This window comes from Marmota marmota, unplaced genomic scaffold (genome assembly GCF_001458135.2).
Source record: "Marmota marmota marmota unplaced genomic scaffold, marMar, whole genome shotgun sequence".
NCBI lineage: Eukaryota > Metazoa > Chordata > Mammalia > Rodentia > Sciuridae > Marmota > Marmota marmota.
The window spans coordinates 3,660,460-3,718,794 of NW_026000075.1; the positions used below are offsets into that span (position 1 = coordinate 3,660,460).

At 34.6% G+C, this 58,335-nt stretch overlaps 3 protein-coding genes and 1 pseudogene across 3 annotated transcripts; 1 reads left to right on the top strand and 3 right to left on the bottom strand.

Annotated features, from left to right (window-relative positions):
- Positions 1–4,578: 4,578 nt before the first annotated feature.
- Positions 4,579–23,483, bottom strand: Ndufb5 (NADH:ubiquinone oxidoreductase subunit B5). Its single transcript, XM_015494235.2, has 6 exons — positions 23,274–23,483; positions 13,424–13,512; positions 11,452–11,518; positions 10,646–10,707; positions 8,973–9,079; positions 4,579–4,807 (listed from the first exon to the last, which is right to left on the bottom strand). The coding sequence occupies exons 1-6, from the start codon at positions 23,395–23,397 to the stop codon at positions 4,687–4,689; spliced, it is 570 nt and encodes a 189-aa protein (XP_015349721.1). The 5' UTR covers positions 23,398–23,483; the 3' UTR covers positions 4,579–4,686.
- Positions 23,484–23,546: 63 nt separating this feature from the next.
- Mrpl47 (mitochondrial ribosomal protein L47) lies at positions 23,547–38,944 on the top strand. Its single transcript, XM_015494237.2, has 7 exons — positions 23,547–23,693; positions 26,178–26,323; positions 27,500–27,560; positions 29,981–30,077; positions 35,654–35,784; positions 37,037–37,132; positions 38,593–38,944. Exons 1-7 carry the CDS (start codon positions 23,596–23,598, stop codon positions 38,714–38,716), a joined length of 753 nt encoding a protein of 250 aa, XP_015349723.1. The 5' UTR covers positions 23,547–23,595; the 3' UTR covers positions 38,717–38,944.
- A 358-nt stretch (positions 38,945–39,302) lies between these two features.
- On the bottom strand, positions 39,303–56,831 carry Actl6a (actin like 6A). Its single transcript, XM_015494238.2, has 13 exons — positions 56,690–56,831; positions 56,282–56,456; positions 53,792–53,892; positions 52,866–52,963; positions 48,097–48,191; positions 47,568–47,674; positions 47,382–47,471; positions 46,126–46,187; positions 45,774–45,888; positions 45,543–45,623; positions 43,646–43,741; positions 40,606–40,692; positions 39,303–39,782 (listed from the first exon to the last, which is right to left on the bottom strand). Exons 2-13 carry the CDS (start codon positions 56,430–56,432, stop codon positions 39,702–39,704), a joined length of 1,164 nt encoding a protein of 387 aa, XP_015349724.1. The 5' UTR covers positions 56,433–56,456; positions 56,690–56,831; the 3' UTR covers positions 39,303–39,701.
- Positions 48,208–52,636, bottom strand: LOC107149508 (annotated as a pseudogene).
- Positions 56,832–58,335: the final 1,504 nt, after the last annotated feature.

A 58,335-nucleotide genomic window follows, 5' to 3' on the forward strand; every position in this document is an offset into this window, starting at 1 on the left:
CACCCCACTTTTTTTTTTTTTTTTTTTTTTTTTTAATTCTGACATCTCCCAAACTCTCTTGAGATGACAACATGACCAAAGATCATGCTGGTAGAAAACATCGAAGTATTTGAGGAAGTCAAGATGTGCTAATGAAACTTCTGACAGATACATATGGTGTCGCTAATTATAAATTATGTTATATCATTTCCAAGGTCACTTCCACCATCCCAGCTAAAGTAAGTGGTCTGCAAAAGGAGGTTAAATACTTGAACATTTCACAAGAAAAGTCTGTCTTATAAAACTGACTAGAGAAATAAGAATGAAAGGATGAGGAGGAGCAGGAAAAAAAAAAAGAGAGTAAACAGAAGGGAGAATTAGGAAGAAGATGAGTGATGAATTGATGAGCTCCATTAAGCACCTTACTAGATGGATACTACATATGCATTATCTCATATAGTCCTCTCAACAATCCCTAAAGGTAGGGCCTATCATTTTTCTTGTTTTACAGATGAGGAATTCAAAACTACACCAAGTCAAATAACTTGCCCAAGGTAAAGTTATGAAGGAAGGAATCCAAGGTTCTAAGCCTTTCCCCAAGAATTTTATAGTTCCACAGAACACAGAAATTAAATATGTGCCACAAATGAAGAAATAAGACATGACATGGAATCAAGGCCCATGTGATATCTTATGGTATTTTTCCAAATTTATTCACTCCTGGTCTGCCCTTCTTATGCTTACCAGTGGGCAGAGTGTTTTGTTCACCCAATGTCTTCAAAGGCTGTTCCTTCAGTCTGAAAGAGAAGACATATGGTAGTAACAGAGCCAAGAAGATCCAAAGTTAACCCTCAGCCCTTAGGAACAAGAAGTAATTGGTCATTATTTTAAGTCACTCAAATGTTGGGATTGTTTTTTACTGCAGCAAAAGCTGACTATGTAGACTGAAATGTGCAATGCTGCTACAGGCAGTCAGGTTTCCTCAGGTTACCAGCTCTCAATAAGGGAGCAGGGAGAATAGAAATTCACAAAGGGAGTGGGGGATGGGAATAGGAAAGACAGTCGAATGAATCAGACATAACTTTCCTTTGTTCATATATGAATAATCTCCCAGTATAACTCCACATGATGTTCAACTACCAGAATGGGGTCCTAGTTAGAATAAGTTATACTCCATGTATGTATAATATGTCAAAATACATTCTACTGTCATATATATCTAAAAGAAAACAAATTAAGAAAGTCATCCAGTTTTTAGAAGATTATCCAAAATGTTTTACAGGCAAGTGCAGCAGACCCACCATTCCCTCCCGGCCTTAGGGATGACTTTGCAAGAATACAATTTGCAGAATCATAGAAACCCACAAACAGGTTGGATCTACAGAAAACGTGGGCTCATAGTCAGTGTAAAGTGGACTTAAGGTTTTCCAAGGATTCACTTAGAGAAGTGCTGCTTGTCGAACAAATGCCAGTGAATGTGTAGATGCCACAGCTCCAAAGTCACACAGTCAGCCCACAGCACTGGTCTATGCTGGTGAAGACACCCTTCTTTCAGCCCCAGGGTCTGTGGGGGTATCTCTGGAACATGAGGGAGATGTCACTAATTAAACTGGAGAGAGAATAATTCAGCAAAGTCATACCGTTGAACATGTTGAATATCCCTATCCTTTCCTTTAGATCTCCTGGCAGGTGTTTTTGACAAAAGCAGTATTTCTTTCCCTAAAACACTTGACATTCTTGCTTGCTCTAGGGAATCCACAATGCTGCCTCTGTCTGTTCATGGATTCACTAACCCCGATGTTGCATCAATATTCCACCCTATGATCAGTAGGTAAAAGTGGGGCCTGTCCGTTGAGGTTGACTTCATTTCTAAAATGATCTAGAATTGGTCGGAAGCAGAAGCAAATGCAAGGAAAACCGAGAGCTCATAATCAAACAAAGTAAGAATACAAGAGACAAGGCACCATAAGTGAGAGCAGCAGAACAACCAACACAAAAAGAGATTTGCAAGAGTTCAGACACTTAAATTCTTAAATAAAATACAAATAACCATGATTCCCATGTTAAAGAAATCAAACTGAAGGCTGCTTTCAGGAAAAATCTGTTTTGTTGGCACTAATCATCTTTCATTGCAATTCAATGAGTACATCAAGTAATGTGATAAACAAACTGCTGAGAGCTGGAATGCAGAGGAAAGGTATGCAGTCTGTGCTGAGTGAAATACTGTATTGCGATTACACTGTTTATAAGATCTTGGTGGGTGTTGAAAGAACCTGTCCATCACAAAATCCTACTATCGGGCTGACAAGACTTGAAGGCCTTAAGACCTTAGGGCTTGAGAAAATTGATGCCCTCTTGTGCTGCCTGTGGGAGTATGAATTGGTACAACCTTCCAGGAGGGCCACTCTGAAACATCGAAAGCTGAAAAAACAAACTCTCTGACCAAATAGTTCTCTTATAGGAATGTATTCTAATGAATCCACTAAGAAGGCATGCCAATATTTGGCTATGAAATCAGAAGCAGAATAAATATTATTTTTAAAAAGAGGATTATTAAAGTAATGATACACATCCAAGGGAAAAGTAAGACTGGTGTACTTTTAAAATTTTTCCTGATATAGGGGACTGAACCCAGAATCTAGCACATTCTCTACCACTAAGCTACATCCCCAGCTTGGCTTTTATTTATTAATTTCTTTTAAAAATCAGATATAAATTTTATTAAATGTATAACTTTAGGCTACTTAATTTAACCTTTAGAAGCCTCCATTTTCTTATTTAAGTGAAAATGATATCTACACTGAAGCATTATTCCAAGAATAAATGGGATAAAATATACAAAGTGATTAGTTCATGTTTGCTACATATTCAATTAATATATGGCAGCGATTTTTCTATATTAAGTTTTTCTTATATTTACAATAGCAGAAAGGAAAAAAATAAAGTTGAATCTACTATTGTCAGCAGGGTTCAGTGGCTCGGGAGGCTGAGGCAGGAGGATTGTGAGTTCAAAGACAGCCGCAGCAAAAGACAGGCATAAGCAACTCAGTGAGATCCTGTCTCTAAATAAAATACAAACAATAGCTGGGGATGTGGCTTAGTGGTTGAGTGCCCCTGAGTTCCATCCCCTGTACCAAAAAGACAAAACCTACTATTGTCAAAAATCCTGAAAAGTCTAAAAGAACAAATGCTATCACTGCTCTATAGTCTAATATCATTTACAATTACTACATACAAAGCCTATCTGCTTCCACTATCCTTCTACAAAAATAGTTCACATAAGCAGGAACCCTAGGATAGTATACTTTTTCTCAAATCCTTGGACAGAGTTATGAGGTGGTAGACTGCATAGGTAATCCTCAGAACAAAATCTGAAGTAGCTGGGCACGGCAGCCCTGTTCTGGGGACATAAGAAAATGCAACCAAGGCCAGGGGTGTAGTTCTGTGGTCCAGAACTGTGTTTAGCATGTAAAATACCCTGGGTTCAGTCCCCAGCACAGGAAAGGGAAGGGAGGGATGGAGCGGGGCAGACAGGGAAGGAGGCAGGCAGGCAACCATTCCAAAGGATCTTGGCTGGATTGTCATTTGCATATAGTGGACACTTAAAGGTATGCCGAATGAGTGGTCTGGCTTCAATCTTACAAAAGCTGAGTTCATTTTTACTTATCCTATAGAATGTAAAAACATAGTTCTAAAAGTAAATGATATACTGATAGGCTGTTACAGGTTTAAAATTAAAATAATGAAATCTTGAAGCTAAATAGCCAAATATTTACCTTTATAAATATTGAGTATTTAGGGCTGGGGTTGTGGCTCAGCGGTAGAGTGCTTGCCTAGCATGTGAGGCTCTTGGTTTGATCCTCAGCACCATATAAAAATAAATAAACATAATAAAGTTATTGTGTCCAACTACAAAAAAAGAATTTTAAAAAATTGAGTGTTTAAAAGTCTCAGGTTTCTCATCTGTAAATCTTAAGAGTAATAGTACCTTATAAGGTGATTTTGAAAATAAAGTGAACAAAGGCAGTTATTTGCCACAGTGTTTAGCAGACAACAAATGCTTAACAAATTAGGCCAAAGAGGGATGGGGGGAGGAAAAAAAATGAGGCCATTATTTTCAGCTTTTACATTTCATAATCTTTGCAATAATCATTTTACTTTATACAATCTTCTCAAATGTTTACAAAAATGGACTCTAAGGAATCTTAAGAGATTACCTCTAAAAAATATGCAAATGTAATTTTAAAAAGAATGATACATGCCTAAAAAAGAAAACATGAAAACCTTGTAAACTTTAAGATTTGTTCACCAAAAATTTGTTTATTAAGAGGCTAAGTTCTATATAGTTGGCTCAACATTTTCATGTAACTTAAGAGCCTAAGAGGCCCTGAACAATCCAGATGCCCACAACAGACATGTATACAGTAAATGACTATGTTTCTGATCCTTAAATGAGACTTCTGTGACTTCCCTTTGCCAGATAAATAAAACATATCTTTCAAAGTTAACACAACTTCAGAAATTCAAAAATTCTTAGTTCTCCAAGTTTTTTAAACCCAAAATCAAAAGCCTTCATTTGAATCAACACTGAGAAAAAGAGCAATGAAAAGAAGCTCTTTTATTCATTACAGAGCAAAAATACAGACTGTATTTACTAATTTGTTTTCCACTTGGGAGAATATACTTTATATTTAAAGAAATAAACAATTAGTTGTCAGGAGTTGCTTTTGGTGAATGATCAATAAGTGCCTTGTCAGGAGTTGGATATTGATACCAGGGCCCATCGCCTCTCTCACGCATTAGTCTTCGAACTTCCAGCTCCTTTAACCTGTAACAAATAGAAAAACAATACTGTGATTCCAGCTTTCCAATTACAAGGAGAATTTTTTTTTTTTTAATACTGGGGATTGAACCCAGGGGCGCTTTACAACTGAGTCATATCCCTAACCCTTTTCAATTTTTATTTTGAGACAGAGTCTTGCTAAGTTGAAGGGCTTGCTAAGTTGCTGAGGATGGCCTTGAACTTGCAATCCTTCCGAATCACCTGGATTACAGGTATGTGCCACTGTGCCTGGTTCCAATTACCAATTTAATGTATTAGTTCCATAAAGAACCACTAGAAAGTTTATGTACACAGATCATGACTAAGGCACACTTATAGTAAGTATCCCAAAGCAAAATTTAGGACTTATTCTTTACTTTCATCTTGCTTATGTACTTAGTCATTGAATAGTTTTTGCATCTAAATATTATTTGAATTGATGATTAATTCTCTCCTTTACTATCCCTGCTCTTTGTCTGGACAGATAATTTTCACCTGAATTGTGACAATGCTTTCCTGTCTTTCCATCTTTTAGATGCAAGGAGTCATTAATGCAACACCTACTGTTGTGATCCTATGCTATTTTGAGTATTAGGAAAATTATCTGCTTTTCTAGAGGAGCTCATATTCTGTCTGTATTGGCTGTTCATCACTATTGCACAGAAAATTTGAGGGCAGAAAATCATATTCACCAGCATTATACTGTGCCCAGTTAATGGTAGATCCTCAGTCAATATTTGTAAAGAAAAAAGAAAGAAAGTAGGTTAGTTGGACACAGTGGCATGAGCATGTAGTTCCAGTTCCTGGGGTGGGGAGGTCTAAAGCAGAAGGATCACTTAAGCCCAGGAGTTTTGAGGCCAACCTAAGCAACTGTGAGACCCCATCCCAGGAAGATAAGAGAGAGAGGGAGACAGACAGAGAGAGATCTCTCTTAAAAGACGCATTCTTCAACTCTAAGATCTACTCTGTCCTCAACCTTCCTCACAAATTGAATAATTTCTATTCTGCAAAGATGCTCTACTCCTCTTCCATATTCAAAATCTGCATAAACTACTACCTGAATCAGTCCCTTCTCCATTAAACCTTTTAAATTTCATTTTAATAGAACATACACAGATCACTTTTCACATGACTGGAAATAAACCACAGTTAAATGTCACACTTTATCAACAATAACAAGCTCACCGATCTTATGTAAAGAGAAAACGTACCTTTGCAACTGTGTACTTATAAGATGTCTATTCATCTTTTTTTAAGGATTAAATACCATCATCTTTTTTAAAGGGTTAAATATCATCCTTTAGAATGCAATTATCCAAAATGTAAGTAATTAAAATAGTCACCAACAGGGGACTAAGTAGTAAAACAAGTTATGGCTTATCTACATAATGGATTACCACGTAATACTAAAAAGAATAAGGAGAATCTATTCATAGTAATGTGGGAACAGATGATAAATATATTGTTAGGTTAAAAATGCAACATATAGGAGCTGGGAATATAGCTCAGTTGATACAGTGCTTGCCTTGCATGCACAAAGCCCTGGATTGGATCCCCAGCACCACCAAAAAGAAACGGAAAAACAAAAAAACAAAACAAAAGCAAGATACAAAATGAGTATGTGTAGCACTTTCCCATTTCATTAAAAAGTGGTAAATAACCATTTGTGAATCTGTATAAATACACATGCATATAGCATTAAAAACTGTAAACAGCAAGACACAGAGGCACATGCCTATAATCCCAGTGAGTTGAAAGGCTGAGACATGAGGATTCCAAGTTCGAGGCCAGCCTTAGCAATTTAGCAAGACCCTAAGAAACTTAGTGAGACCCTGTATCAAAATAAAAGGCCTGGGGATGTGATTAAGTGCCCCTGTGTTCAATTCCTGGTACACAAAAACCTATGAAGAACTAAAAATAACAGTTATCTCTGGGGGAGTCAACTATGGGAGACATCTCTTTCTATTTTTTCTTTTCCTGTTTCAGTTTTTTAAATATCTAAATGCATACTTTTTAAAACCCCACATTCCGCTGGGTGTGGTGGTACATGCCTATAATCCCACTGGCTTAAGAAGCTGAGGCAGGAGGATCACAAGTTCAAAGCCAGCCTCAGCAATTTAGTGAGGCCTAAATAACTTGGTAAGCCCCCGTTTCAAAATAAAACATAAAATGGGCTGGTGATGTGACTTAGTGGTTAAGCACCCCTGAGTTCAATCCCCAATACCAAAACAAGCAAAAACAAAAACACCCCCCCACCCCCAACACACACACACATTCCATCATCATATCAGCATCTTTCCTTTAGGGATAGAAGTCAGGATTTTGGTTTGTTTGTTTTTTCTTTGTTTTGTTCTGTAACTGTTTAGGATCTCTACATGTCTGAGGAATTCTAGGGTCTGATCATTTAACCGGAACTCTAAGGTATGTGTCTGAAGTTCAAAAACGTCTTACTAACATTACTAAATATAAACCATATTTCTGTTCTATGCTCTTAAGTACTGAAAGATAGTTCCGTATGGTAACTACATATTCAGGAAACAGCCAATCACATTTTTTCACTGCTTAAATATTTTTCAACATCATAGAAATTTTTATAAACTATAAAATTTTAATAAATAGAAAGACCAATGGTAGCCTGAGGCCAAAATAAAGGATGGAGAGTCACTAGCATGGATGAAGAAGCACACAAAAACATTTTAGGATGATCAAAGGATCTGGATTGTGGTAGTAGATACAAAGGTATACGCTTTTTTTTTTTTTTTAACAATTTTTTATATTTATTTTTTAGTTGAAGTTGGACACAATACTTTTATTTTATTTATTTATATGTGGTGCTGAGGATCGAACCCAGGGCCTCACATGTGATAGGCGAGTGCTCTACCACTGAGCCACAACCCCAGCCCCAAAGGTTTATGCTTTTCCAAAAAACCACTGAAGTTAACTGGTGATTTGATTGCTTATCAATTTTATCTCACTCTTAACACAAAAGAACGTGTGTGTGTGTGTGTGTGTGTGTGTGTGTAACTGTGGTGCTGGTGAACAAATTCAAAGCTTCACTGAGCTGTTCTCCAGTCCCCAAAAGAACATTTTAAGAAGTAATTCTCATATTATATATTTATTTATTTAATCCATACATGACCAAGACCTTAAAAACTAAAGGACAAACATGACAATAATTGAATGAATAAATACACAGAAAGCAACTATAACATTGTTATATAGTAAGTATTAAAAACCATACATATTTGTTATCTGAAACATATACTGCTATGTTACAAATAATTTTTCACTGCCAAAAGACAGATGACAAACTGAGAAAATATATCTGCAACAAAATAAAGAAGGACTAATTTAACTGATGTATAAATCAGTTAATATCAGTAGAAAAACGGGCAATTTATAGAGATGCACACAACTATTAGATCTATGGAAAAAAACCCCAACCTTACAAAGAAATAGAAAGTCAAAATAATAAGATATTACTTTCAACTATTATAACAACAAAATGCTTAAGATTGATAAATTCCATTTCTGATAACTCAGAAATTATCATAGGTGATGGAAAAAATAACTGGTGCAACTTTCTGAAGAAGAGTTTGGCAATATCTATCAACATATAAAAGCAAACATATATATAATAACACATATAAGAATAAAAACTTGGAAAGAATCTAAGTACCAACAATAGGGGACTGGTAATAAAAAGTAAAGCACATCTACCCAATAAAATATATAATGCAGCGTTAAAAAGAATGGGCATATGCCATCACAGAAAGATCACCAAGGTATATTCATTGAAATGAGACAAGGCACAGAACACTGTTTATAGGAGGATTCTATCTGTATTACTATAATTTTAAATGATATTATAAAATTTATTTTTTTACATATAAAATTTTCTCTAGGAACATATATAGTTGCTAAATAGGGGTTATTTCTAAGGATTAGACTAGGTGTAGGATGGAAGGAAATTGGGTAGGATGGGGAGAGAGTTGCCTTGTATATACATGAATATTTTTAAAAGAATTCCTTTTATTCTGACAGATATCATCTCTTTATCAACCCATCATCAACTCACAGTCTTCACTCTAAACAACAAAATTCTCTCATATTTTCTCTTGTGGTTTGCAACCCAAGAAAAGAATGTTCTTCCCCACCCCTTTTTTCCTACCGTAATTCAGCCTTTTCAGATTCAATCTGAAGAACAGCCATTGTTCTTTCATAATTCTTTTCAGGGCATTCAAAGAAAGTACGAGCAATCCATCTTGATATAGGATGCTGCCAGAGAAAATTTGTTTGAAATTAGACAGTTTCTGAACATTACTTGGCTTTTCTAGTTGATTATTCTTTAAAATGGCCTTCTCAGATACACCCGTAATACCTACTATATATCAACCATTTTATATATATTTTAAATAATTTCAATCCATTAGGTAGATACCATTTTTAGAGATGAGAAAATTGCACAAATTGTGCAGCTAAGTGGGAGTGTCCAGATTCTAACCAGGTCTGCTTGACTCCAAAGCCTGTGCTCTCTCATATTACACTATGCATAGGTATGTGAAGTGGTAGATTCAGGAGGAAAACCCAGATTTTGTTGATCTCAACATGAAGCCCCTTCCACCAGCTGCCAAAGATAAAACTAATTTCATAGTTTCCCTTAAGATTTAAAATGAAACACTGCTTTTCTAAAATATAATTCATTCAGACAATAAAATGAGGCATACTCTATTCAAGGTCAGCTCATTATAATACTTGTAAAGACAATAGGTTAATTCTGTCTTTTGGATATAACTGTTTATTATATCCAAATATAATAAACAGTTATTATATCTGGAGTCAAGCTTAATGGGTTCAGTAAGTACTGGCCCCCTCTCTCAGGTTCTTAATCTATGAGTCCCAAATTTTCAATTTTGTGAATATTTCAACAATATTGACACAGATGCATTAAAATAGGCTGGAAACCATAATCTGAAGTTCATATTATTAATAACATTATATTATCATCATACAATTATATAATTATATATTATATGCCATATTTAAGTTTTTATAGGTGTTTCACATCTGGGACAACGGGACAAAATGTGTTAAGCCTTTTAAACCCAAATTTTCTCATCTTTAACATGAAAATAATAACAGTGCCTTTTACATGGAATGAGAAAATATTTGCAAAGCAGTATAGTGCCTGCTACACAGTAGGTGCTCAACAAAAGAGCTATCATTAGCACTGGTAATAGCTTTCTTACGGCATTGAACTTAGAACAAATTCTGTTATTTTGCTAGATTGAGAATACACTGCAGACAATTCTTTGAAAAGCTATAAAACTTAAATTAATAAAAGAAACAATAAAGGAATATACCAAGAACAGTTGCTTGAAATTGAATATGATAAGTATAAAGATACCAAACGGAATTTCACTTTAATGTACAAGAAAGGAAGTTTAATAGAGTAGAGGAGGCATAGGGGGACGGAGGAGGAGAGAAAAAAGGAAAGGGATGGGGCTCAAAAATCAAATTTCTTGCATGTATAATTTTATCAAAATGAACCCAATTTCTATGTACAATCATGATGCTTTAATAAAAAAATGAATAAACAAAAAATGGAATATGAAACTTTATCATAATTTCCATATTTAGGGATTAACCAGCATGTTGACAAGTACCTTAATGTAATTTTTGAAAAAATTTTTTTGTAGTTATTGATGAACAGATTGCCTTTATTTTATTTGTTTTATGTGGTACTAAGGATCAAACCCGGTGCCTCATATGTGCTAAGCAAGCATTCTGCCACTGAACTACAGCCCCAGCCCCTTAACCTAATTTTTAATGACCTATACAAACCTTATAATATTCCCAATGTTCTGGGATATAGCCTTCTGGAATTTCTGCTAATTCAGCTTCACCTAATAAGAGAAAATGATGGTGGTTCAACTTCAGCATTAGGAATTTAAAATATTAACTCTTCACCAATAAAGAAACCAACTTCTTGTAGGTTTAAAGGATCTTTTTATCGTTTCTTTCATTTATACTAAAGATCTAATATTCTAAATTCACTTTAAAATTGAAAATCCATTCATTATGGATTTTTAGATGTATTCTGAGTGTAAGGCATTATCTATAAGCATTATATGAGAGGTTCCAATTTTGTTTTTATAATACATAACCAGATACTATAAAAGACATTTTTTTTTGGTCCTCTCTATGAGACAAAACATTTTAGGATTCAAGGTTTTAGAAGCACTCTGAACAGATTTACCATGAACATCTGATGTCTACTGTCATTCACACTTTCATGTCTATTTTAGAGGATTTATAGGTTTATATATTTCAGGATGGATTTGAAAAATTCTCTCTCTCTTCCACCTCTTTTTCTTTTCTTATTCAGACTTATCAAAGCTAGTTTTGGGAAAGGAGGAGGAGAAGAAAATGAGGTTTTCAGAAGCCTCCTACATGGCCATAAAATTTATAACCTTCAAAGTTTCTGGAGGGAAAAAGAAATGTGCTAAAAAATAATATGGTACATTATTGTAGATTGAGATTTTGTTATTTAAAAAAAAAGACATGCTTATACTTATCTTACTGAGTTTTTCATTATAATACTCGTAAAGTTTACCAATTTCATGGTGTTGGCTGGAGGGGGAACTTACCAATAAATACATTCACCAGAGTTATGCCAATTGCTACTGGAAGCCCAGTCAACAAAATGTAGAATCTCTGTTAAAATTAAAAAAAAAAAAAAAGATTTTTCTTACAACCATTTCCAATTCTTCCCATCCTTCAATTATCCTCACAATTCCCTTTATTTCTTATGAAATAAATTTGTCAAACTGAAGATACAGTATCAAATTTTTAATTTCTGTGATATTCTTGGGTTCTTGCCTTAAGACACCTATATTTAATACCAAAAATGAAAGAAAAAAGTAAAGGATAATTGTACAAGTATAATACAATATATATTTCAGTGACTTTTCACTTTTTGATTAAAGCAACATCATGAAAGTTAGAAAATTCACTATTAAGAGTAAAGAGTAAAACACATTAGTGTGATTTCAACCACTGAACAGGAAGGGTTTGAGATGGTCATGACAAAAAAAGGGGGCGCTCAGAGTTGGGATATAGCTCATTGGTGAAGCTCTGGCATAGCATGTTTGAGGTCCTGGGTTTGAGCCCCAGTACCACTAAAAAAAATCATGAACTATTTTGCCAGGTATGTTGGTACATACCTGTAATCCCAGCAACTTGGGAAACTAAGGCAGGAGGATGGCAAATTCAAGGCCAGTCTCAGCAACTTAGCAAGACCAGGTGTTAAAATAAAAATTTAAAATTAAGGGACTGGGGTTGTGGCTCAGCATTAGAGCGCTCACTAGCATGGGCGAGGCCCTGGGTTCGATCCCCACCACCACATAAAAATAAATAAATAAAGATATTGTGTCCAACTACAACTAAAAAAAAATATTAAAAAAAAAATAAAATTAAATTAAAAAAAAAATGGGCTGGGGATGTGGCTCAGTGGTTAAGTGAACTTGGGATCAAATCCCTGGTACCAAAAAACAAAACAAACCAAAAAAAAAAAAAAAAAGGAAAAGCAGGAGCTTAACCAAGGGGATGAAAAAGGACACAATGGGAGGGTAACAGAGAGTCTTGAGGCAGCCAGAACTCAAGTGATGAGCCAAAGCTTTAGAAACGATGGCACACAGTCCAGATAATCTCTCATTTTTCTATGCCTCTAGTTTCTTTTAAAGCCTTGAGATTCAAATAAACAATCAGCACCCTAAATAAGTGATTATTATATTATTGCTAAATTAAGATTAAAGGTCAACATCACTCTGAAATCAATGTTCTCAAACAACATGTAAATTTTAAAAATCATATCCTCAAATAATAGATCTCCTTTATTAAAAGAAGTCCTCTAATGAATTCTTTGGTAATTTAAAGGATATTTTAGCAATACAAAAAAATCCTCTCATCAATCAATTTTTGAAGTTTTGTCAATTTTCACATTTGTCCCTCCCCACCCATTGCCCTCTTCTTTCTGGTGGGACGCTGGGTTCAAATCCAGGACCTGCTACAGGCTAAGCAGGCACTCTAGCACTCTACCACTGACCCACACTCCCAGTCTTGCAGATTCTTTTTTACTGTTGAAGTAGAGAATACAAATTAGATTATAAAGCCTCATAATCTTGAGAAGAAAGGATTGGCTTAAGCTTTACCTCCAATTCAGTTTGATTCTAATTTAAGAAGAGATTTAGTAACAAATAAGACTTTACTGCACAATCTCATACCTTCTGAGGAAAGAAACATGAATTTGGCTGGGCACAGCAGCACATGCCTGTAATCCCAGTGGTTCAGGAGGCTGAGGCAGGAGAATCACAAGTTCAAAGCCAAACTCAACAACTTGGCGAGGCCCTAAGCAACTCAAAGAGAACCTATCTCTAAGTAAAATATAAAAAAGGGCTGAGGATATATGGCTCAGTGGCTAAGTATTCCTGGGTTCAACCCCTGGTTCCCCCTGAGTTTGCAGAATCAGATCTTTTACAAAATGAAGATGTTTTCTAAAGAAGCAGATTTTTTTCCTCCTTGTATGGGAAGATTTTAGTTCAACAAAAACTTTCAACTCACCAATAATTTCAAAAAACGCTTGTCATAATATGAAGAAGGTTTGATGATGAACAGTCTTTTCCCATGGTCTGCACTGTGTCGCACAGGAGCTGGAAATATTAAGTTATCCTGTTTTATACAAGGTTCATTTAGGAATACTGTTATTTTGTGATATAAAAACCGAATTATAAGAAAATATACATACATAAATGTTTAATGAATTAAGATTTAAAAATGCTTTTTAATTTTAGTACTAAAGCTAGGGCAGATAGAATACATATAGTCCTAAAGTACAGCTCTCTCCTTTTTTTTTTGTGTGTGTGTGTGTGTGGTGGTGGGGACATAATGCAGGACCTCATGCATACTAGACAAATAATCTACCACTGCACAGCACCCCTCATTTTAATTCAATGTTAAAGAAACACTGAAACATCATTTCAAATTGTTTCAATAGCAGGCAGGAAAGTCAGATTCTCTGGATGAGCTGCTTATCTTTGTTTCCTCTGCAATAAATATTTGCTAATATTTCAAAAAAAATCTTGAAATTGTGCTATTTCACATAATAAGGTAATATACATTTAGGAAGTTGCTGCAAAATAGATGCAAAGGAATATCAGTATTTATTCAATGAATTTTCAGCGGGAATTCAAACTTGTTACAAAACCATATCTCTACCTTGACATAATCCATTTGTAAGCCATTGCGATTAAGAATACCCTCCTCTTCAACCCCTATCCCACCCTAGATGGAACTTAAGAAAGCCTTGTTGGAGATAAACTGAGACAAAATTTCACACCTAGGTCCTCTTTCTACACTTCCTGTTTTGGAGGTCTGTAAGGATCACTCCGGGTATTCCAAGCCTTTCCCAGGAAAAGATCTAGTGGTTACTAAGAAACGGTGTTACTATGGTTCTGCTGTGTAATTGCTCTTAAATTCTGAATGAGAGTCATTGTAGAATAAAAAATTTTAATTTCCCACTAAAGGAATTTCAGTCATAATTGATGTCGAAAAGATCTGTATTTCTGGTTTACCATTTACTGTCCGGAATGCCCTCTTTTCTCCTAAAATCTATCCTTTATGCCCAGGTGTTTTCCAAGAAGTCAGCAATGCCCCCAATCAGATAAGATCTCTGCTACTTCTGAATTGCTGTCCATCTTAGTCATGTTGTCCTGTTGTCCTGGTTTCCAGGACCTGTGTGGATGCCAAAATCTGCAGTTCCTCAAGTCTATTACATGAAATGGCATAATATTTGCATATAACTTGTGCATATTATTTCACATATTTTACTCTAGATTATTTAGAAACCGAATACAGTGAGTGTTATGCAAATAGTCATTATGCTGTATTAATAAGGGAATAATGACAAAGAAAAAACCTATATACATATTTAGTTACAAATGTTTTTTTTTTCCTGAATATTTTCAACCCATGATTGGTTAGATCTGAGATGCAGAACCATGCTTATAGAGGGCTAATTGTATTTGCTTTTACTACTACCACTTTTGATTATAAATGCTTTGAAGACGGAATCCATCTTAATTTGGTATTACTTGCAGCATCTTGCAATGAACTTAGGATATTAATTAACTCACAAAACAATGAGAAGTTAGCAAGAATTTACTAAATATAATAAAATAACAAGATTAAGATAACTTGGCAACATTAACATGGATTCCAGTAAATCATTTGAAGAGATACCATTAGGGAATTTTAAATTTTTTAAAATTTTTTTATTTGTTCTTTTTAGATATACATGACAGTAGAGTACATTTTGACATATTATACATACATAGGCTATAACTCCATTAGGGAATTTTATGATGACAATAGGTTGGATGATACCACAAACCACTCATTAATTCACTAAATATTTAATGTGCAGGTCCTAACCTAGGCAGAAGGATATGGATCCTGCTGGGATAAAAGACACTAAACAATTATAAATCTATGAGTGCAACAAAGGAAAAATAGCAGTAAAAAAGAACAAGCCCTATTCAGACAGGATGGTGGGACAGGGGTGAGAGGAAGGTATATTATAAGTTGGAAAGGAGCAAGTTAGATCAATTTGTAATAGGTAAATGATTGACTGATTGACGAATTAGACATAAAAGATGATGATTAATTAACGAAGTAACCTAACAAAGGGATCTCTCAAATGCCCTGCAGCATGAAGATTTTTATGAATGGAATGGGTGAAATAGACATTCCTGGCTTTTTGAGTCTTGGAAACAAAGCTACTGTTACAAAATGGCTATTACGCTAATGATGAATTAGTCTCCCAAAAAAGTCTTCATATACATTTACAAAAGGCTGGATCCAAAAGGCTCAAGTACAACAAGGTAAGAATAAAGTAAATGTAAAGTCCTATGTCGATGCCCCCCAAAATATAATTGCTCACAAAAAAACCAAAAGCCAATTCAATGTTAACCTGATGTACTAGAAGGACAGGGTCAAAACATGATGATCCTTGCTGCTCTTTATCTCCCAACTACAGAAGTTTATCCACTCCACAGCATATTATTTTATAGGGAAAATCTCGAGTTTCCCCTAACTTAAAGCAACCAGATGGCAAACAACTTGGAAACTGACCTCATGAAACTGAATGAACTGAAGTTAATTGGCATACAATAAAAGAAGTCTGGATAAAGACCAGAAAAATGTTTTTATGGAGCTCAAGAGCTGTCCCATGTAAGAGAATGTATTCAATTCTGTGTTGACATGAAGGGAAGAACTAGGCTCAATGTGTGAAAGAGTAATTCTCAGCTTGATATGAGAAGGTTCTAAAACTGTAGAACTTGCAGAATTGTACAGTCTTCACCCATTCCCCATTACAAAGTTATGTTAATATCAATAATGGGATATAACAAGAACTAGCACAATAGAGGGGGTTAGCCTAGAGGAATTCTGTTTAGTCTAGAGAATCTGAAATATATGATCTAAGAATAAACAGGTATGCTCTTCTAACTCATCTCTCAATACTTCCCTTCCAATTTCAGGAAATCTCTCCTACCTTCAGGTTTTTGCACTTTCTTTCCCCTCTACCTGGAATGCTTTCCCCTATACTGCCTCCACATATCATCCTTCAGGGCTAACATCAAGTGTCACTTCCTCAGAGAGGTCTTCTCTAAGACTTCTCATCCAAAGTTAGTCTCCCACTTAATACCTTTAATATCATTTGGTAATTTCCTTTAGAGCAAGAAGCACTAACCCTAGTTATCTTTTTTTTTTTTTTCTTAAGTCCATTAGGTCAGGCACTGCCTATCTTATTCAGGCCTGTATCCCTAGTATCGGTATCTTTAGTGTCTGTAGCATGGTGGGCACTCTATGATTATGACTGAATTTACTTTTCTTAAGTAGATTAAATGCTGGTAGAGAATTTTTCTTAAGTCCCTGAAAATATTCTACATTTACTCAGAAGAGATAGTGCACTCCTAACTTTCCCTTTTAATCAAAGGGAAGGATTAAACTATATATGGTCTTAGGGAACATTACTATAAATGATATGGAAAAATGTAACACTAAACAATGGAAGAAAGCTTGGTATGGTTGCATTATAGTAATACTAATGCAGTTAACAATGTGAACTGCTTACTCTTTCTTTACAAATAACTACCTAATTGTTATATAATTATTCATGCCATTAAATGTGCTAGATAACTGTTATTATAATCAATTATTCTACAGTCTATTTCATAGAACTAAACTCTTTTCAAATGTTATGAGCCTTCATGATCATATTATGAGTCATTGATGCAGTAGAGCCATTTGCTAACATTCTAAAATTATTAGGATGAATATGGCTTATAACCAAGTGACTCCCAGGATTTCTGGAACTCAGTTCCACCTACCACAAGCATCTTCCACCACTCTCCAAAACCTGAAATTTCTCAATTAGGTATTCATTAATTATATAAGCCTAACGCTTCAAAAAACAATTTTAAATATGCACATAGCCTCAGAAAAGTTATTAAGTCTTTGACAATTCTGATTTTCAGACCACTGAATACTATAATGAAGGATCTTTTTGTGTGTGTTTCAAAGACAACACTCAACAAATTAAAAAAAAAAAAAAAAAAACCACAACACTCAAAATTTGATCACTTTTTTCCCCCTCATTCTCAGGTAAGGGCACTATCAAATACCCAGGCTAAAAATCTCAAGTCGTCTTCCTTGCATCTACTGCTCATTCACCATTCACCAAGACGTCTTGATTCTAAGATTCAAACTCTTCAGTACCTTCAAAGCCTTCTTTACCCTAATGACCTAAGTAACCGACATCTCCTATGAGCCATCTCCTACAAAGCATCTTTCTAAAGATGCTTACTGATGTAGCTTCTGCTAAAGTACTCTTTGTTGTCTACAAAATAAACTGAAGATACTTGGTTTTGTATTTAGACCTTTCCCTACCTTCCCCTAGTTTGATCCCAACCTCCCTTATTTTAACCTTCTTTCCCAACATCTATTCATCCCAAGAGCCCCATATCCAAGCACATCAGAAAACTCACCCACTGTACTTCTACCAGTCTCACCTGTTAAAATGATTCCCACAATTTAGTTAAAATAGTACATATTGCTTGTATGAATTAACTCACGAACTTTGTTTATGTAGCTGTTAGTCAGCTTTCAATTACTGTAAAAAAATATCTGAGATAAATCAACTTAAAAAGAGAAAAGGGGGCTAGGGCTGTAGCTTATTGGCAGAGCACTTGCCTAGCACTCATGAGGCACTGGGTTTGATCCTTGGCACCACATAAAAATAAACAAATAAAATTAAGGCATGCTGTCCATTTACTACTAAAAAAGAAAAATTTAAAAAAAGAAAAGAAGAGAGAGAGAAAAGGCTTATTTGGCTCATAGAGTCCAGGGATTACAGAACATGCTGAGTTGGCCCTGTTCCTTTTGGGCCTATGGCAAGGCAGAACATTATGGTGGCAGCACATGGTGGAGCAAGCAGCATACTTCCCAGCGATCAAGGAACCAGAGAGGAAAAGTATTGAAGTCCCAATAGCTCCTTCAAGGGCATACCACTGAAGACCTAAAGACTTCTCACTAGATGCCACCTCTTAAAGTCTCCATTCATCACTTCCCCAAAGTGCTACAGCTGGGGACCAAGCCATTAACATATAGGCCTTATCCAAACCAAGCATTATCCACTTTAATACTCTTCACATTTTTTTCAAACCATGATTTGTTCATGCCGATCTTTAAGTTAAAGTTCCTTATAGCAAAAGGAAGGCCTAAAGCTCATCTTTGGAATTCCTTTATAATTGATGTTTAATAAATAATTTAATTAAATGAAGAACATATATTTATTTGCTTATTTTCTGAGAAAGGTTTTCACCAAGGTGAAAGAGGATGAAATGACATCAATAGGTGTTTTAAAAAAGGTGTGTTCACAGAGCCCTATAGAAAGCTAATGCCAGAAAAGGCATGGACAACAACAACAACATAAATAAATAAATAAACCAACTGGGCTTAAGGAAAATTTTTAATTTTTTTTTTGCACCAAAATACACTATTGACAAAATAAAAAGGCAACCCATAAAATGGAAGAAAATATTTTCAAGTTATCTATCTGCTAAGAAATTGATAACCAGAATATATAGATAACTCCTCAAACTCAGTAACAACAAAACACGCAACCCCATGAAAATATAAAGGATTTGAATAGACATTTCTCCAAAAAAGATAAAACAAATGGACAAGAAGCATATGAAAATATGCTCAACAACACTAATCATTAGAGAAATATAAATCAAAACTAAAATGAGATAGTTATACACAGTTATATCCCATCAGGATAGCTACTATCAAAACTTTAGAAAATAACAGAGTTGGTGAGAATGCAGAGAAACTGAAACTCTCCTACACTGCTGATGAGAATGAAAAATGGTATAGCCACTGTGGAAAACAGTAATGGCAGTTCCTCAAAAAATTAAAACCTGAATTACCATACAATCTAGCTGTTCCACTTCTGCATATGCACCCAAAAGAATTGAAAGCAAGGTCTTGAAGAGTTATGAATTCATGTTCATAGTAACATTGTTCACAGTACATAAAACATAGAATCAACTTAAGTGTCCTCTGACAGATGACTGGGCAAGCAAAATGTGATAGAGTAGACCCTCTGAATCTGTGGATTCCACATCCCTGGATTCAGCCAATCGTGGGTGGAAAGTATTTAGGGAAAAAAACTGCTTCTGTGCTGAACACGCATGCTTTTTTCTTTATCATTTTCCCTAAGCAATACAGCATAACCATTATTTACATAGTATTACATTATATAAGCAATCCAGAGATGATTTATAGTATACAGAAGGATGTAGCTAGGTTATATACATATATGAAGTTATTTTATACAAGAGACCTGAGTAACTGGGAATTTGGGGCATTTGTGGAGATCGTGGAACCAATTTATTGCAGATACAAGGGATGAGAGATAATTACATATACATATTATTCAGCTTTAAAAAGAAAAGAAATTCTTTCTTTCCTGTCGTATGTTATATTATGAATGAACTTTGTGGACATTATGCTAAGGGAAATAAGCCAGACATAAAAAGTCAAAATGTACGTTCCCACTTATGATGAATTTAAAATAGTCATAGGGACAAATAGTAGAATGGTGGTTATCAGGAGCTGATCAGGACAGATGGGGAGTTACTCCTTTGTTGACACAGTTAGTTTTACAAGATGAAAAGAATTATAGAGATAGATAGTGGTGATCATTACACAACGTTATGAATACATTAAATATAACTGATCTGTAGACTTAAAAATAGTTAAGATAGCTGGCGCAGTGGCACACACCTATAATCCCAGTGGCTCAGGAGGCTGAGGCAGGAGGATCCTGAGTTCAAAGCCAGCCTAAGCAATGATGAGGGGCTAAGCAACTCAGTGAGACCTTGTCTCTAAATAAAATACAAAATACGGTTGGGGATTGCTGAATGGCCCTAAATTCAATCCTTGGTAACCACTCCCCCCAAACCAAAAAATGTTAAGATAGTAAAGTTTATATTAAGTGCTATCCATTTTTCCCACTCTTCACAACTACGTTCCGAGATAAGTTTAAAATCATCATCTTTTTAAAGATAAGAAAAAAAAATTATGAGCAATTAAGTATTCAAAATTTAGTTTCCGGGGCTGGGAATATAGCTCAGTTAGGAGAGTGCTTGCCTTGCATGCACAAGGGCCTGGGTTCAATCCCCAGCACCACACACACACACATACAAAAAGTTTAGTTTCCAAGATGTGACAACTCAAGGTCACAAAGCTTCTAAATTCTGGAGTTAGGATTTGAACCTTGGCAGTCTAGTTTCAGAGAAAACAAGACAAACTTCCCTTCCATATCAGAGCTTATTATCTTGTAGGGTTAAAATAGTAATTTTAAAAACAATAATGACAGATGCAAAACACCTTCAAAAGCAGGTACACAGGTATGACAGTCACTTTTAACATAGTTAAGAGTTTTTCCCTGCTCCCATTGAAAGGACAATTCCCCAATAATGATCCTTCCAGAACTCCATGAATGGGGAATAGCATAGCAAGAAGAACTGGGGTGAAACTTTACCTCAGTTTATCTCCAACTAGACTGGATTAAATACAATGTAGGAGAGTAAGTGAAGTATTTATATTTGTATATTTGAGGATATCTGTAATCAGAAGTGGTTTACAAAAGGATTTTATCAAGGAATAATAGCAGATATAGTTTTATAAGATGCTTAAATTCCTGCTGGAAATTTGTTGAATCCCACTGCTCCTTTCCAACATTTTCCAGTGAGTCCCTATGTATATTGCCTCATCATGTAAAGTGGAATAATTCAAATTAAAATTAAAATTGGATAAATAAGACAAGATATTTTGAGGTTGGAAAACAATAATTTTGTTTTATGGTAAAAGTTTCACTTCCCTTTAGTATTGCACAGGGCAAATAACTTACAGTGTATCTTTGCTCAAGAGGATTAAATGAATCAATATTTTAAAGTCTTAGAATGGAGCTTGACATCAAATTAAAAAGCTTCTTCCCAGCAAAGAAAATAAGCAGGAAAGTGAAGAAAGAACCTACAGAATGGGAGAAAATTTTTGCTAGCTACTTTTCTGACAGAGGATTAATACCTAAAATATATAAAGAACTCAAAACACTTAACACCAAAAGAGCAAATAACCCAATTAATAAACAGGCCAATGTATTAAACAGATACTTCTCAAAAGAAGAAATACAAGTGACCAACAAATATATCAAAAAATGTTCAACATCATTAGCAATTATGGAAATACAAATCAAAACTACACTGAGATTTCATCTCATATCAGTAAGAATGATAGTCATCAAGAATGCAAATAATAATGTTAGAGAGGATGTGAAGAAAAAGGTAACACTTATACACTGTTGGTGGGTCTGCAAATTAGTACAACCACTATGGAAATCAGTATGGAGGTTCCTTAAAAGAGGAGGCATGGGAACCCCATATGACCCACTCCTCAGTATTTATCCTAAAGAATTAAAATCAGCATACTATAATAATACATGCATATCCATGTTTATAGCAGCACAATTCACCATAGCCAAACTATGGTAGTCGAGGTAGCTACCAATGGATGAATGTATAAAGAAAAAGTAGTATATATACACAATGAAGTTTTATTCAGCAATAAAGAAAAATGAAATTACGTCATTTGCAGGAAAATGCCTGGAACCACAGACCATTAGGTTAAGCAAAATAAGCCAAACTCAGAGGTCAAGGATCATACATTTTTCTCTCATACATTGAAAAAGGAAAAGAAAGGTGGGGGTTGGGGATCTCATGAAAATCCAAGAGGGATTAGTAGTGGCAAGAAGTTCTGCAAAAGATACTGGCCAAATTATATTGTTATATTATGCACATGTGTGAATGTGTAATAACAAAGCCCATCATTACACACAACTATAGTACACCAATTAAAAAATGTAAAAAGAAAATAAATGGGAATTTATAGACCTTAAAAAAAAAACCAACCCACAGAACAATAACAAAAGACTTTGATGTATAATAATACCAAACAAAAGAGAGGATTTCAAAGCAAAACAAACAAAAAAAGAATAGGAGTTCAATACATGGTGGCTATCCTTGTTGCTAATTTAGTAGAGTGGTGCATTATTTTTATAATAATTGAATCAGTTTCCTCATCTGTAAAATGGGGTAATAACATTGTATTTACTCTGAGAGAATGAGATTTAATTCCAAGCATTTGATATTTTGCTACTTTAATTATTCAGGCCTCGGTAAAGCGGCCCATAATCCCTAAGGGGATCCAAATTAGCTCTCCTAGGAATGAATTATGACTTTCCTGGGACCACGGCAATTTTGACTTCTTGGGCCCGTTTTTCAGTGCCTAAAATTACTATTTTATGACTGTACTAATATAAAACAAATGCAATCCAAGCCAAATTCATTATTACATATTCATTAGTACCTAATGGGAAAGTTCACCCTGACCTTCCTCCGGGTCTACGTATTACATAGTTAGCATACGTGGCCTTCTCTGCAAAAAGACTTCCTATCTGTGGGACTAGAACCCAATGCAGGTGGAACTACCAAAAATCTGGTGCCCTAGAAAGTGACACACTCAGTTCTATAATTTTCTAGCCTCAGCGGCAAATTAGTACTAACTGGGGCTGTGAATAACATTTTTGTAAATGCTTATAATTAAAACGTAACTGGTCTGTTGGTTCGGGGAAATCTGCATACAGCTCGCGCTCTGTCTCCTAAAAGACCCAAGCCCACAATTTGTCCCGGCTCCCTCCAGATCCCACCAAGGTCACCTGGGAACAATCCTCCCATCTCTCACCCAGCACACCCTGCACGCACTTTCTCCCAAGGCCAGCACCCACCGACAGTCCTAGGAAAAACACGGGTGAGGAAGCCTCCGAGTCGGAGCCGAGAGCCAGCGCGGCGGCCAGACAGAACTGTCACTGCAGTGACCGAAGCCCGCTGCAATAAACTCATAGCCGCCATGGCTACCACGGGCAACAGGAAGCAGAGGGATAGAGTAACGGGAGCCGAGAGAGACAATTTAGCAACGAGGTCGAAGGGGCAGGACGGCCATGTTGAATAAGGGCAAAAGCCTATTCCTGTTCCCCTCATTGGTCAGTTTGAGATAAGGGAAGTGACGACATTTTTGGCGGAAACACGGCTACTTAATTATGCGAAAACATGGCTGCGGCCAGGTTAGCCATTATTTGTAGAAGAGTCCCGGCTGCGCTGAAGGTTTCCGGGTCGTTAATAACTCCAAAGGCCCCCGCTAGCACAGGGTAAGTGATGTGAGGAATAGATTTGTCTATTGTTCCAACTTTTGCTTTTGTTTGGTTGCCCAGATGCCGAAAACAGATCAGGGAGCGAAAGGCTGTCTAGACCTCCGTGAAGAGTGGGACCTGGGGAGGAGAAGCTCACCTCTGACATTTCCCTTTTTCTCTCATTTTATCGCTGCCTGCTGTGGACCAGATAGTAATGGTGCTTGTAGATATGATGAGTTTGTTAAAGTAAATCTAGAGGTACAGAAGCATCCTCTTGGGGCGGGTTGGTTGGGAAAAACTTAACTGAAGGGCTTTTTGCTATGGGCATTGAATGCTGTGTCAGCTTTGGATGTATAAAGAAGAAGGGGTCTTTCCATGTTAAGATTCTGTCACAATGAGATCCCTCGGCAAATATTAAATAATGAAACTAGCCAAATGAATGGAGAGTCACCCTACAAGGTTGAGAAAGGAACGTCCCACAAGTGGTGTTCCTTATCTAAGGGTGGAAAAACTACTTGTCTTCTGGATAGACCAATCTTTTTTTTACTTTAGAGTGTCCAGTTTCCTCTCTTTTATTAACATTTGGGTTTAAGCAGTTGAATTTTATAGAGTATATTAATTTTTGTTTTTTAAGGAAACAATGCATTTGTTGTTGAATGCACAGTTGAGCATCTGTTATGTGCTGCTGTTAATATTTACACGAACCTCAGAAATAAGCAATTATTGTGAAATTTTGTACAGATTCAAAAACTGACGTGATTTGGGTGGCAAATTTGGATCAATTATCTCTTCTTCATTCTTTTTCCTTAAAAACGAAACAAAATTTTAGTATTGTGCATTATTATGAAATGAATATCTGCTTGTTTACAGACACTTTTGGGAAAACGAAGTAAAGCATTATGAAGAAGAAAATAAAAACCAACTACAGTTCTGCTACTCAGAGATGAGCAGATTTGCATCTATTATTTTTAACTTTGCATAGATATGCATTTGTATGATTTTAAAATAAAGTTAGGATCATATTTACGTATACACAGTTTTGTTTACTACCATTGTTTTCCCTATTTTTTTTTTCTTAAAACAAATCAAACCAACAGAAAAGTCGCTGGAGTACTACAAAGAATAACCATATACTTACTCTTCACCTTTGTTAATAACATTTTGTCACTTTTTTTTTTTACTCTATATATGCTCTTTTTATTCTGAACGATTTGACATATGTCATATTTCAGATATCATGGTACTTTTGGCATATATCCTCTAAGAAACAAACATACTGCATTACCACAAAGATCACAGGAAATATAGTAATGTATTGTCATTATTGTACTACTGTTATCTATAGTAACGATTGTTATTATGGTCCAGACTTAAATTGTCCAAATTTAAATTGTCCAAATTAATTTTTTAAATTTTTTATTTAGGATCCAATGAAAGATCATTTATAGCATAGATTGCCATGTCCTTTAAGTCTTCTGTGATTCAAAACATTTTCTTTTTTTCCTCTTTCATACTGATATTTTTGATGGTTAGCTTTTTTAGACTAATTTATTAATTGTTTTCTCAAGAGTAGATCCAAGTTAAGTATTTATTCTTAGTAGAAAAACAACACTTGAGATACATTTCACTAGTTTCTTTTTAAATTATATTCCCAGATCATTAAATATTCTTTTAAAATTACTAATAGTTTATCATGCAGATGCACAATAATTTTTTAACCATTCTACACATTTGCATATTTCTGTAATTATCCATGTTTTGATATCATATATAATACTTTATTTGTCTTTAGTCTATTTTATTTTTTCTGGTATTGGGGATGGAACCCAGGGCCTTATGTGAACTAAGCAAGTGCTTTTCCACTGAGCTAAACCCCCTCCACATATTCTAGTAGACATTTTAATTTGTAAATTCCCATGTATGGTCATTTATTTAGTTAATATTGCTAAAAGAATCACTGAGTTAAAGGAGGAAGAACTTTGAATCCTTGATACATGTTCCAAAGTCACCCTTTAAAATGTTTTTATTTACTGAAAGACTCATTCACCACAAAGGAGAAAAGACCTAAAAATGTTACCTTAACATAAAATTGTTTAAATATATTATCTCTGAAATTCTTGGGTAGGAACTTGTATGATGCAGTATCAAAAATACTTTCTGAAGTATCTTAAAAGTTTACTGCTTATGGTGCTGAATTCCCAGATAGGTTTTTGTTTGTTTGTTTGTTTTGTTTTTAAAGAGAGAGAGAAGAGAGAGAATTTTTTAAAAAATATTTATTTTTCAGTTTTCGGTGAACACAACATCTTTATTTTATTTTTATGTGGTGCAGAGGATTGAACCCAGCGCCTCACACATGCCAGGCGAGCGCGTTACCGCTTGAGCCATAACCCAGCCTCCAGATAGGTTTTTTAACATTATAGTGTGGAAAAGATTCATTTTATTGCTTATAAAATCCAAATATTGCAAAACTTTAATCATCTGTTTTTATTTGTTATGTTGCAGGTTTTCTCTTAGTTTGTTACCTAAGAATGTACCAAATGTCACATCCTTTTACCAGTGTAAATTCCTTCATACCACATTGTCAAGGAAAGGACTTGAAGAATTTTTTGATGATCCAAAGAATTGGGGAGAAGAAAAAGTAAAATCTGGTGAGATATTTGGATTGGTCAATATTAAATGTATTTATTGAACCCTCTATTATTCTAGAATTATTTATCCAGTTTAAGAATTAGTTAGATGTTTCCTTTCATTTCCTTTGGACTGTCTACCAGAGAAAATCAAAAGGTCATCAAAATAATACAGTTAATAATTCCTTAGTAGGTTAGCAAAAGGTTTAGAAAAGGAGTAGATTCGAAGTATTAATTAAGTGAAGTTTTTTGTTTTTTTTTATGGACGTGGAGGAGGGGCTTTGTGTTTTATTTACTTTTAGTGCAAATTGTATTTCCATATTTGGCAACACTAAATTCCTGATGCCTCTGCAAATGAAATATGATCAACAGACAAATCATCTTCCTCTCTGTTAACTCAGTCTCTAACATCGGATTTTACGTTGAAAAATCTTCATCCCACCAGAGTGAACACTGGACAGTTGACATTTGCCCAGAAGCTGTGATACATGCAGTGCCTTCTCCAGCATTTCAAGCTAAACTAATATGACTGCTTTCTCACATTGTGTACCAGAGATTGCTGGCTGATATGCAACCATCAATTAAGATTTTCTACTTTGAGGACACTTCCTTGTTTTTCTGTTAACTTAAGTGAAGTTTAAGGCTTATTTTAGACTCCATTTTTTAGTAATAATAAAAAATTAATTTGTAATTACATAAAATGTTTTAATATTAGGGTCCAAAAATACATTTGATACTGATGCCTAAAACTTTCTGAGGCCAGACATGGTGGTGCAAGTCTGTAATCCCAGCAACATGGGAGACTGAGACAGGAGGATCACAAGTTTAAGGCTAGCCTCAGCTTAGTGAGGCCCTAAGCAACTCAGTGAGACCCTGTCTTAAAATAAATAAATAAATGAAACTGGCAATACCCCAAACAAACAAATAAATAAAATGAAATTTCTGAATGCTATTGCCAGTGATATTACTGTTATTTTCCTATTGCTGTCTAATAATGGTATGTAAGAATGTTATTGTGTATTTTTTTTTCTGGTTTTTTTTTTTTTTTTAATTTTTTATTGTTGGTTCTTCAATTTTTTGTTGTTGTTGTTGTTATTGTGTATTTTACAGTAAGGAAACAGGTTTAGAGAGATAAGCAATTTGCCAAGGACATAGCTAGAAATATTATTTCATGTTATAAATTTGTCATTTTAATAGGAGCTGCATGGACTTGTCAGCAGTTAAGGAACAAAAGTAATGAAGATTTACATAAACTTTGGTAAGTACACTAATATCTTGGTGTTTGAAACAGTTACAGTATAACAGTGGGATATATCTATCTGATGTAAGAAATTGAGTAGTGATTTGTCTTACAGTACTCTGAATGACATATATGATATATAAGATCATGGGAGATTTTATAAATGTGACAGAGATTAGATTATATGAAGACAGGTCTCAAATAGTTGGGGTTTTAAAAATTTTACTGTAACTGCTACCAGTCATACTAATACCTTTATAATAGCATTTTCAGTAAACTAATAAAATGAAATGGGAAATAGTTCATCACATTTAGACTTCTCTTCTACTACCTTTTTTTTTTTTTTTTTTTTTTTAATAGTAATGGTCTGGCTTCTTTAGCCTATTTGCTTGGGGTTTTGTGCTAGAGGAAGCATTTAACTGGGAATTTAGGTAAATTTTTCTGGCAGGTACTCCTAATGAATTTGAGAGGGTTCAGAGAATTTAAGAAAGGGTTACCTTTTAAATTGACAGTGTTTAGCCCAGAAGTGTTTTGTTTAAGCTGTAGTTGCTTTTAAAATTGGGAAATATCACATAAAAAATAGACTCCTGATTTCTTTTGATTGATCAGATATGTGAGCTGGCAACATTGTCCCTGCATTCCTGCATGACAACAACTGACTGGTCTGTGCAGCAAGAGTCCCTTCTGTCCCTTCTAGATGGAACAGTGCATACCACCATTCTTTATCCTCCGTGTTGTCCTTTCACTCAACCCACTTAATTCATAAATTTTATCTCCCTAGGCACTCTAAGAGGCCTTTAAAGTGCTTATAAAAACCACTAATACTATATATTTACTATTGAAAAATAAGTGGTTTAAGCACTGTTATTGTGGTTTAGCAGTAAAGGGATAGGTAGGGCTATTTCAATATTGACTGAGGCTGACACCAAACAATCTTGTGCCTCACTTCCCCCCCCATTATCTATATCCATAGTATGGTGTACACCAATTTCTTTATCTTATTTTTAGCTCCCTCCACATTTCCTTTATTTTCTTCCAACTCTTAATTTTTTTGGCGGGGGGATTGGGAGTTACTGAGAATTAAATCCAGGGATGCTTTGCCACTAAGCTGCATCCCAAGCCCTTTTAACTTTTTATATTGAGACAAGGTCTCATTAAGTTGCTCAGGGACTTGCTAAATTTCTGAGGCTGTCCTTGAACTTGTGATCCTGCTGCCTCCGCCTTCCAAGTCCCTGGGATTACAGATGTGAGTCTCAATGATGAACTGGCAGTGATTGTTTCATAAACAGATATAGTCACAAAACCTTCCCCTCATCTTAGCTCATCTGCTTCAGTACCTTTAATTTTGGTTCCTTTGCTCTCCTTTCCACCCTAACAAATCCTATCTTTTCTGTGAAGCCTTTTCCTCTTTGTTATAGCCAGAAGAGGTATCTTATTAACAATAAAGTGTGTTTAAAAAGTATATATGGAATGGGGGAACTCTAATGAGAATAGAAGGGAGACCAATAGATTGTAGGAAAGGAACCAGGTGGACAGAGGAGAGGAGATCAAAGGAGGTACTAGAGAATGGAATTGACCAAATTATGTTTTATATATATGTGTATAAATATTTAAATATGTATAAATATTTATACATATATATGTATAAATATGTCTCAATAATCCCACTATTATATATAACTGTAATACACCAATAAAAATTAATTAAAATACATAGAAATGGGTTTTGCACACAGCTCAAGATTTGAATGTAGAAGTCACTGTATGACCCAAAATATTTGAATGCAAAGTTAGCTATGTGACCCAGAATATGTTTTTTTCTCTCAAACTTAAGATACTTCATTTAGGAAGGGAGAAGAAGGGGCATAGTCACGAACCTCAAAAAGTTGTTTTGAGGCCATCGGGGTAACTTGGACCTGTAATCCCAGTGGCTCGGGAGGCTGAGATAGGAGGATGTCAAGTTCAAAGCCAGTCTCAGCAACTTATCAACTCGGTGAGACCCTGTCTCTAAATGAAATATTAAAAAGGGAGGGTGTGTGGCTCAGTGCACCCCTGGGTTTAATCCTCAGTATCAAAAAAAAAAAAGAAGGTTGTTTTGAGAATGAAATGAAATACTGTATATAAAATGCTTAACATGCTGCCTAACTTATAACAGGTACTCAGTAAATGTTTCTTATATCCCTTTTTCCTTCTCTGTCTACTTAGACTGTAGAGACTATATTTTAGGCTTTTTATTACTCTTCTGTCATTTAACGTGGTATGTGGAAGATTTTGTGAACAAATGAATAAGCAAAGATATAGCTCTGTATAAAAGATTAATCACAATATTTTATGCATTGAAATTTCTAAAGGACTTTCAAGTATAGATCATTAAATTTGGTGTCAGAAATCACAACCACCATAGAACAGCATCATAGGTTTTGTGTTCCTTGATACAGGTATGTCCTACTGAAAGAAAGAAACATGCTTCTAACTCTCGAGCAGGAGGCTAAGAGGCAGAGATTGCCAATGCCAAGTCCAGAGCGGTTAGAAAAGGTAAGACTTGGGGCTGAGGATGTGGTTCAGCGGTAGAGTGCTTGCCTTGCATGTGTGACACACTAGGTTCGATCCTCAGCACCACATTAAAAAAATAAATAAAATAAAGGTATTAAAAACAAACAAACAAAAAAAGGTAAAGCTTGTGGGAAGCTTGACAGTCAAATGCAGGATAAAAGCTAAAAGGAGTGAGTATATAGGTCCTGTATTTCTTATCAAATAAGACATATTTTTTTCTATTCTTGTTTGATTTTTAGTAAACTGACAGAGTGCAACCATCACAGCTATTGTATTTTAGAATATTTCTATCACTCTGAAAATAAAATTCATGCCCATCTCTATTCACTCCCCAATCCTACCTGCAACCCCAACATATGGGCGGATATATATTTTTAATACTCTTAAGAAGATACATAGGAGTGAAATTGCTGGGTCATATGGTAAAACCTCTGTCTAACATTGTAAGAAACAGTTGAATTATATTCTGAAGCAGCTGCACAGTGTTAGACCACAGGCGTGGTCTGGCCTGAGGCTCTGAGTTCAATTCTCAGCACCCCAAGAAATAAAAAAATAAAGTAGCTATACCACTATACATTTCCATCTCTGGTTCAGCCACTTTCTCACTAATTAGAACAGTTTTTTAAAATGTATTTATTTTACTAGGGTAAAAAACACATAACATAAAATTTGCCATCTTAACCATTATTAAGTGTACAGTTCCGTAGTGTTATATATATTCATGTGGTTGTGAAAAGATTAATTATCTTCTTAATTAGATTTTTGTTATCATTAAGAGAAAAATCTTTTGTATTCCTACTGCACTCCAAGGAATAATAAATTTTAGGTGTTTCTTATTTATCCTCCAAATTAGTCTATATTTGTAGAAGTGTGTCTAATTATTTTTATGTACACAAATTTGGTTATACTGCATATTATCTCCTGAAACTTGGACTTTTCACCTACCCATGGATTTCTTTCATATATGTAGATCTGCCTCCTTTTTTTCTGTGTTTAAAATGTGTATATTCCATGTAGAAATTTTACATTTTATTTAGTTAGATTTATAAGGTTTTTTTCCTAGATTGCTTTCAAGGTCAAATGTTGTTGATTCTTCTGTCATGGAAACAGAACTTGGTTTTTTAACAATTTTAGTCTTGTGCCTAACTTTAATTAGTTTCTTTTTCCCACCTGTCCCAACCATGATTGCCACACTGACTTCAAGAGGGAAGGACATAGTATCCTTGGAGAAAATCAAAGAAAGTATGGAATAAAACCTCAGTTATTTACCCTAATTATGGAGAAGGTTTTCTGGCTTAGTGAAAATTGAGCTACATAACATTTTTGTCAACTTTATTTTGACATAATATTAGTCTTAGATAAAAGTTGCATAAACAGTATAATGAATTCTTATATGCCCTTTACTCACTTTCCACATGTGAATATTTTACCATATTTCTGTTATGCTTCTCTACCTCCTGTACCTCTCTATACATTGTCTTAACTCTTGGAGAATAAGTTGTATATATGATGTCCCTTTAATCCATAAAAACAATATATTTCAAAAAAGCTCAACAGTGTATATAAATATACAATTTTAAATCAGGAATTTAACATTATATAATTATGTAACTTATATAATGTATAAATCTTATACAGATTTTATCAAATATCCCATCAACATCCTTAAAATAAACAACAATAAAATCCTGGATTATGCATTTTCCAGTTTTATGTCTTAGTCCTGTTTAATCTGGAGTCTCAGTCTTTCTAGTGTTCTTGTGTTTTGTGACATACTACTAAAGAAACTTATTAAACAAAAATATTAAAAAACATATATGACATTGACATTAAGCATATAGTTCAGTCCCTCTATTTGGATTCACCTGATATTCCTCATGATAGGATTGAAGTGCTACTGGATTCTGCATAGTACATTAGATCAGGAGGGGCAGGATGTTAATTTGTTCTGTTAATGAAGATGTTAGCCTTAATAACTTGGATTAAAAAAACAATAATAACTTGGATTAGGTGGTGTCCTTTAGGTTTCTCCACTGTTTTTTCTTTGTAGCTAAATAAATATCTTGTTAGGAAATGCTTTTAAGATCATGTAAATATCCTGTTACTTCTCAGCTTCACTCACTAGTTTTAGTATCCACTGATGATTCTTACTCTAATCAGTTATTATTATATTTGCTAAGTAGTGATTCTCTAATCCTGTGGCTTTCTACATTTTTCAGTTGGCTTTCTTCTATAAGGGAAGGCTTTCTCATCTTTGCATTTGTCTTTTTTCATTTATTACCATTAGTGGGGAGACATGGATTCCAATTTTATTGAATGAGTTATGATCCCTTAATAACATTATCCCATATTTAATTGATGTTAATTCCTTCAAAATGGATGCTGTGTCCTTATGCCAGCAAGTGGACAGAAGGCATCACAGAGAATTTGTTTGGTACTAACCTACCCCAGCCCTGGAACTGGCCACTTTACAAAAAAAAACTGATTTCTTTTATATAATTGGAGAGTAAGATGTGCAGGGTAGGTGCCCTCATTGCTATATAAAATTTAAAAAGTAAAGTCACTTATGTTCATCTATATTTGCTAACTCTGCTGTGAAGGAAGTTTATATTTTATAGACTCTTGTAAGTGCATTGACAAGTAAGGATGATTTATAAATAACATTCTTTTTTTTTTTTTTTTTTTTTTGGTGAAAATGTTTTTGCTAAAATAATGCTATTGTAAGAACTTTGAACTTCAGCAACAGATTATCCCTCACCCTGCAGTAACCAAACTTCAAATTTATTTAGTGTTCTTAGTGTTTCTTAGACATACTAAGGAAACTTTGTTACTCAAAATTTAAAAATATTGGGGCTGGGGTTGTGGCTCAATGATAGAGCGCTTGCCTAGCATGTGTGAGGCACAGGGTTTGATTCTTAGCACCACATATAAACAAATAAAATAAAGGTCCATTGACAACTAAAAAATATTTTTAAAAAAAGTTGAAAAATATTTTCTATAAGATATAAACTGACGGGGCTGGGGTTGTGGCTCAGTGGCAGAGCACTTGCCTAGCATGTGTGAGGCACTGGGTTCGATTCTCAGCACCACATACAAATAAATAAAATAAAAAATTTCATCAACAACTAATAAAAATAGTTAAAAAAATCTGAGGTTTAAAAAAAAGATATAAACTGACAGTTTGCAACTGTCTAGGAAGATAGAAGAGAAACATGAGAATTACAACTGGGACAAAATATCACATATTACAGACAAATTTTGTTTATAAAACACTATTAAATCTAGTCTTTGAATTGTGGCAGAGTAGTTTGCTATGGTTGTGCCTAAAATAATTAAGTACACATTGAGATAAAAGACCCAGACTATGTGTGCTGCTTCTCTTTGTTGTGTCAGGACACGTGTATTTTTAGACTCAGAAAACTTTTAAGGGCTACTCTCTAAATTTAATTTCTGACTATAAGTAGGAGTATAGGCTATTACTGTGACATTGCCTCATTACTTTCATATTCTCTCAGCTGACTCTCTTTGCTCTGGGAAACTTATAAACTAGAAGTTTCTTTGAAGTTGACTGTTTGAGGAGTATCTGATACTCATTGATAAGCTTATCATTTAGGAAATGATTGGAACCTGAAATATCTCAGATTTTAGAGTGTTCTGGGTTTGGGAATAATTGCGTAAACTTTACTTTTTGAGCATCACTAATTTAAAGTCCAAAACTTTTTGAACATTGACATGATGCTTAACCTATACTTCTGATACTCCTTCTTGACTGCTGGTATGAACATTTGAATGTTAACTCTGTGGACTTGGTAGTCATTTACTTTCATTTCATTAGATTTGAGTTTGGAGCCTCAAGCCCTACTGTAGTTTGGGCAGATTCTTTAATACAGTCAGTCAACAGCCAAATTTACTTAAGATTCCTGAAGAGGGGCTGGGGATGTGGCTCAAGCGGTAGCGCGCTCGCCTGGAATGCGTGCGGCCCAGGTTCGATCCTCAGCACCACATACAAACAAAGATGTTGTGTCCGCCGAAAACTAAAAAAATAAATATTAAAAATTAAAAAAAAAAAAAAAAAGATTCCTGAAGAATCTGAGAGGTCTGTATTAGGCTCTTACCAGTGTGCTTCTTTCCCTCTCCTAAGTTTGTCTGTCTTCATAACAGGATTTTTCTTACCCATCTTTTAGCAAAGATTTTGTAGAAATTCATATAGTTGAGAAAACATAAATTTATTCTAAGGCCTCGAGTGAAGTTGAAAATAGTGCTGTTAGCTAAATAAACAGGTTAGAAGGTAATTTGTCTGAAGGAGTAGCTTTCATTTCTTTCAAGTCTCATAGCAAACTGTGGGATTATCTTTATAATTGAATCATCCTTTTTGAGGATTTTTATAAGAAATGTGTCATATTAGATTGGGTATAGAGAAGTGATGGGAGGGGAGGGGAAGGGGGATAGGAAGGGCAGCAGAATAAAATAGACTCTAGTATTGCTGTATGTATATACATGTCTGTATAACCAATGTGATTCTGCAGCCTATACACTCAGAAAAATGAGAAATTATACCCCATTTGATTCAAATGTATGATATGTCAAGATCATTGTATTCTCATGTGCAACTAATAAAAAAAGCAACAAATATATATAGGCAGTATTTGACATGTGTCGTGATGCTCAAGGGTGATAAAAAAAAAAGAAACAAATATATATAGGCAGTATTTGACATGTGTCGTGATGCTCAAGGGTGATACACACACCTACCCATGTAAAAATGGCACTCATTATTTAGAAATATGAACAAGTTTGGCTCTTGTGACTTTATTATCTCCCAGTATATGGGTATTTTTAAATACATTATTCTGCCAGTATATTATGTACATTAGAAATCACACAATAGAAATCTTAAAATGTAGACATTCTAATAGTGTCTTTTTGTATTCTGGTTAATCTTTGCAATTACTCTAGTATCAGGATATAGACTGGTACTCCTTTCCCTGTAATAGCAACAGCTGCAAAGCCAACCAAAATGGTGTGAGCATATGAGGGAAACAGTGATCTGTCCAGGCTAAAATATGTTTTGTAGTATAACTATAGTTATAGTAGTATAAAGTAGTGAACTATAGTAGTTCACAGAGTTTTGAAATAGCCTGAGTTAAATTGGGTCTCCAGAAGGAATTTATACAAGTGTATCCCACTCCAGACAAAATAATACTTGGGAATCTGAGCTAAATAGATTTTTATTTAAATGAAACTTAAGTGGTATTATAGACACTTGTGTACAAAAAGGATTTTAGGAAGTACTTGACAATGGTTCCTTGATAAAAACATCATTTTTTTTTTTTTTTAGTTGTAGTTGGACACAATACCTTAATTTATTTATTTATATGTGCTGCTGAGGATCGAAACCAGTGCCTCACACATACTAGGTGAGCACTCTACCGCTGAGCCACAACCCCAGACCCCCCATCATAGATTTTATATATCCTTGGTCTTATATATTCTTTTTCTTTGGAATTCTGTTGGAGGTGAGTGCTGAAATTGAATCTTTTTTTCTGATTTCTTGTTAGGTGGTTGATTCAATGGATGCATTAGATAAAGTTGTCCAGGAAAGAGAAGATGCATTAAGGCTTCTTCAGACTGGTCAGGAAAAAGCTAGACCTGGTGCTTGGAGAAGAGACATCTTTGGAAGAGTCATCTGGTACATAGATTACATTGTGATCATCTAAAATGAGAATGGAGATCCCATACCTCATTTGCTGTCCACTATCTTTTAATAATATTAACTCTGATCATTTCAGAGATTTATCTTATATAAGAAGAGGACCCAGACCTATTTGCAACACTAGGATATGGACTGCAGGTCACTTTGATAAAACCAATAGCAGCTCAACTATCCCATTCTCATGATTGTTATGTATGTATAGGGTTTTTTATAACATTGATTCTTATCTTTTGTCATGGGATCTTTTGAGAATTTTTTGAAAGCTCTGGATCCTTGATCCAGGAACATAAACATATACACATATCATTTCAAGTTATAAGATTCTTGAAGCTAATTTCAGGATACACCACTGCCCTCTCTACCCATTAAGAACCTGCAACTTAAAAAAAGTTCTGGAGGAATCAGGGTCACATAAATCAGTTTCAGTTTGCTATTGTTGCTGTCAAAATAATCCCTAGGCCAAATTATGAAAAAGTTAATGATTATGCCTCCTATTCTCTACTACATACAGAATTTTTGTCATACTTTGTGAAAGGCTCTAATAGTACACTGAGTCATAAATAATTGGCCCAGGGCAAATAAACCTGTCTTCTGGTGTGTACTTATACTTTGAGTTGAGAAGCCAAAATGAAGTTTTCTTAGTAGTATTTTAAACGTTGGACAGCCAAGGGGAGAAGGCATTTTGGGTGATTATTAGACCTTACTGTGCTCTTGAAACACCATCACAATATTATGCACTTACTCATTTTCTTTTTATTTATTTATTTTTTTGTAGTTGTAGATGAACAGAATGCTTTTATTTTGTTTATGTGGTGCCGAGGATCCAACCCAATGCCTCATGCATGCTAGGCAAGCACTCTACCACTGAGCTACAGCCCCAGCCCTATGCACCTACTCATTTGACAAGTTGTTTTAATGGACTGCTTGGAGCCATAGGAGAGTAGCTGTGCTGTCTGTAACCATCTAATTCAACACAGAAAAGAGAACTTGTCAAAACAACTAAAAACTTAGGGACAGAATGTAGCTCAGTGGTAAAGCACTCATCTACCATGCTTGAGGCTCTATATTCAATCCCCAGTACTGCTTTAAAGCAAAAACCAAAAAATATTTATTTTTAAACTTTTATTTGGATTAATTTATTTGACATGAATTAGGAAAAGCTGGAAAATCAGTAAAGTGAAAATATGTTAAGTATTTTCTATAAAGAAGTAACTTGTTTTATTGGCAGGCACAAGTTCAAGCAGTGGCCTATACCTTGGTACCTAAATAAAAGATACAATAGGAAACGATTCTTTGCAATGCCTTACGTGGATCATTTTCTGAGGTGAGCACAAATATCTTTAATCATAATGAAACAGCATTTTTAACATCAGTTGACATATATTAAACTTTGTTTTGTTATATTATGAAAGTGTAACCTATTCATTGTAGAAAAAAAATAGGAAGATTAGTTAATAAAAGAAAATTAAAGTCATATGTAATCTCACTATCCAGAAACAGCCACTGTTAATAATAGTTAACAATACTATCAAAAGTTCTATTGCTTTTCCATCTATCTGTATATAAGTAAATGGGAAAATCCAACTGTAATGTTAAAATGCAAGCTCCAAATAAATCAGTTGCACAAAATATGAGCTCATGTTATTACAAGGTTAATGAAAACAAAGACTAGGGAGAGAAGTCTGTTGCATTATATATGAAATCATGCGAGCCTGCAGAAAGTTGATCATGTATTTTCCGTAGCAAATTCTCACGTAAGTTTATCGTTGAATAGGGAGAACATAAGACTGATATTACGATAGAGAAATGAGGTAGTCCCAAGAACCACCGCCTGATAATTAAAAATAATTTTTTCAATTTTTTAAAATGCTTTTTAAAAAATGCTTATTTAAAACACTGGATCCACATCTAAAAGCATGGTTTTATCATTGAAAGTAATTTTTTTAGCCTTCAAAGAATGTAATCTTCAAAACATTCTTAATAGAAAAACTCTTTCACTCAGATGAGTTTTTGTAAATGGCCAAAATCTAATTGGATCAGACTGATGAATGGGTAATATTTCAACAATTTAGTCTGTGTGTATATATCTATATCTATATGTATGTATATGTACACACACACACGCACACACATGTATATTTTTGTCTTTACCCAGAAGTGTCTCTTATTGTGTATTTTATATCAACCCTTATATACTGATCAGTAAAGTATCCCATAAAAATATCAATTTCAGTACAGTAGAGGTTTGGCATCCATGAACTTATCATCCTCAATTTTGATCACTCCCAAGTGGCCATACAGATCAGCAAAATTTTCCTGAAGCACAAATGCGTACTGCCCTGGAATGCTAATGTGGAGGGACAAACTCTTTTAAGAGAAAGGTTAAGTCTAATCAGTGTTAAGTGTCATCTTTTAGCATGATTTTATTCTGTGTGTAGGGAAGAGGATAAGTTAGGGTGAGTGCTATTTGAAAATTTGGGCATTCCTACAAGTGTCAGAATGTTTTCCAGTCATACTAGAATTGAACTTCAGGCCTAGTCTACTCCAGGCTTATAAGATATGAACATTCTTTCCAGTCATAAAACAGAAATGGTATTAGTGTAGGGTTATAGATGATTTTGATTTCACATTTATCTTGACTTGTATAGATTTACAGTGATTATTATAAGTTTAATAATATAAACACCAAATCAGAGACTGGCATGTTTTGGACATGTTTTGATAGTATTAAGTAGCAAAGAAATAGTTTCATATAAAATTACTGTTATGCTTTTATTATTCTAGATTGAGGCTTGAGAAACAAGCCCGCCTCAAAGCAAGAAAGCAGAGTTTAGAGAAAAAGAAAGAAAAACGTCTTCAAGAAAAGTTTCCACATCTTGCTGAAGCTCAGAAGTCAAGTTCTGTCTAAAAAGTCTGACTTGTTAATTTACTATGTGTTTTTTCTTGTATAATAGTCTATATACAAAAGTAAATATATGTTAAGTGGTTTATAAAGAAATTGTGCTTTTGATCAAATGACCTATCAGTTGTCCTGAGGGTTAACATGGCATGTAAATTGTCAAAGAGGTCTGTCGCCTATAAGATTTTTTACAAATCCAGCATAAAGTTCAGATTAAATTAAATCCTGACATCTAAAGAGGCGTTAATATTCCCTGCTTATCTTAGAGGGTATAGAACCGCCAAAGCTCAGGCAATAAGTTAGTATTTGGAATTCAGATAACCTTTTTAGTATTACTTGTGAATATGAAATGAACCATATGTGGACACTATTGTTAATAAACAGTAAACATTTTCACTGAAAATGATTAAAAATACCTTTGGCTGGGGCTGGGGTTGTAGCTCAGTGGCATAGCACCTGTCTAGCATGTGTGAGGCACTGGGTTCAATTCTCAGCACTGCATATAAATAAATGAACAAAATAACATCTTAAAAAAATTTAAAATATAGCTTTGGTATTTAAAAGTAGCAAGTCACAGCATACAACAGTCCAAAAATATTTCTGGAATGGCTAGTAATTTTTATTTAAATTTGCAAGCCTGAGGTAAAAGCATAGGCAGTAACTTTTACTAGTCAATAAAAAGCAATTCTACCACCCACTGGTAATTAATATACTAAACAGAGTTGGAAAGCATTTTACTGAAAGCAAAATATTTAGAGAAAATAGACATTTATACAAAATTATAAAATGCTTGTAATAAGAATAAGTGCATTTCAAGGAAAGCACAAACCCATTTTAATTTATAGAGCTAGTTAAAGCCTTAAAAAATTTAAGTGGAAATTGAAATATGCAAAAATGTATAAACATTCTACAAAAGATGGTCATTCTTTCCTGAGTATACTAAAGCTATGAAACGTAAGGTGACACAGGAAGGTACAGTTTTGGGAACTCTTGTTCAAGGACATTTCCTTTCTACACATTGTTTCCCTCCTTCTTCATATTCTTGTTTGGAAATCCACATCTGCTGAAAGGTGCCCTGTAAAATGGAAAGAAATAATTTTTGCCTTACTTATTAATGAAAAGTACATTTTGCTTTTAATATCTTTGTTTTAACAACTCTTAAACTTTGAAGAACTTTTAAACTCCCTTCCTAAACAAAGTACTCCATAATTCCTCCAGACTCATCCCAAGATACAATGTAAACCTGCCTTTCAGGTTATAAAGAATATTAAATCCTTTTATACCTGTGAATCTGTGTAGAACTTAGAAAATGGCTGTCAAGGAAGACAAGAGGGTACTGCTTGTGATGGCTAGTTGCCAACTTAAGGCAACAACAGAAATCACTGGAAAGCCTATGTACTTAGTGACTTTTACTCAGCTACTCTGAGGCAAAGGGGAAATCCCACAAGTGTAGGATCCAGAAAATCACAAGGACTTTTCCTCTTGATTCAAGGCAGATACCAGTCCAAGACCCAGCATCATGATTTCATTTGCTCAAAGGACCAACTCCAACTCCTAACTTCCTATACCTCACCAACAGACAAGAGAACAACTAGACTGACTTAATTTTAAATGCACTGCAGGCAAAGCCAGTGCCAGCAGGGTTATTATTAGAAGAGGCATGAACACTTCAATATTCCTACCTCTGTTTGAGAAGGGAAACTGAAATTAAATAACAAAGAGGCATTCTGTTAGAACATTATAAAACATTCTTAATGGGTCTCCACTCATTTGATAGTTATAAAATGCAAAGATAAATGAAGCACTGGAATTATATTTAGCGTTTTTGTGAAATTTAGTATTTTCAGTATATTTAATTCAGTAATAATCTAAATTTGCAAAATAGCTTATTTACTAACCAAAGAAGCTAAAATGGAGCCACCAATCCATGAACTAAACCTCCGTTCGACCGTTGTATTATTTGCAATCAACTTCAACCGCATACTCTAAAACAGAGAGGGAAGAATAAGCATTACAACAATTAAAACAGTTAACTCAGGAAATTCAACTTTGACAACTTTTCTAAAATTTATACAGTTGATTTATCACATATTACACATTGTGGTTCAAACTGATTAAACATGGTAATTCTGAAACAGGCTAATAGTAGGAATAGGTTGGACTACTTCATAGAAAGGTGTTTTTTGGGGGGGCGGTGGATACTGGGGATTGAACTCAACCACTGAGCCACATCCCCAGCCCTATTTTGTATTTCATTTAGAGACAGGGCCTCACTGAGTTGCTTAGCACCCTTTCTTTTGCTGAGACTGGCTTTGAACTCATGTTCCTCCTGCCTTAGCCTCCCAAGCTTCTGGAATTACAGGTGAGCACCACCGACCCGGCCATAGAAAGGTTTTTAAAGGTTTTTCTGATTATGGCTTTCAATGTGTAATATGATAAAAATCAACGGTATAAACTTTAGAAAAGTGCATACTCAAAGGATGGCATTCACAATTTATATCCTATAATAAAAAAACATGTATTTAACATGATAAATAAGGTACTATGCTAACTCCTCCATATGGTATTTCATCCAATACCAAGTATAATTATCTCAACCTGCTCCCTTTTCCACAGTCCTCCCTTTCTAATCTTCACACATTCAAATCCTTCCTTAGTTTACTCCAACCCTTCCCAAATCAAAAAGCAGTCATCATCAGATCTCAGGTAAGTTTTCTATTCATACGTTCCAAATCAATTCTTCTGTTTTGAACTCCCCTGATAATTCTGTGGTTCAGTTATTATCCCCATCTCACCTATACTGAAAGATTTTTACCCCCATCTACAAATTTGCCTCTGAAGATAGTTTTCAAGTCATCGTAACCTTCCAGTTATCCAAAATATGAACTGACATATATTTGAGTTGTCCTCAAAATGAAATAAATTGTGTAAGAGAGATGGGGGAAGGAAAAGAAGGGAAATAGAGTGTGGGACATAGGAGGGCTGAACATGTGTAGGTGGGTGAGGAAAATCCCTATTTATGAGAATGGAATTTATCTATTATTTTGTTCACTTTTAATTACGGTAGGTACTTAAAGGACAAAAATATTCTCTAATCAGTCTTAAGCATATGTTGGGCCACCCATGTCTATTCATTATTCAGGGACTTTGTATGAAATCTAGTGATTAGTACTATATTTTAGGTTATGTTCTAAATCAGACTCTTAAGAATATAGTCAATCTTTAGCTACATCAACAGTCAAATAACACTTGTAGTTATAAAATTATGGCATGTATAAAATATTCTTTATATGAGAAGTCAAAGACTGGTAAGTACATATGTCATTAGGGCCTAAGTAACTCCTCATAAGTGTCAGAAGAACACTTGATAGAAGTTTTAAAAATTAAAGATATGACTCCTATATTGTTATTGATAGACCATGTAACTTACCTTTTCAAACCAAGTTCTGCTATCCTTTTAAAAGTTATCACAATGCACACAGTGATCTTTTAAAAACATACATATGAGCTCATAGTCCATTGCCAGATTTTAGTGTGTATGTTATTACTGTTAAATAAAATCCAAACTATTTATTAATATGACACACCTTGCTACCAATCTGTTGTGGTTTAAATTGTGTCCCCCAAAAATATATTTAAAATCTAATCCCTAGAACCTGTGAACATGAACTAATTTAGAAATAATTACCTCTTTGCAGGTATAATTAAGATATAAGATGAAGTCATAATGGTTAATCCAAAGAGACTAGTATCTTCTGACAATAGAAGTGCTGCAGCTATAAAGTAAGGATTGCTGGCAAACCACTAGAAATTATAAAGAGGAAAGGCTCCAATTGTTCAGAGGAAGCATGAAATCTGATGACAACATGATTTCATATTTCTATGCTTTAGAACTATGAGACAATAAATATGTTGTCTTTTTTTCCAGAGTTGGGGGAGGGTGTCTGGGCACTGAACCCAGAGGGATTTTACAACTAAGTTACAACCCCAATCCTTTTATTTTGAGACAGTCTTAATTGCTTAGGGTCTTATTAAGTTGCTCAAGCCTTCAACTTGAGATCCACTCGCCTCAGCCTCCCAAGTTGCTGGTATTACATGCTTATACCACAACATCCAGTCAAATTTCTGTTGTCTTAAAAACACCAATTAATGGTACTGTGATAGTCACCCTAGGAAACTAATAAACCATCTTTACAGTCATATTATTTCCTCCACTTCTACATAGTCATAAACTGAATACTTTTTTTTTAAGTTGTAGTTGGACACAATAACTTATTTTATTAATTTATTTTCATGCAATACTGAGGATCGAACCTCGCACATGCTAGGCAAGTGCTCTACCACTGAGCCATAACCTCAGCCCCTGAATACTTTGATTTACTGGAACATGCCATCTTTTTTTTTTTTTTTTTTTTTTTTGCTTTTTGCACATGGAAGTCTCTCCACCTATATGTCCTTTCATAAATTAGCAACCACTTGAACTTCTCTTCATTCAAATTACAGCTTCTTCACGAAGCTTTCCTCTGATACTCCTAGAGAGTTAAGTACTTGCTTCTTAGTGTTCAAAAGAGCACCTGATTCCAGGAATACTGAAGTACTCAGCACAATAAAACAGTCATTAATTTTTTCGTATCTAATCTTCCTAATGGAATGAGCCCTTGGTGGACAGGAACCATAATTTGTCTCCCTAGAGCCTGACTATTGACACTTAAGTATAAAGTTAAGGAGTTATACTGATTCAAATAATTTAAGAGTAACCAAGAGATGTTATCTAAGAAATTTTGGTTAATAACAGATATTAGCTGTAAACCATAGCATTCAAAGCACACACAAAATAGCACGTACCTACTGACAAATAAACACTTACTATAAATTACACCATCAGTGAGTACACACATCACTGAAGAATAGCACTGAAGAACAACAAACAGTACTTACTGGGGGAGTTTTCTGAGAAAGCTCTCTATTCAACCTATCAGTAAAACTCTGTATTAACGTGTTTCCTCCTGCCACTATCACACTGCCATACAGACCCTAGGTTAAAAACAAGAAAAATAAATTAGTTCCAAACATTTCCAACAGTTTTGTTATTATTTGATGCTGGGGACTGAACCCACTCTTCCAAGAGTTTGAAATATGACAACAAATAAAGCCAAGTCCTCCAATATAATTTTCTCTTCCTTTCTGCTTTTGAAAATTTGTAACTTCTACGTAGAAGCAATTAACTTCAACCAGTGGTTTTCAATCTCAGCTGCACATTCAACTCACCTGGGGAGCTTTTATACTACCAATGCATAGGAACAATTAGATAAAAACCTCTGGGTATGGAATCCAGAAAAGGGTTTTGTTTATTAAAAAAACTCTCCATGTGACTAACATACACTAAGGTTTACAAAATGCTAACTTATAACAATTATTTTAAAAATCATAACTATTTGGTAGACAGTTACCAATATTTGTTTAGAAGTACACTATATAACTTCACCTTAGAATGCTCATCTGAAAGTTATGATATTGAATATTTAAAATTAGACAATTGAGATTATTTTATGATTATGGACGGACAATATTCCTGGCCAGAATGACTGCTATCTTTCTCTTTTGCAGGGGTGTGCATCAAAACCACAGCAGTAGCTTTTTCAGAATACACGTAATGATGCCTCCCAAATAAAAACAAATTCTTATTTTTAAGGAATATATTTATACTTAATTTGCATGTATGCACCAAAAAGTTAAGTATCAACCTGGCTTCCTAGTGGCTAAATTCCTATTTTAAAAACTTACTCCAAATAACTATATCATCTAAGTTTTAAAACAGAAAATGGAATGTAAAAGCATCTCCTTTGCAATCAACATTAGATAAAAAAGAAATTCCACTAAACACAGAAAGTTATCACTCTTAGAGTGAATATACTTTAATTGCTTTCCCCCACCTCATAAGAGGCCTTGGATTTCCACTAAAAAGTTCCAAACTTATACTTCTTTTGTTGTAGAAGCAGCACATGCCTGCTAGGTCACTAGGTGAAATAAAGAATGATTTTCATAGTATCCCAAAAGCCTTTTTGAACAATAGTTTTTAAACATCCTTAGCTAATAGCATCATGCTCTAAGCAAATTAACTCAAAGAAAATCAAGGCAGTATGTGTTATAAACTGAATCTATGTTTTAATAAAGTCTAATTAATCTAACAATTACTATCACATAAAATCAATAATACAGTATATAATATGTAGTTAAGACTTGGCAAAGCACAAAACATATGAAGATAGTCTAAAATGAACTCCATATAAGTTACAGAATTTAAACCACACCCTCCTGAAAAACAAGCACAGAAGCTGGGCTATACGCAAGAAAAATCATGAATAATATATATTTTGATTTTCCACATTTTAGGAAATTTGTATAGCAACACTGTCCAAGGAAATTTTCTGTAATGATGAAACTGTTCAGAGTATATGCACTGTACAATGCTGTAGCCACAAGCTACATTTATACTGGTGTTAGTACAACTGAATAACTGAACTACTATTTATTTAATATAACTTGCCATGTGTGAATAACGGCTACCATAGTGGACACTACAGTGCTAGAATTTTGCATTTTTCCTTTCCTAGTATTTCATCTTTTTTTTTTTTTCAAAGAGGCATCAATGTTTTACTAACTTATAGGCAAATACTAAAATAGTCAATAATACTACAGAGTACAGCATTTACATATGCCATTATAAAATGGATTTCACAGTCAACGGTCAAAAGCTGCCAACCTAACAATGATCTGGAGGCATTTCACTGTTCTAAAAGATACCCTTGTATTGTAACAGGAGACAGTCACTTACTGGTCTGATATCAATATCACACATTCCAACACTTGTAGTGACAACATGACTGACTCCTAACATTGTATTTCCTGACAGCCCCTAGAACAAAAGAAAACAAATATTCACATGGAAGGACTTCATACAGTAAAGGATAACCCCCCCAATTTAGTGTTATTTAGGCCATATAATCACACAAGCGCTTTACATTTATAAGAAAAGCTAAGTTAGTTATGAAACAAGTTTTCATACCTTTACATTGGAAGGGTCGAATAAGCCTTCAGGAATTTTTAACCGTTCTGCACCAAAATCACAGTTGTAGCCATTGGGGAATTCATAATGAACAGTAGGCATCTGTGCAGCTACTCTGAAAATTACAATAAACAATATTATACAAAAAGCAAAAAACAGTCCTCTTCAAAATTATAAACTACTAAGGAATTATCAATTTTTAAGAAATTGGAAAATATTTTAAAACATTATTCAGTATTATCTCAACATAACATTATACCTTCAGACTGATTAACCACATTCTACAATTTTCTTTAATACTAAAAATTCTTTCCTCATTTGGGAAATATACTTTTTAAATAAGAAAACTTACTGTTCATCATAAGTTGAATCTGACACTTGAAGTACTGATGCTTGAAAATCCTGGATAACACACTATGGATTTAAAAAAAAAAATATTCAAGAAACAAGTTAAGATTTGTCTTTATAATCTATACTTTTATATAACATTATAATTTAAAATATGCTTCTGAATGAAATTAGACCATATTTCTGGAGGGGGTAAGTCATTTCAAGAGTATGAATCTACCAAGCAAAGACTCTTCAATCCTTAAGAAGCCAAATTACAAGTTACATTTTGGAACAATGACAACTGATTAAAAAAACAACCAGGAACCTTTGTACCAGTCCTGCATAACTAAACTAGTTTCAGAACATCAATTTTTTCCTTAAAAACAAGCTTATATTTAGGAGCAAGATTTCATTATCTGAATAATACCATATATGTTATATCTTATGTTAATTTCAATGACTGCACATGGCATAAAATAGTTAAAAAATTTTGCTGTAAAATATACACGACCTCTGTGTTGTTAAGGAAAATTATTGTCTAATATTTTGGCCAAATTATTAATCATCTTCACAATTTTTCCTTGTACTAAAACATACAATCTTTAGGTGCAAAAAATATATCAGGATACATCTCTCTCATACTAAATTATGACTTTCACGTTCTTTTACTGTTAAAAATTATTATAATATGGATCTGTAGAGTGACAGATTGTTTTATTAACTCCTCTCATACAGACACCTATATTATGTGATATTTGTTCAGAGATGAATTTTTGGTAAAGAATCTCTCATCAATTCACTGCAATGAATAATCACACATGCTTCTGACATGGCTGATTAACACTGGGAAAGAGAATGTAACTGAACCATACCAGCAGGTCTCTACAAAAAATTAAAAGCAAATTATTTCTTCCCTAAAACCAAAATTCTTTCCAGGTCTCACCATGGTAATACAAATGATACATAATAGTTTTGTAGATATTTGGCTAATATGGTTAAGAACCTTTCCATCCAAAGCTTTATTCAGTTTGTTTTTAAAATATCATTAAAAACATAGAGCTTGAGGCTGGGGTTGTAGCTCAGTGATAGAGAACTTGACTAGCACATATGAGGAACTGGGTTCAATCCTCAAGAACACAAAAAAATATATAAAATAAAGATATTGTGTCCATCTACAACTAAAAAAATTTTAAAAAACAGCATGAAAATATAATGTGTCCATATTCTATTCAAAGATTTTAGCCTCTACATGTTTCTAAAGAGAATAGGGTTACTTACATTACACATGTAATTATGCCATGACCTTGTAACCTGTGGCAACTTCTCTTTTCTTTTCCAGTTTGCTGGAGATCCTTCACGGACAGCTTCCTGATAGCAAGAGCATATGCTAAGTTAACAGAGTCCATAACACAGGACTGAAGAGTTGGGGATAAATTTCACAAGGAAAATCCAATCATTCCTTACTTTTGATGCAATCATATACGGAGGAATCAATTCTATGTTCATTTCTTGGAAGAGTTCTCTGCACTGCATAGTAATAAAATCTCCAGCAAGAGGGGATTTCACAATGCCTGAGACAGATTTAACAAGACTAAGAGATCTGTAAGTTCGAACTCCTAGGGACAAATTTCTTCTGGGGGTGCTTACATATGAATAATTTTTTCAGGGAGAATTAACTGAACTATCCTTCAAAGCACAAATAAAGCCAGGCATCAGTTTTAAACAAATGTACTAAAAAAATTTTTTTTAAAACTTGGGTTTAAAAAACTCGGCAAGATTTAGCACTAGACCCCTGCCCACTAATTGCCTAGCATTTGTGAGACCTTGGATATGATCCTCAGTGCACATCCATAAAAAACTCCCAAAAAAACCTCAGTGAAAGACATTACTTGGAAACTGATGCTTCATCAGCCCACTCCATTGTCTAACTTCAACATTTGTGTCCTCATAACATCCAAAATCATCTCAGCACACCCTGGTAAAATACAGTTACCTTGCTGAAGAACATAGCCATCGTGGACTGGAATTGCAGTGGTATGAGTGGCTCCACTGTCCAAAATCAGACCAGTAGAACGACCATTAGCAAATCTAGTTTAAAGCATTAAGGAAAAGAAAGTAACAAAATTCCTAAACTAATATCTATTGCAAAGGGCAGGCTCTCATAAAGTTTCAGAAGCCACTTTGAAAACATGCATTATCATTTAAAATGTGTTAAAATAAATCTAGGGATGAAAATTGGTTTCAAATAATAATTCTAGTTTTAGAAACAAACTATATAGGTAGGAATTCCAGATTGGCTCTATGAGAAACTCAAGGAATCATTTCTAGGGTCAAAATTAACAAAATCTTTGGAAGTTGATCAAAGGGGTCTTATGACAAAGTGAGATGTATTTATAATAAAATTTACAAAAATCTGGAAAGAACAGTGGAAGGCAGTGATATCTGACCTAAGGATTACAACCATTCTCACATAGCACTGGAAAAATCAAATCAGCAGTTTGGTAGCAAAGTGGTGGTACCTGTCTTCAACTCAATGAGAGAGAAGAGTTAGTCCAGATGAACTCAACATTTTCCACAGCAGATCACATTTTCCATAGTTCTACGCTGCAAAATGCCTATTTAAGTGAACATCTTAAATTTATGTTTAAAAGTAGGGCCATTCTCTGGTTCACCAAATACCTACTAAGCATCTATTACATGCTTATTGAATCTTGTGCTTAGTAACATGTCAGAGGGAAGAAAGGTGACAGGAAGAAAAGAAGGCAGACAGGTCAGCTTGCCACTAACATTCCTTCAACATGAAAAAATGTGTAAAGGTGAACCAAAACTGCCTCTACTCTGAAGGATATCCTGTTAGTAGAGATGAGTTTTGCTGTAAAGAATAAAACTCAGGATGTCCTGAGGAGTAATAAGAGAAAGACCGCCTAACCCATCCCTGGGAATTCAACTGTAAGCTGGAAAGGATGCACTGGCAGGGAAAGGAGTTTGTAGAATGACTGGCAAGAGAACATGGTGAGGTCAGGGAACTGTAATTAATTTGGCACAGCTGGAAAGCAGAATGAGAGAAGGAATGTGGAAGATGATCCTAGGTTAAAGCAGAAAGGTTCCTTCAGAAAGGTTATTAGAACTGAGGTATAAAGAATGGGCAAGACAAGAGGAGGTATTGCAATATTCCTCGAAACAGTTTACACCTAAGGCAGTGGCAGTGGGACAGAAAGAAACAAATGGATCTAAAAAACAACAGGGAAAAAGAATAGATGGGTCTTCATGACAAATACATTTGAACAGTTGAAGAGGGAAAAAATACCAGCTTGAACATAATGGATGGATGAATGAATTATGGATTTTTTTAGAAACATATACTAAAATTTTTTAGAAATATATACTAAAGTTTCTACTGATAAAATAATATAATCTGGGATTTGATTCAAAATCATAGTGGGAGACAGAACTTAGCTAACGTGTTAAAAATAGTTAAAGTTGGGTGATGAACACATAGGGGTGCATCATAATATTCTATCTCCTATTAGTTTGAAATTTCCTATAACTGAAAGTTACAAATAAAAGGCCCAATTCTATTTACACACTCCTTGCAAAGAATCAGTCAGATCTATATTCAATTTCAAGACTGCCATTATCAAACTGTGAACTTGGACTAGTTTGCTTACTTTATGACTTCATTTTCTGGCAGTTATTATGAAAATTAAGTAAGAAACATACAATGAATCTACCAATCTTCTCTCCTTCCTCTACTCAAAATCCCACAATAAACTTGAATTTAAAGTTCAGATTTTTAAATCCAACATGCAAGGCCTCTATATACAGTTTGACTTAAAGCTATTTTTATAATTCCCTCTGAAGTTTAATATATATCTTCAATTATTAAACTAAGTCACAGTAATGAATGCTTATGCTTTCCACTTCCGCACTTTTGTTCAAGTTACCTCCAAGACACAGCATTATAGACAATGGTTAGATAACATTTAACATAGCGATCCTCAAATATATAAAAAACACTTATTTGACGATTATAGCAAGCCAATAAGGTATACAGGATAAATAAGTAAAAAGCAAAGCTCAAGATCACATATTTATAAGCAGTGCAGCCAGAACTCTAAATACAGGGCTCATTCCTCTATCTCATGCAACTAAATTCTATTTACAAAGGTTGTTATTATGGTCCTCCTCTGAACAGTTACAATTATTGTATGAAATACAAATTCATCAGGTCCTTCTTTATGACTTAGAAACATATACTAAAATTTTTTAGAAATATATACTAAAGTTTCTACTGATAAAATGTTATCTTGAAGTACTATTTAAATGTTATGTAGCTTTTTTTTTTTTTTGCTTGACAATTCCCTACTTTCATTTTAGCTAATAGGTAGTTAATACTTGTCAGCTTGTACATTTTACTATCCATTATTATGCTAAAAATTCTGGTGTGTTATCTTTTATTTCTTGACATACATACACACAAAAGAATAAAAAGTATATTCACTTAGAAAAGTTGACTCCAACCAAAAATGCAAAAGAGGTTTCAAAGAACTTAGATTTCCTGGTATTCCACTCCTAACCCTAAGGTTGAAGTAATGCATTTTCCACTAAACATGCCCACATTTCTGACAAGGCTAAGTGGATGGAAGAAAACTGAATAGTCCCAAGTAAATATGGGAAGCCACAACAGAGAAACCTAAGACTTCTCAGAAACAGTGTTAAGTGGGCAACCTCTAGTCCTACCTGTGGGTTTCTCAGTCTGAGTCCAACCTTCACAAAGCACCTTCAAGAACTGGACTACCCAGTAACAGGTATGGCAGTAAGTCTGGTAGGATGGATATAAGAACCATGTGAATAATGGTAAAAGATTTATCAAGGTCCAGATGCTGAGACATCCACTTGTGTCCCACAGTTCAAATAAATAGTTGAACCCTAGGTAGTTTTCAACTTCTTGGCAGATGGTTGCTCAAACACATCTCGTACTCCAGCTGCCTTATGTTTAAAGAACTTTGTGTTCTGGGCACTCTCTTGGCCCCATGCTGAGTTGAAGAAGGTGGTATCTTGATCCACAAGGTGGGTGGGTGTATATGGTATGACCAAAACATCCAAAGTTCTTGACTTGCATGACCTTAGGAAGAATGGTTTTGTTGAAATAATCCTCCAGGGTAGGTGCACTAAAATCTCTCTTGTATACTTTCTCATCCTCATCAATGAAGAAGGCACCCTGGTGATGGTACTTCTCTGTAAAAACTTGTATTTTCCTTTAACACTTCTGTTGGTGATGACTTTGCCATTTGCCTGAAGCTCAGTCAGGTTTCACATGTGTGCAATTTCTGCTTTCTTCTTTTTAAGCGCTTCTCTGTCCTTCTTGAGCTTTCGAACTTTCCATGCCTCATACTCCTCCTCATCATTTTCACTGTCAGTACTGAGTACATCCAGTGCAGCCAGGAACACTTGTTTTCCTCCAGCTCTTTCTTGGTCTCCTCTTCTACAATCTTGAGTGTGTAATTTCACCTCCCTTCAGCCATGGGCTTTGCTCCTTGCTCCATCTCTTTCTGTTTCAATGCTTCAACCTCACATTTTTGAACTGTCACTTGGTCCTTCTTTCGAATAAGACTGGCGTAAAGCGAGGCTCCATCTCATCTTCATTGTACGTATAATCTTCATACTCAGACTCTGATTCTGACTCCTCCCCAGAACGTTCTTCATCTTACACCTCCATGACTTCCATCTCTTCATTTTTTTCTCTCCTGCCCTCATTGACACATCATGCCATGGTGCAGCTCTACATCCTCATCAATATTTTCCTCTTTTTCTTCACTGCTATCTTCTTGTTCCATGCACCAAGCATCTCCTACTTCTGAGTCACTTTCTCCTACTACTTCAGGTTTACTATTTTGGGATTTTGGGCCAATCTCTCTTCCACATCTTCACGATTCTATAAATGCCACAGCCAGGGGTCACTAGATGAATCCTCCTCCTGTTCCTCCAGTTGTGCTTCTAGTTCTTGGGTTTTCTTAATGAACTGAAATTCTTTATCCTCCTCATCTGAAGTCTCCATGGGGCATAGTCTGGCTTCTTTCCAGATACATAATGTTTTACCTTTACCTTTTCCATTGAAATCTCACCATTCTCACTGCGAACCAGTATGGCCCCAGCCATAGACTGAATGGGCAATTGCTTCATGAGTGCGACCAACAAGTTGACTGTAGCAGTGGTGATTCCCAAATCTTGACTGATTCCAAACAGTGAACACTAACAACCCTTATTTAGCTTTTAACAAGAATATTTGCATTGCAAATTCTTTGAGTTAGGACATATTTTCCTGTGTGCTCTCCTTCATGTCTTACAATAAATATCTGATAAATGAGTAAATATTTAATGAATTTACAGTCAATTTCTCATTATCTGATATTAAAGGAAAGGGAGAAAATGGCAATACTCAAACTCAATTTAAGCCAGCTAGTTAAAACACTCCTCTTTATTCACATTCCCCTTCCTAGACACAAACACACAATACACATACACACACCCATTAACAAGCAGGATTTAAGGGTTACTTTCCTATTTTCCTCTCAGATCTTCTGGTATTCCATCAGTTCTGATAAGAAATACTACAAGAATGGATAGCTTTTAAAAAGCAAGAGAACAGGAAAAAAAAAAAAAACTTTTGAACAAGCAAGAATTTTCTCATATCTTCTGATGTTATTGAGTAACATCACATATATTCTAGAGAAAAGATGAGTATTATTTTTTTAAGGATACGCTGTCAAAACTGCAGTTTTGCAAAGGAAGAATGCAGGGATGTTGTAGTGTTCAAACATTAGTTCTGTCAGTTTCTCTCTCTTTGCTCTAGTATTCCACTTGAAAAAAAAATCCAAGTTATTTATTGTTTAAGAATTAAAATATTGCTGTATCTCAAGCTATAAAATAGCACTATATATTTTTTTAAAATAGCCCTATATTAACAAGATGTGAAACATTAAAAACAATAAAACAGTATATATAAATAATCTTGCATAATGTCTCCTTGCAATATTTATTCATTTGTAAATACATTAAGTTCAATAAATACAACAGATGTTACAATTTATTATTTAATAGGTAAAAGTGTCAATTGTTATGAATTCTAGAAATTATACTTATTCAAAATATGAATTTTAAACCATAAAATTCTCCCACTTAAGCTTGGTCTCATAAAATAAACCAGAAGTCAGAAACAATAATGATGTTGAAAATCTGTAATCATTATGTGCACCCCTGGGACATTTTGTCTATGTATCAAATGTATTCATGACAGACTTCAGTCTAGAAATTTCTAGCCTTCATTCATCATTGGACCTCTCTCTCAGAGATTTAAATATAAAAGTAGATATATAGTGTCCTAGGGATAAAAGGGATGATTCACAAATCAAAATGGGAAGGGAAATCAAATGTTTAACAAATCCCTAAAAAAACAAATAACCACAAGAACCCATTGAGACATTTTAAAAAACTCTCTGAATACTTTATTCATCAAAATAATAAGTTATAACTGTATTTAAAAATTAATCTCATTTTCCTTAATTTTGAAATTCAAAATATGAATTTCTATGCCTCTTTAAAGAAAAAGGAAATAATTTTCAAATAAATAGAAAACTAAAGAGGAGAAAAGCAACTAAAGAAACTAGGAAAAGAAAGTCTTTGCTCACCGGTGCTTCTGACATAAGAACAGGATGCAGGCTGGCTTCTGATTTGACATGCATTTTATAGGTATGATCCAAAATAGCCTGGAAACTATCCCAGTCTTCGACTAGAATATAAAATTAATAGCTTGATACAATGCTTAAAGATGAATACTGCATTCTTAGACTGTCTCTATAACTTACCAAGTAATACTTTATAAATATACAGACTGACTTATTTTGTAGACCAACTTCATAACTTTATAAAGAGCCCATCTTTGTTTTTTAGACATGACGTATAACCTTTTTTGATCCCTCCAACACTCAGATCTGTTGCAATATAATTATCTAGTAGACTTACAATATCAAATAAATATTATCAGTAAGTTCTTATCGGTCTATGATCAAAATGATCAAAATACAAAATAACCGAATGATCTGGACCCAACACTTAAAAAGCTTATGATCTATTTGGATAAAGAAGATTAAAAGATGTTTTAAAAATCTGAAGAATGACATTATGTCCTCAATTTGGAATCTACTTAAACATTCCACTAAAACTCCTCACATATGTCATTAATGACCTTGTAGGCAATTCCAGTTGTGCTACAGCTCAAGAAGAAACGTCATTACATCATACTGAATGTTACAATATACTTTCACCAGGACTGGTTGTGTTGAGTCAATGAACTTAAATTGATAGCTTTAACTTCTCTCTCCCCTTCTTAGTGAAAACCATAATGTCACACCTGGGAATGCTGAGAATCACTGAACTTTTATGCTTCCATAATCTTTTTCTTCTCTTAACTTTCTTAATTTATTCTTAATTCTCTGTCTCTTTGAATTGTCCTTCATATTTATCTCATTGGTTAATTACAGGATAAGTTTTTACTAAGTACTCAATCTTCAACTTTCTTCTTATATTCCAAATTTTTTCTGGGTAATACAATGTAACTCATATCTTGAAACCTTTCTTATAAACTTTTATTCACCTGCTTAATGAATTATTACCTGAAAGTCATAAACACTTTGAACTCTATAAATTCATTTACTTGCTATGCAGAAGAGTTAACATAGCCAGCAGGGTCCTTAGCTGATGTCTGGGAACTTGCCTGGTAAATAGTTGCCTACATAGATACAAAACTTTCCCCATGTAAAGAGTAGCTCATTGTGCCTAAACTGCTTACATAAACAACGTTTTATGCTGAATATCTGCTTTTCTTCTGGGAGTTAAATTTTGGTACATGCTAATCAGAAGATACCTACATGACCAGTCCAAAATAAAAACTCCTAGAAGATAGTATGAGTATTATTACTTGTTGCTTAGGATTAAGCAAATCCTGTGTGACTTCACTCGGAGAAGATTCTTGGAAGCTTGCACCTAGTTTCCTCTAGACTTCAGTCCCTGCTCCCCTTCCCTTTGTTGATTTCATTTTGCATCTTTTTGGAATAATAAATCTTAGATTTAAATACAACTGCATGCTGAGTCCTATGAATCCTTCTGGTGAATAAACAATCTAAAAATGATTTTGCCTTTTAAGACCACAAAACTTTCTCCCTCTTTTCTATTCCTATCTCAGTGCATGGTAACATTCATATCTTCAGTAACCTCATCTTCAGTTAACATTCATCTTCAGTAACCTCAACCAAAAATCCAGGACAATTTTATTCCTTTTTATCTTATCCTTTTATCCCTTCAGTCACTTAGTACTATCCGGATTATACTTAATCCTGGATATCCTAAAATTCACTTCAAGATCTCCACCATCAGTGTTACAGCTTAAACCCTTTTCACTTCTCATCAGACTCTTACCTCTCCTAACAAACTTGAAGCTAGTATTTATGTCCCTTTAATCTAGTCTGCCTATTGTTAAAGCAATTTTTCCAACTGGCAAATAAGAGCACATCACATCTCTGAGTAAATTCCTATGAGACTATCCTTCAGTTAGTATGTAATAAGCTCCTTAGGGTGATTTCCAATTGCTGTCTACCTTTCCTCCTATTGACTCTAACTCACACAATGTTGTAGCCATACTTAATTATGTGACGTTTCAAAACATGTCAGTTTCTTTCACAAATCCATCCCTTTACACATACTAGTCCCTCTGCTATACCCAGCCTTGTCACTTAAGCAAATTCTTATTCACTGATCAAGACTCAGGACAAAAATAACTTCCTTTGAGAAAATTATCACTGATGCCCAATGATAGAATTAAAACACCTCCTCTCTAATCCCATAGCTTAGAGAGGGATTATATAGTACTTACACACCTATATAGTACTTACTTGACAGTATACCATATTTGTATGTATACATCAATCTCTCTCTCCTACCTAGAGTTTTTTAAACAAAAGGAATATTTTCTATGCATCTTTGTATACACAGAGCCTGTAACATTGCAGAATAAATAAAAAACACACATAGTTTATATCAAATTATAAGCAGCTACTGCTTTATATCTAATATGTATAAATGCACACTTTTAAAAAATCAAATCCATAAGAAAAATATCATACCCATTCCATTTTTTAGTGGTGAAATGGCCTCCATGTTTTCTCTTGGAACACGCAGGGCATTAGTATCTATGTAGTAGGTGGGACCTCCTTGTTTACCTTTATCACCATCTATTTCCATCAATGTGCTTCCATCATCTCTTTCTACCACCATACCAATAGCTGTAGGAAAATCCACCTGCAAGAGTCAAAAAGATTACATAAGCTTTCATGTGCTTTTATTAAGGAATCTCCAAAAATGCCATGTTTGTTTTTTTAATGTGTGTGTGTGTGTGTATAAAAAACCCAGTGCCTCACCTGTTCTAGGCAAGCACTCTACCAGCCCCTCTACATTTGTTTTTAATCAGAAATTCTGCATGAAATTAATTTTATGTAAACAGCTCTTACAAATCCAACCAATTCTAACATTACCTTGGGACAGTCCTCACCAGCATAACCAGCTCTCACAGTATAGGATCCAATGTCAAAAACAAGGGCTCCAACTTCATCTGAAAAGATTAAGATTAAACATAATTAATATTAACAAATTTTAAGTAGCATATGAAATTAAAGGTGTACCTAATATTAGACTGTATGTAAAAACTACATAAAATTAATTACATACATATTATTACTAGTTTGATCCTAGTAGATTCATTGAATTAAAATATAAAAACTTTTACACTATGCGTAAATAGAGGTTCAATCAGGAAAGAGATGGTACACTAAAATTGGGTAATGTGAGTTTACTTACAGAGACTATTTATAAATACATACCCATGGTATAGAAGGACAACTAGAAGGGACTGTATAGTACCCTAGGACTAATGAATTAGCTGCCACCTTGAAACTGAAGAAGGAGGAACTGTTATCAGAACCTGGAGAAAGTTGTGTGGGAAAAGCTACCTGACAGATGCTATCATGACCTTTTAGCTAAGGGATGTGGTCAGCTATGGCTGACTCAGAGAAGACTGAACCAGACTAAGAAACATGCCAACCTCCCCACAACCCCATCAACCACAGTGATCCTATAATTTATCAGTCAAATTTGGACACTTCTAAATGTGAAGGGGAGCCCTTTCAATAATAATACCAAGATAAGAAGCCCAGCACAAGAAGTATGGTTACCCTGCTATTGGGCTAAATTCAAACAAAAGCCAGAGGCCAAGAAACCTACTGAGACAGTCCACAAAGGCAAAGAGAGGGTAGAAATAGGTGGAAAATGGACTTGGTAGGGCAAAGGAAAGACACCCATTACTCTTTTATTTTTTTTAAGTTGTTATTTTGTGGATTTATTTATTTTTTTTCCTTTAATTTTTATTGTTGGTTGTTCAAAACATTACATAGTTCTTGACATATCATATTTCACACTTTGATTCAAGTGGGTTATGAACTCCCATTTTAACCCCGTATACAGACTGCAGCATCACATCGGTTACACATCCACTGTTTTACATATTGCTATACTAGTGTCTGTTGTATTCTGCTGCCTTTCCTATCCTCTACTATCCCCCATCCCCTCCCCTCCCATCTTCTCTCTCTACCCCATCTACTGTAATTCATTTCTCCCCCTTGTTTTTTTTTCCCCTTTCCCCTCACTTCCTCTTGTATGTAATTTTGTATAACCATGAGGGTCTCCTTCCATTTCCATGCAATTTCCCTTCTCTTTCCTTTTCCCTCCCACCTCTCACCCCTGTTTAATGTTACTCTTCTTCTCATGCTCTTCCTCCCAACTCTGTTCTTAGTTACTCTCCTTATATCAAAGAAAACATTTGGCATTTGTTTTTTAGGGATTGGCTAGCTTCACTTAGCATAATCTGTTCTAATGCCATCCATTTCCCTGCAAATTCTATGATTTTGTCATTTTTTAATGCAGAGTAATACTCCATTGTGTATAAATGCCACATTTTTTTTTATCCATTCGTCTATTGAAGGACATCTAGGTTGGTTCCACAGTCTTGCTATTGTGAATTGTGCTGCTATGAACATCGATGTAGCAGTGTCCCTGTAGCATGCTCTTTTTAGGTCTTTAGGGAATAGACCTAGAAGGGGAATAGCTTGGTCAAATGGTGGTTCCA

Coding starts and splice junctions, on each gene's coding strand:
- Actl6a (XM_015494238.2), bottom strand. CDS start 56,432: ATGGTGGTAGAAAGAGATGATGGAAGCACATTGATGGAAATAGATGGT. Junction 47,472..47,567: donor CGTATATGATTGCATCAAAA/GTAAGGAATGAT, acceptor TCTTGCTATCAG/GAAGCTGTCCGTGAAGGATC. Junction 40,693..43,645: donor TTTCTCAGAAAACTCCCCCA/GTAAGTACTGTT, acceptor TCTCTGTTTTAG/AGTATGCGGTTGAAGTTGAT.
- Mrpl47 (XM_015494237.2), top strand. CDS start 23,596: ATGGCTGCGGCCAGGTTAGCCATTATTTGTAGAAGAGTCCCGGCTGCG. Junction 27,561..29,980: donor GAAGATTTACATAAACTTTG/GTAAGTACACTA, acceptor TCCTTGATACAG/GTATGTCCTACTGAAAGAAA. Junction 35,785..37,036: donor ATCTTTGGAAGAGTCATCTG/GTACATAGATTA, acceptor TTTTATTGGCAG/GCACAAGTTCAAGCAGTGGC.
- Ndufb5 (XM_015494235.2), bottom strand. CDS start 23,397: ATGGCGGCTATGAGTTTATTGCAGCGGGCTTCGGTCACTGCAGTGACA. Junction 13,513..23,273: donor TGTTTTTCCTAGGACTGTCG/GTGGGTGCTGGC, acceptor TAATATTTCCAG/CTCCTGTGCGACACAGTGCA. Junction 4,808..8,972: donor TCTGAAAAGGCTGAATTACG/GTAGGAAAAAAG, acceptor TATTTGTTACAG/GTTAAAGGAGCTGGAAGTTC.